Below are 72,089 nucleotides of genomic sequence, written 5' to 3'. Positions count from 1 at the left end.
GTTCTGAACCATGAAAACCTTTAGATTAGAGTACTGTTCCTTGCTTCAGTATTGATAAGGCCTTCTGTCCTTCATGGCACCCTATTTTGCACATAATGTAATAGTTTGTTAAGAATCTTTTGCAGATAATGCACGAAGAGAATCAGATAAGTTGGCTTGTGTACACCGCTTTTGTTTCACATGGTACTTTCATTGCAACTGTCTCGGACCTAACAGCATTTTTTTTAATTGTCGGCGAAAGAAACCGAAGGTGACGAAGCTGCCGTCAGCATTATTGTTCACTTGCATTTCGAAATTAGATAAACTGACAGTTTATCTTTAACTAGTACTCAGTTTATCTTTAACTAGTACTCAGTTTATCTTTAAATAGAACTAGCTCCAAACAAAGGTGGCAAACACTTATTTTTTCAGTAAACGCCGAACAAAAAAGTGAACAAAAAGGCGATCTAGTCAAAACGTATGGGAATCTCTCTCTGAATGTTAACACCAGATTGATTACTGGTTTAAACCGGCTCTTAGCAGCCGCTTTTCCAGTGCAGGTGGATCTGATCTAGCGAAAGCATCCCCGCATTTGATTTGATGAGCTATTGATAAGACGGGAAGCCTTGTGTTTGGTCGGTTGAAGATTTTACTGAGATAGTTTCTTATTTGACTCGTACTAATATGCTTTAGCTGCAGTAGTACCGCCATACGATTCTAATCCTGCTATGAAACGTTCATTTTTTCTCCATTGTGGTCTATTAAGACAAGTCTTCAACAGGTTTTTTTCGTGGATCAGCAATGCAGTTAGCTGGTCATAAGGAGTGCTTCTAAGCTGTTCAGTCTTTGGTTGGTAAAGAACACATATTCCGTAAGCTATAATTTAAAATTGCGCGTTTTGTGTCCAAATTTTCGGTTTTCTTTCGTTGTTGTTGCTTTCTATTTTTTAATGGAACTCCAAGAGAGCTGACAAATTTCGCTCAGTGCCTTCAGTGCCCAGCTGAAATTGATTACTTCGTGAAGAGTTCCAGTCAGCTTTCACGCATCCCACCAGGCAGCAAGAACAAGAAAGCAATCAATTGTTGTTCAGAGTGAAGGAAAATAAATGTTCATTTGATATATATGTCTTGAGCGACAAGTAAAGACACCAGCTGTAAGTTACTAGTCATTTTGTTGGCGCATATTTCGTAAGGCATTTTCTGATTTTCTCTTAAAGGAACGTTTTAATCTATTTTAAGCAAGTGTTCAATGTTTTATCAGTTGAACAGTTTTTGAAAACCAACCACGCTCGTTTGTGTTTTTCCCAAGTGTTTAGCTCTCACGTGTGGAAGGAACATGTCGGCTCCAAAACAAAAACCTTTTTATGACTGGAAGAAAATTAGTGTTAAATTTACGGGACGATAAGTTAGGCTGTGGTAGGTACTTGGAAATACTTTTGTTACTTTAAGGAGCGCCGTTGAGGCAATTTTAGTCTTAAGTTCGCTAGTGCTGCCCCGAAGGCGCTTTTGTCAAATTCACCGAAAACCAACCAGCGTGGCTAATCTTATTTTAAAACAGCAATCATCTCAGTTGTGAACTGAATATTTAATTCACTTTGATGTGAATCTGATATGTGAAAAGCCTTCGGCCAATCTTGCGTATTATTCGTGTAAAATCTACATGCTGCTGAAAATATAAACGTGTTAAATCATAACTTAGTTTTCAACCAATCTAACGGTGACCAGAGTTTCTCTTAGCCTTGAATAGAATTATTCTGTGCCAGTATAAATAAAGGTATTTGCAAAGGCAAAGCGACTCAGTTTCTCTAGTTTATTTGCAAGACAATCAATTTGAATTGCGCCTCCGGCAGGTTATCAATTAATTTGTATTTGAAAGGTGGAAAATACAGAAATTAACATCCGGATTGCGGCGGCATCTGATAATAAGGGCTCGATATCAACCGGTCTGTTTCTTTGTTTGACTTAATTGCTTGGGAGAAAGTTATTCACATCGAATGGTTTGGAAAGGATTGTTTTCACTATTGCAATTCAGTTTCTTTTTATTTGTTGTGGCGATTCTGGTGGTTACTGCAAGACGCTTAAGGCCGAGTTCATGTTTAGACATGAATATGACTGAGAAGGTCGATGTCAAAGCCGGCATTTAGCGACGATATGTGAGTAAGATCGCTCTTCAAACCCAGCAATACGGTAGATGCACGGTACGTACATTTAAATGTTAAATTACGTAAGTAAGAGGAAGGTTACATCACCTGTTTCTTAAGGGTTCGTGTCGGAAAACAAATTAAAACAAAACTGAAAAAATAAGTTGTATTATATACTATATAAATTCATTTTCCATCGTTTTCTTAAAAACAACTGAATTTTGTGTTAATTTTAGCAGTTTCGGCGTACAGGTATTTGGCTTTTTTACATCTTTTGATTATCATCAAGGAAAATTCTTGCGAACTGATGAATTTACACCTTAGGTAACTGAGGTACAACCATCAACCCGTTTGACAAGTGCTTATATCAATATTTTTATTGTTCAGCAACAATCATATGGTCTTTACTACACACGTGTTACATCAGTCTTAAGGATTTCTCGCAGCATTTGGTTATTCAGGAGTTACTTCATAGGTCCGTCTGGATTTTCTAACAGTTTCTGTACAATTAAAAATTAATCACTGTGATGAAAGTGGATTATATTTTGCTTTTATGATGGTGGTCGGAGGGACGATAACTTAATCGACCAATCACATTGCTTCATTTCTGGAATCTTGCTAGAGTGTATATCTTTCTGGTTAAGGAAGGACCCCGCAGGATTTCCGGGTCAAAATGGCAGACCGTGCGGAAGACTTTTTTGTAGAGTAATCGTTAAAAATCTACAGAATGGTTAGCTGGAAGTGCCGTAACGTGTTTAGTTGCATGAATGTTTTTGATCCGCTAGATTCATAATACCTCTTGGAAAACAATTTTCAATAATAATATCTTCTCAGTCTCAAGCAGGAAAAATTTATCGAGTCGAACTTGTTAACCTCAATATAATTTTTGGCTTTGTATCTTGGGAGTTCCACAGACCATAAAATATGAATCGTCGATATGATTTTTAACCATGGCTCAGCAATGGGAAGTTTGTCGTTGATTCATACAAATTTTTGTAATATTGCATGAAAAGGTGTAAACTTTCTGTTTATGAATTAACTGAATATCAGAAGAAGCCGTTAATTTCCTGGAGTTTAGACTCACAAAAAAATGATTCTTTATGCGTCCAAAGACAAATTTGTACTCATGGTCTTAAAATGCGTCGCGAACATTTTTGTTCCTATCCCGGCATTACTGCTTGAAGTTCAAAACATTTGCACCTTCTTCACAAATGAATTTCTACTCTCTTTAATGGGCGACTGGGCTCAAAATGCACTACATTTTTGTCTCTAAAAGCCTACTACGTTTCCAACATTTCTGATTGTAGCAAACACACAGCGCTGGTCACATTGGCGCAGCACAACAATGAGTTCTCTTGAGATGAGTGAAAATCTTAAGTGCGATTTCTTTTGGGAGACTCAGATTTCTTCCTTATTGCAAACTCACGACAAATGATAAACATCTTCAAATGACCCCAACTTATCTACATTTTATTTTTCGCATTGGTGGTGGTCTTGTGGGAAGTTTAAGCAGCACGGCCCTTGAAGGTACTGGTGCAATAGAGAAGAAAAAAGTTTTCTCGGTATTGTCTCCTCATTGCCATGGCAGTTCCGCTTAAAGATCCCAATGACACGCTAGCAAGTGTGGTTCCTCAAAACACAGCTATCACTGCTCTACTTGTTCATGTCATTCTCAACAAAGTGAACATGAGTTTTGGATAATCACTTTGAAAATATATTTTTAAAAAAAGTCTGACGCACTACTAAGCCCGCGCCACACCCATTAGTATCGGCTTTGTGCACCATAAAAAGTAGAAGTCTAGTAGTAGAAAAGTATCTCTACAGTTACACTCAAGGGGGGAGGCACTTGCGACAATTAATGCTTTTGGTTTTTCGGAAATTTTACCGGATCATACAAATTATTTGGCACCCTATCCTTCCTACTTTACAGATTTCCACTGAGCTTTGTTTTGTTTCGCAAAATGCAGTAAGCCATTTTCATAACAACAAAATGAAGAAATATGACTTGCTCAGCCCTCCCCCGAAATTTTGCTTAACCAAATGAAACGAAAAAATCAGTGGAAAAAACCGCTCTATATAATTTGTGAGATCCATGAAATTTCCGTCACAAGTGACTACCCACCACTTAAAGAACAAAAATATACCTATCCACCCATCCCCGATAAAAAAATAGTGAAAAAAGGTCGTTAAAAAAAATAATTAAAAAAATTGAAAAAATGGTAAAAAAAAACCGTCCAAAAAATGGCCCGATAGTCCAAGAGTTCAATGGTCTAGTCTATATTTCATCATGTATGTAACTGACAAAGTTCAATGACTGTTAAAGTTAGAGCTGTTTACAAGGGTATGGCGTGTTGATCTTCTAATTTCTTTCATATATATAAACACTTCAAAATTACAACAAAAACGAAAGAGCTTTTCCTTCTTTTCATGAAGGCGTCATGAAATGCTTTGAGTAGTAGGTGGAAACAAGCTCCTTAAAAGTAAGCCTCGATGTTTGTCTTTTCAACCCCCACTTTTACAATTTTTACGGATTTTCAATTAATTTCCGTTTCAGAGCTTTTAACTACTTAGCTTTTCAAGTCAATTAACTTGCATGTCCGGAGGAAAACCCATTAAATAACCCCTCGCCCCCGACAACTATATTTTGTGAACCATTTTTGGACGGTAACGTTCGTTGATCACACTGGTGATCGAGCCAACTCACGACATAATAAACTCTGCCAAAGTCACTTTCGAGGAAGCTATGTACTAACTGATTTATCTACTAGATTTTATCTATTAAACGCAACAGTATAAAAATGTTTGCGTAATTTAAATTCAGTGCTTCAAACTAGCCCGTAGGGTTTATACAGCAAAAAACTCTAATGTTCTTATTTTTCACAGTAAAGCTCTTTAAGAATCCTCTTAAAGCGTGTTATTTTGCAGTTTGGGTCTCCCGGCCCACTTGTAATATTGTTAACAGACCAGTGAATGCTCTGATTGGTTTATTTGAGAACTGTTCACACCTTTGATAAAACACAGTTAGTTTCAGTACAATTGCCATTACAGGCTGCTGAAAGGGAAGGAAACATTTCCCTTACTATGCTCCATAAGGCAAATTTGAATTGAAGTCGATCACAACAAGAGAATAACTGGAAACTTAGTTAAAGAGAACCAACCCCTTTTACGACGGTCAAATCACTTGAAAAGAAGGTATTAGAATCTCAATATTAAGCATCAAGAGAGAGATCACGGTGGTGATCGATTTTAGCTTCATCGGTAAGTGGTCGGAATCGTCCGTAACATTACTTAGAGATTCATAAAAGAAATATACGTGTGCCATTATACTTGGTAAATGCTTTATCGATCAGTGTTCTTCCTAACAAAAATTAGTCCAAGTCCAAGTTTTTATTATATCTTGCACAACTTTGATAATGACTCATTTTTCGTGTAAAAAAGCGGAAAATCAAGCTATCTTTCTTGCGCCTCGAAATTTTGAGATCTTTGTTACGACTAAGTCCTCCACCAAGTATGTTACGCTATTAAATGTCGGGGGAAACTAGCTATCAAGCACGTCACGCTCGGCACCAAGACTCTCAAACTGTCTTTTTCTGCTTTCTTTACCGGTTCTCCAGTACACAAGTTCACTTACATCCACGCTTATTTCATGCTGTAATAATAATAATAATAATAATAATAGCTTAATAGCTTTGTGTAACTCTGGTTAATCTCTTAGGCTCTCACTTTGATTCTAACTGAATAATTCTTCTTCACCTGCGGAATTCTGGCTGTACTCTTCTGCACACTGTCTACATTCTTCTAGTCTTCTCTCTCTTCCCTCTTCTCTCCTCTCTCCTCTCTCCTCTCTCCTCTCTCCTCTCTCCTCTCTCCTCTCTCCTCTCTCCTCTCTCCTCTCTCCTCTCTCCTCTCTCCTCTCTCCTCTCTCCTCTCTCCTCTCTCCTCTCTCCTCTCTCCTCTCTCCTCTCTCCTCTCTCCTCTCTCCTCTCTCCTCTCTCCTCTCTCCTCTCTCCTCTCTCCTCTCTCCTCTCTCCTCTCTCCTCTCTCCTCTCTCCTCTCTCCTCTCTCCTCTCTCCTCTCTCCTCTCTCCTCTCTCCTCTCTCCTCTCTCCTCTCTCCTCTCTCCTCTCTCCTCTCTCCTCTCTCCTCTCTCCTCTCTCCTCTTTCCTCTCGTTACCATGAGGTGTAATAAATCGGTAGCTGGCGAATTTGTGACTCCCGCAAATCGTTGTTACCACCTGGATAGTAGTTGTTGTAAACTGGTAATCTTGACGCCGCTGGATGCAGTAACTTAATCTAATTATTCAATCTGTTGCTTGGTTTTGTCATTTGCAGAGAAGCAAAAATTTACCCTCGTTAGCTGAAGCATTAGTTTTCGGCATGGGCCATAAGCCGTATTTAGAATACTTCTGAAGAAGAGAAATGAAAAAAAGCACGATCGAGCCGGTTTTCCCAATAATCACGTGAGTGGCTTTTTTCCTAATTTTTATCCTCGTGCTCAAAAATATTATGAAATTTTTGTTGGCAAATATTTCAATAACCCTCGTTGAATAATTGTCAGGTGTCAGAGAGAGATATACTAACTTGGACAAGTCACGGTGGGAAAAAAGGAAAAATTGACAAAAATTAATATTTACCGATCTCAGTGGACGGCTTATTTTTCGGGCGGAATAACTGAACCTTAACAAAGGCTTTCCTTCACCACGCGCTCTAGTTAATTAGCCCACAGTTGTTGCGACGCTCTGATAATAAATTCTTAGAGTATAGTAAGAGCTTTTAGTAGTTTTATGAACTTGTATATTATCGAAATTGCAAAGTTTTAATTTGTTCAAAGAGCATACATCCAACTAGATGTTTAGGTCAATAACTTCTACTTTTAGTCCAGGCAGATTGTCAAATATCACAATTAAATAAATTTTGTTGTGGCATCCAACTGCTAAAGAAATAAGTCTGTACCGAGCAGCTAACTTAAATTCCTTGTCTATGAGGTAATATTCAGTTTTGCTAGGTAAATGATTGCACATGATGTCGTTATATCGGATAGAAGGACGGTTTCTATGCCAACTAAAAGTGTTTTGACAGCATGTTTTTAACTCAAACAAAATCAGGTTTTACAATCTTTGCAAAATTCAACCTTGAAAGCAATGATTACAACGTGAAAAGGTGAACAGGTGTTTCCATATGCAGATAAACTTTTTAGATTTAAGAACTCTTCCACTGTCATTCAGGCAATCATTGTTTTTCAAAAAAAGGCAACCTAGTGTTAAATATTCATATGGCCGTTAAGTCGTCTTAAGCTGCAGTTCACCAATCATTACTAAATTTGATGTGTCGAAATACAAATTAACTTCCCACCGCCAACAGCAGTATACGCCAATAATTAGTTATTTTAAAATATTGAACCAAGTCGTCCATTGCACCGAAGCATGGTTTTATCCTCAAATATTAAACATTTCTGACTCAGACAACACAGTTTGCCGCATTTGGAAGACACCAAAATGATGGGACCCGTATAATTTCCAAAACATGTTATGGTTAGTATGTTAACAGCCCTAACGACTTTCGTTTCATTAAATTTGCGGAAACTCATCATTTGAGAGGTGAGTTATAATTTCTTTCTTACTGAGGTTTGCCGTTGTTGCCAATATATTCTCCTTTCCAAGCTAAAGATGGCGGAAAGTTCATCCTGACACGCACCTTGTCGCACCTGTGTCAGATACAGCGGTGTTTAGTAGAAAAGTAACAACGAGTTAACAAAATACACAAGTTGGCGTCACTTTATTCAAAAGAAACGAGTCAGCAGTGTACGGCCAAGGTTATGTACATTCCGTTGTGTGTGAGGTGAACAAACTGATAAATGAGAATTCATATCGTTTAAACCGGCTACGTTTCCGTATAGCTTGCGAGGGGTCTTTCTGTAATGCACGATCGCTGAATCGTTTAGGCATTTCATGCAGTAATTGGTATCGTTTTCATCGCAGGAAACAACATTATGCAAAAAATGGTCTATTTTGCAGGTGTAATAATCAGAGGTGGGAAATGAACGAGTCTGTTTACCCCAGCAACCAATCACATGCAGCCGTGCAGCCCAGTTATGGAAATATTTTGGCTGCTATTTTGGGAAGTCTTCTGATAATCTCCACGTTAATTGGGAATTCTCTCGTGTGCATAAACTTTTACTTGTTTAAGGAACTCAGAACTGTGTGCCATTATTTCGTCATAAGTCTTAGTGCAGCGGACATCTTGGTTGCTTTGGTAGCTATGCCTTTCTGGTGTGCTTTGCAGGTCACTTCAAATCAATGGTTGTTTAGTCAGGAGTTGAGAATTTTTTGGAACTGTATGGATATTTTGTGCGGTAGCGCTTCAATTATGAACCTTGCTGCTGTTTCAATCGACCGACATGCAGCTATTACAGATCCCTTTTCCTACCAAAATGTTATGACTTCCGTGCGAGCAATCGGCATGATTGTTTTTGTTTGGCTATACTCCTTACTAGTCTCAGGACTGCGGTTAGCGAGTTGGCCCACGAAGTCAAGCTATATGCTTTTCATCGCCCTTTCTAGCTTCTTCTTGCCCTTATTTATAATGATCGTCATGTATGTAAAGATTTACTTTGTTGCGAGAAAACAAGCGCACCTTTTAAGAAGAGGCAGGAGCTATGCGAAGGATGTGAAAGCTGCCAAGACAATCGCTCTTTTGATTGGTTTGTTTGTCATTTGTTGGGGACCATTTTTTGCCATCATTCTTTGCTTTGCTTACGATCAGTCATGTCCAGTACCAAGCTCACTGTTTAACGTTATCAAGTGGATGGAGTACACAAGCTCATGTCTGAATCCAATTATCTACACTTTCCTTGATCGCAGTTATAGAAGAGCCTTTCGTAAACTTTGCAAGCTTGTACGCAAAAGTCGTCACCAATCCAATTCGTCTACTACTGCAGGATCTCAGCTAAGAGACGGAGGCTCGTTTACTGGCAGCCATCGGGCCTCGGACAGTGTTGTGGATCCAAGACGCAAGCGAACTGGTTCAATTATTGGTGCCTGTTTGGGACCCAGCAAAGATTCAACAATCTAGTCAAAATTAATCAATCTGAAAGAGGAAAAGTTATGTGTACAACATCATTCTCTTGTGTAATAAACCGATGGCCGGCACTAAGATACAAAAATACCTACCATGAGAACTCTGATACTACCCGCTTATACTCTATTTTTACTTTTGGAGTAAATTTTTGCTTTTGGTGAAAAGAATTTTCCTTGAGAAAAGTAGACGGGTTGTTTTCTAGCTCTACTCTTACTCTTGATACCGTTAAAATGGGATTCATTTACAATTTTAGCTTTCTAATCATTCTTCTCTATCCCAGGTCACCAGAATGGTGAAATATTACCATGTAGCATAACAACGAAAAACTGTCCGTTTAGGATAAAAATATCTGACTGACGTTACCTCTTTCCAATAACGGAAAGTCAAAGTTCTTTAGAAGATGTTAATAAACATTTGATATTACGTAAATGCAGGGCAGAGGACCTCTTTTTTTCAGTATAAAACCCATTTAAGTTTTCTTTTTTTGTTTTTTTTCACAGGTAAAATTATTTGGCTGTAGAATAAAGTTTAAGATTGGAGAAAATTCTGTAGATAGAGAGTTTGGCACAGCCCTGCATTCTTGAGTGCAAATGTTTAATCATCAGCATCACTTCTTGCACTGAAAACCAACTCTACAAATACTCTTGTCAGAACATGGAATATACGTCTTTGTCTTAGTGGTAGCGAAAGGTTCCCCTTCAGTGGTCATGCCGTTTCCACGCTAAATGAGTCAAGCTGTCTAGACAATCCTGTAGCCGAGTTAGAAACTAACCAAGCCCTTCGATACTCTGGGGATTAACTTTCTCGTTGAAAAATACATCGAAACAAAATCAAATGAAAAACACCATAAATTACCTTGCAAAGGTACTGGTTATAGATTCACGTGCATCAAAAGGACCCCTGTTTACAATTATTATGAAATCAAGGACGAAAACTACACTATTACAACTGGCTATGATAAAAGTAGTTGGCAGAGAAAACTATACAAAAATCTAAATATAGACTAATTGTACCAACAAAATGCCATTCTGAATAAGAATGTCTTAAGTTTCCGTTTAAAATCACTTTTGGTGCAAGCAGATCTAATGCTTACGGGAAGACTATTCCAAAGCCGCAGCGCCGCCGCCATGAAGGATCGATCCCTTATGATAACGTTTGTGAAACGCTTTGGGGTGCTCAGAGGAATTCCCTCGTTATTTCGCCGTAAATCATAACGGTATGGCGGTAAAACGGAAATTATATTGCTGAGATATTTAGAAGCTGAGCCTTGGAGTACTTAAAAGGCGATCAAAAGGATTTTAAACTCGATACGTAGGCGGATAGGCAACCAGTGAAGTTGTTGAAGGAGCAGCGTAATATGACAATGTATAGATGCGCAGAAGATCAATCGCGCACAGGCATTCATGACACGTTAATATTGGAGTTTTTGCATGTGATGGGCGGGACCTCCATAGAGGAGACTGTTGCAGTAGTGTAACCTACTGGCTATAAATGCATGAATTAGTTTCTCAGTACATTCACTAGTAAGGTATTTCCCTATGTGTCGGATATTATACAGATAAAAGAATGCACTACCACAGGTCTTTGTTATATGCGTTGCCATATCCATGTGCAAGTCGAACGAAGAGTCCAGATTTTTTGCCGAGTATACGGGAATTACATCTACGTCCTCGACCCGACCCTAATACTACTAACAGACACTTTAGATAGCTGATTGCTCGTGCCGATCACCATAAACTCAGTCTCATCATCGTTCAGCATAAACTTATCATTAATCATCCATGAACGAACAGCAGCGATATGTTTCTCCATTGCATTAACGCCTCAGCTTCACGCGTACTCTCTAATGGGCGAAATAACAAGTATAATTGAGTATCATCTGCATACGAGTGTGCATACGGCAGGTGAGATTTAATAATACTGAAAAGTTTCCTAGCATAGATAGTAAAAAGGATGAACCCTGAGGCACCCCACATTCTACGCCGAACTTTTTGGAAAGAGCACCCTTAATTGTAACTTGTTCTCAGATGGGATCGAAACCATTGAAGAGCTGACCCACATAGCAGTGACTGAAGTCTATAAATAAGAATGTCATGGTCCACAGTATCAAAGGCGGCGCTGACGTCCAAAAGAACCTGGAGTGTCACATGACCCATATCCATATTCATAAGAATATCATTCCCGACTTTCAGTAACACCATCTAAGTGGAGTGATGCCCACGATAGGCACTCTGCTTTTCCGGGAAGAAGCCATTGGTCAGCATGTGGGTCTGTAACTGGATAGCAAGTGCTCTCTCTGTAAGCCTAGAAGTAAACTGTTAGTTTCTTATTAGGTGGAAGTTCTTGTTTACCAGTTCGAGTCCAGGTTTCTAAAGCAATAAATGCACCTAGGCATTTTTCCAGTTATCGGCGAACCGACCAGTCTTTAGTGATGAATTAAACATTATTGTACAGGGAGTAGACGGTCCAGATGTATAGACAGTATAGAAGATGGAAGTGGATCAAGGTCACACGATTTCTTACAGGCTAGTGCTAATTTCTTGACTTCCACCTCAGTGAGTAGCGCGAGTTCAGAGAAAGAAAGGTCAGTAATTTTCAAGGTGGTAGTATGATCAGATTCTTGGGATACATTGGGAGGGGACTGAGTAATGGCCGCACACTCGGATTATTGCAGTGATCTTATGAACAAAGTGGTCCCCCTTATCGCTGGCGAGCCTAACAGTATTCCTGTGAGGCGGGAGAGTTTTATCAGGCTGAATATTCAATAGACGCTCGCTCTCCTGAAAACGTATTGACTAATTTGAGCTGTTTTCTTCAGTAAATCGACTATAATATGTTCTCGCATTGTTCATAACATATATTATGTAATTTCTCTTGGATTTGAACGTTAGAAGGTCCCAGGCCAGTCCAGCTCTCCTCCACAGTTTTTCAGCTTTCCGTCTGTCACGCCTTGCCTGCATAATTTCATCATCAAACAGAGGTGGCCTGAGCCTATTTCTTATTTTCCGTGACTGAGTCGGGGCATGCTTGTTTAATAGTGATGACAGCGTCGTGTTGTAGCAATTAAATAGTTTTTCCCAGTCGTCAGGGGGATCTAAATACAAAATAGAATTGCGAGTGTCCTCAGCAAATATTGCCAAGACCCCGTTTAATTACACGATCACAGCTCAGAAGCTTCTGGCAAAATACGATGACTATCGATTTCATAGATTGATTCTTCAGGTTCCAGCATTAGGAAAAGAATATCGTATCACAAGCATGTTCATCATGACCCGAGAAGTAAGTACACCTCGAGATGTTGAGAGAAGAGAGAGTGGCTCCATGTTTTGTGAGACAATTGAAATTATTTCCTGAAGAATCGAGTAGAAAGCATGAAAACATAACGCTGAGAAGTACCATGACTAAACAATGAAGTTCACTCATTCAGCAGTAGGACTAATTCCATTTTACCCGTGAGTTTGTTCGCACCACACGTTTGCGGTCCGTAATTTATTTCTCAGATGTTTGACGGGTTCTCACATGACTGAAGAAATGTAAAATGGTTTCCGTGTTTGCATAGCCTGATATAAACACGCGGGAGGTTGGGAGAACACGAGATAAGCGTAGGGAATAGGCTCATTTAAAATGGTTTTATGGCCAATCAGAGCGCGCGTACTATTTGAATTATTTTATAAAATATTGTCAAAATCAACTTATCGCGTCAGACTTAATGTAAACATGGACATCGCTGACTCAATCTCATCTTATTTCAAGATTGGAAAAGGCTGCCAGTTCGTTCTTAGGCTAAAACAACACTTCTTCAACATAGCGCGATTTTTTTCAACGAACAGAGTAAATCGTGCGATAGTTGACTGAAGAGAGAAAGAGGTCGAAACTTGCGCTCGCCGTTCGCTATCATTTGAAAGCTTTCTCGGCAAAACAAAATCCGTAAGATAACTTCTTGTCCATTAACACCACAATTGCATAAAGCATTCCAAACGACAGGAAAAGAAATACCTTGAAGATTACGAACACTTTGAAATGTTATTCGAGCGATGAACCAGCGCGAGGGTTTTTAGGCGATGAAGGCCAAAGTCATTGTTTTACCGAAACGTGAATTGAATTATAAACTGAAGCTAGTATCAAATGACGATTGTTAAAAAAGGTTTGAATTTGTCTGGGTCTTAGCATGTGGGAAAACCCGGATAAAACACGACTTACCTCCTCGTCTTTCTCGGATCCTTCAGTAGTTCGCTTCTCTTTGCTGATGACCTCCTCTCAGTCTGGTTTCAGGAGCGTCTTTATACTTCCTTCTCGCGTTGCTCTTCGCTACATATTTATCTTTTTACTGATATCTTTTATTGTTCTCTTTAGCGTTCCTTTCACCGTATGCTGCATATTTTGGTGTCCTCTCTAACTTTCTTGCGCGTTTTTCTCAATTTGCTCTATGTATTTAACTTCTTGTTTTTTTGGTCGCTCAGTCTCTTTTTTTTCATCCTATTTTCACTCAAAACCCTCTCTCCACAAACTAGAATCATAACGATTTCCTCCCGTTGACAAAGTGTTAGCTCTGCCGGTATTGTTGATTAGAGATTGTAAAATAATGAGAATTACCGCTCAACTTCAACCTCACCAGTTTGATTTCGCGCAACGCTGGTTGCAACTGAAACTATTTGCTACTAGCCCACGTGAAGCCCTTGTGCAATGCCGTATGCCCGCGGTACACTACACTGAAGCTCGATACTCGAGTATGCGCACTTCATTGCGATCTGCCGGTGTTTCCACACACTAATGGGGTATCCAAGTTACGTGCGCAATCGCGCCTGCACATTACCTTCTCCCCCCGCCCTTCCATTACGTAATGGCTAAGATAGTGCCCGTGGTACAGTTGGCCATGCATGCTAAAAGTAGCACCTTCTACGGTCGGTCGTACGGTCGTACGGTCGCGCGACCAAATTTTTTCGGCTTGATGGGTTACTACTATTTTGTACAATTATGCTACGCTTCGAGAGCTGCGAGCTCCGCTATGAGTAGGTTGCTTCACATGTTGGACAAGACCCATCGCTTCTAAAAGATCTCTGTAATGTATGTTATTACGATCGGTAGGTACATCCATAAGGATATTAAAATCACCAGTTATCAATAACTTATCGCTGGACATGACGACAGATTCGAGGTATTCAGCAAACTCATGAAAAAAAAAAAACGCCAACAGTTATTGGATGATCTTTTGAATACGGCGGTCTGTACGAAATAACAGTGCGCAAACGAGTAGGACCAAAACTGACCATCCATTCGGAAACCTCAAACGACGCTATCTAATCAGAATAAACATTACTGACATTGATCCCTTCTTTGATTAACTATGCAGTGCCACCGCCCTTGCGGCCAGGTCGCTGACAATGTGCAAGTGTTCTATATCCGGGCGAAGTGAGCTCGCTCAAAACAGCAGAATGTTTATCTTTAGGCCAGGTCTCACATATGGTAAACAAATCCGCCCTTACATCACACACTGGGTCCACAAAAACAGCTGATTTATTATTCAGCGACCTCGTACTTAGAGTATACAAGGTCAACTGTTGATCATTCGGATACAAACAAACACGATCCAGTGTTATTAGGTTTCAGTGTTTCGCGTCGATATTTTGTTTCAAACCATTGAGGCGTGATGGAGTGTGAGTAGGTCCTAAGTTGAGGTTAACATCATCACAACATCAGCGGACGGAATGAAATGGTGTTGAAATAGTGTATGCACGGGTGCCTCTGTCTCTTAGCACCAGAGCGTCTCAGGAATGTAGGTCGAGGTGTGCCTCTGAGTAGATCAATACTGATTACTCTTTTACAGTGACTCGCGCTCCATGACTCGGTGAACAATGCACTTGGTTCAGCTAATGTGGCCCTATTGTTCACGATGCCAATTTTACACTTTTGCCATCTAAGACTACAAGTCGAAGGAGATCCAAATATCGATAATTCCGGCACCAATGCTTTCCTTGTGAGCTCAAAACTCAAGGTGAAGATTCCACATTTCATCTTCGCGTTTTATCTTCTTTCTGTTTTCCGAAGAGGGGTAGCAGAGAGGAGAAAAGGGACTCAGAACACGGGGGTGGACATGCCGTGCCGCATGCTTTCTAATCTGGAATGTCTAAACTACCAATTTTAGTCCGTGTTTCACTGAGATCGAAGCCTTTTACGTTTAAGAGTACTTCTTTCCACTTTCTAAAGGAGAACGTTTTCGTACCATCATTTTCTTCCATAAAATTCAAATCCAAAGCAGGATGCTTTGATGCAAGGTAGTTCTTTTCATTGATACTTGAGCATCACAGCCCTTTCGCATCTTAGCAATGCAAAGGCCCTAAGGAAACCATAGGTTCGTCACAAAGCTACGGTTCGGGCATACTTTAAACTGGAAGACTCGGTGCTGCTCGACCGTACGATCACTGATTAGCTGCCTTTTTTCTGACGAGGTGTAAATAGTCGTCGGGAAGTAAGCCGCCGTCATCATGATTTTTAGGGGCGTAGGCGGAGTTAATATGCCAAGCTTCCAAACAAAGACCTATCCCATCCAATTTCATGGTTAGTTAGGCATGTGTGCTCCGATAAAGCTGAATTTTCTTTTTTGCAATAGAAAACTGCTTTTTGATGCTCTTTCAAACGTGTACCAAACTGACCTTTGGGCTGTCCGAGGTATTCCTGAGGCGGATCCAGGAGAAGGGTTGAGGGGGTTGCAACCCCCCCTTTGAGGAGCATTTGTCTCTTGTTATTGTTTTATTATTCCTAAATTAATCATAAATAAAATTTTTTACAAAGTTTTTCCTCTTCCACCGTTAGACTACTTGTCAAGTTATGAAAAGGCAATGTACATCTCGCGAAAGGGGTATGCGTCAAAATTAAGGAAAGGCTGACAGCAGAGCTAAGGACTAAGGACCTTCCTTTCACGATCATGGCTGATGAGAGTACTGATCCACACTCAAACCAGGAGATCTCATCTTTACGCTTGAGGTTTGTGGACCGGTCTTCGCCAAACGATCCTCATGTCAAAGAATGCCTGATTAATTTCATGCATTTGGAACGAACAAATGCCACCATGATTTCAAGAAAGATTTTGGAATCTCTCTCTGATCCATCTGTTTCTTTGGATCCTAGCAACATCTGGGGTCAGGCATATGATGGAACTTCCGTTATGTCAAGAGGAAAGGAAGGGGTGCAGACCAAAATAAAAGAGATCAGTCCGTCAGCTCTTTTCACACATTGCTCACTACCCGAACCTCTCCATCGCAGCATCATGCGAACTGTCAGAAGTGCGAAATTTGATAGGTCTGATTAGCGAGGCATATCAATTTTTAAATAACAGCCCAAAGCGACAGCAGCTGTTTGAGTTCACTCTGAAAGAATACCTGCCTGAGAATTCCCACAGTAAGCCTCCAGGTCTATGCAAGACACGCTGGGTGGAAAGACACATGTGCCTAGGTCTTTTCCTGGAAATGTATGAGCTCCTAATCACCTTTCTAGATGCTATTATCTCCCCCCACGAGTACCCAAACTTGAAATCGTCTACTGAAGCTGGAACTGGGACAAAGATACTATCACAAAAGCCCAAGGACTGAAGGCCTCTTTGTTGTCATTCCAGACCGTAGCGGTTTTTTACTGCGACCAAGAATATTCTTGATGAAGTCAAAACTCTTGCATCAAAGCTGCAGAAACGGGACCAAGATATTTTTGAAGCTTACATGATGGTTAACGAAGTAATTGGAAACATTAAGTCCGTTAGAAAAAACCTTGACAGCAACTCTCAAGTTTGGTACAAACAAATACTAGACCTAGACCTTGCTGAGAAATTGGGAATTGTTTAAGCTAGTCCCAGAAAGACAAGCATACAGAGGAATCGCTCAAATATTCCCAGTTGTAGCCCAATTGATCATTACAAAAAATCTGTGGCTATACCCCTTCTTAATTCTTTGATTATTCAAATGGAAGACCGATTTTCTGACGAAGATCGCCACGCACGTCACTTCCTTTACCTAGTACCCTCTATCATAGTTAACAACACCTTGGTGCTATCTGAAGCAACAGAAGGAATGTTGTTCTAGGAGAATGACCTTCCATTTCCCAAATCCCTTGGGAATGAGCTGCGAAGATGGCAAATTATGTGGCAGTCAGCAGAGAAGGAACTTCCAAGCAATCTTCTACTAGCACTTGTCGCGTGTGATGAGGATGCTTTTCCAAACATCCGTCGTCTTCTTCTCGTTGCATGCACCCTACCAATCCGTTGTGTGGAAGCTGAGCGGTCCTTTTCCCTCATGAAACGGATCAAGACGTGCACCAGATCAACGATGTGTGAAGAGCGCTTTTCAGACCTCGCTATTGTTGCTGTGCATTACCGTGAGGGATTCGAGGTAAACGAGATATGCGATGCAATTATAAAAGCTCATCCTAGGAGACGCTTACAGGCTACGTTGTTTGATTAACGAGGTATGTAGAGAAATGACAAATAACTATTTTTGATACTGCTGCCCCTTTCAATCATGCACTTTTATTTTTGGGTTTCTTGCTGAGACATAAGAGAAACTCCAGATTTTGTATCATACCTTCACTACGCTTTTCAAGTCTCAGGAATTCTGTAAATGGTGCTTTAGAGGGAAAAATTTTGCATGAGCTCCGGACCCCCTAAGAGCTCGCGCCAGAGGCACGGGGCCGTCACTCGCCTTCCACACCATTGGTGTTAAAGGTTACTACAATAGTGTCAACCCCCTTCCCTTGAAAAATTCTTGGATCCGCCCCTGTATTCGTTATCACAGTCATTGCAAGGAATAGAATAAATGGCGTCGGTTCGTTGTTCTTTCGTGACAGGATCCTTAAGTTTGGCAAAAATATGCCCGAAACACTTAAAAGGTTTTTGAGCAACTTTAACGTTGTGGCTATTCAAAACTCTCTTGATGGGTTCCGTAACACCCTGAATGTAAGGAATAACAGCAAAACTAGTCGCTGGTTCCCTTTCATCAGGAGTGCTACTAATTGTAACTGGTGTTTGGCAGTTACAGAGAAAAGTTTTTGTACAGGCATTTTCCTTTAGGACATTAGAAACAAATTTCTTCTCCGCAGTCTTCGAATCGAATGAAGATGGTAGACAGTCAGCCCTCCTGAGTAAAGTTTTGGCTACAGACTTTTTATAGCATATAAGGCGGTTAGAATCGAAAGCAAGGTATTTGTCGGTGTGGGTACGCATACAATAGACACTTGTCTCTAGAATCCCCTGAACCCCTCTGGACACATTTAAATCAAGAAAGGGGAAATGTCTACCCTATCCATGCTCAAGGGTGAATTGGATAGCCGTCTTTACTGAATTCAAATGTGATAGGAGGCGCTCCACTTCATTTCCGGAAACCGCAGAAATAACATCATCGACATATCGTTTCCAGAAATAGAGCTTAACCAGTGAAGTGCCTAAGGCCCTTTGTTCCACGTCTTCCATTACCATGTTGACAATGCAGCAGAGACGGACGAACCCATAGCTGTACCGGAAACCTGTTGATAGTGGGTGCCGTTGTATGCAAATTGCGTTGTGTTGAGGCAAAAATACAGCAGATGAATAATATCATGAATAATAATATAACAGGCAAAGAAGTTCTTTGTCCTAGGGAGGCATCTTCTCTGAGTCTGTCCTCTGCAACCTTAACGGCAAGATCAAGTAGGATTTTAGTGAAGAGCGAAACAACGTCGAAAGATACTAATTCTTCACAAGCGTTTAGAGGCTTATCTCTTATGAAATGCGCAAATTCGCAGGAGTTTTTGACAGTGAAATCAGTATTCCCAAACAACAGGCGACAAAATTCTCGTAAGATAACCAGAAATTGCATAAGTCAGAGAATTAACAATAGAGACAATGGGTCTCAAAGGAATTCCCGGTTTATGAATTTTAGGTAAGCCATAAAAACGTGAACATAAGCTGTCACTACTGTAACATGAGGAAATGAGCTTTAAATGAAATAGAAAATTATCGTAGCGTTGCTTACGAAATCGCCGAGGAGGAAGATTAAGTACATATAAGATAAACCGTGGGTACAAGTAGACACTGGCAAATGAAACAAATTGATGAATCTTTTCTCGCCTTAATTGGTGATTGTGGTTTTGGGTCGAGATAATTTCGCACCCTCTGCATCATTTGGTAGCCTCCAAGGTCTATGGACTCCACCGTCCTGAGTCTTTGCAGCTTTAGGCCCTGGTATCCCCTGTTCCTTCCGTTCTTAAAAGCATTAAAAATCTGCAAATCGTTATCCAGCACATGAAATTTCATCTCTTTTTTTGAATTGTTATCGGAAGAGATGTGCAACTTACATAAAAACTTAGATAGACAAAACTAATATCATAGGCAAATATTGAGACAAAACTGCGTCATAAAAGTTTCACAGATTGCGAATGGACTCATTGCACCTCCACGTACGTGAAACAAAGTGGGAATCTGGTAAAACTTTGCTTAAGAAAAACTCGAGCAACCAAAAAGAGCTGACTTTAAGGATAACCAGCGTGTTATGAAACGTATCTTATAAAAGGGACACTTAGCGGCCTGTCTTTTCTGTCATATTATCTGCCGGACATTTGCAAACTTTGACATCATGCACGATAAGTGGAACGACGATAACGCAAAGTGACCACCGATCTTGCAATCTGAAGTGGCTTTTATACCAGGTGCTATTGCATACACAGTAGACGTAAATGCCCTCGCAGAATATTTCTCACGGAAAAAGACCAAACTTTCCTATGAGAAAACTAGCCTTATCGTGAGAACTACTAGCGTATCACAGACAGAAGATGCAAACACACTGAACAACTTCCTCGATTAATTATAGCATCTCTCCACAGAAGCTCTGAGATACTATTAATGAAAACTGATTCTATATAAGACTCACAACATAATTTCAGAGCTTCTGGCAGTCAAAGAAGTGCTTTGATTTAAAGGTTTCCTTGAGTAATGACACTTGTGGCAGCCCAAATCGAATCTTCCCACGGCCACGGATCAAAATTTGCCTTGTTTACTCCTTTACGGAAATAGGGAGTAACATTTCAATGATGTATGCCGTTTGTGTTGTGAACTCCAGTAAAGACATTTTGAGTAAACAAAGGCGAGAATTCTTTTTTCTTTTCTCTAGTAGTTTTTCTTTTCATTGCAGAGTTTTGAGCTGTATCATCGACAATTGATGTAAACACAAGAACGTCCGCGATGATAGAAAACATTTCTGCACAGAAGCTCTACAATTCTATAAATGTTTAAAAAAACTATCCAAGATAAGACCCACGCGAAAGCTTGTCTGTCGAGGAGGTGGGTTAATTTTAACAATTTCTTTGCGTAGCAAATTTGATAATTTTTTTTTTTCATTTTTTTCTTTGCCCTTTCTTTTTGGTTTTTGATTTTTGATCACCCCATTTTTTTCTGTTATTGTCTTTTTCTGCTTGACTGATTTTTTACAAAGTACACGGAAAATGAATTTTTCTAGATATCGTTGGATTTGGCAAACGACACTTTTTTGTTTGTGTATTTGTTTGTTTTTTCTCAATTAAAAAAGATGTCTATAACCCATGACAAATAACTTTTTATTTCAATTTTAATTTAACACAATCGTCAACATCTTCTTAAATGAACGAAAGTTTCGATAAAGATTGCTTAAGTTTTAATCTCGGCCTTCACACCAAATCTCATTACTGTTAAGCTTTCGGGCGTATTCTTCAGAAGAGGGCTAAGTATCGTTCCTTTTTTTCTGTTTCCATTTTAGTGGAAAGCCTTACATAAAGCAGGGGGAAACGATTCTTACAAGGGTAAAGATGCTTTGAACATAGTAAGACGAAGAAGGCCTCTAACTTGAGTTCATCGATGACTTTATCGGGTTATGAGATTTATACCCGGTACTGGTGTTCTTAAAAAATTTCATACTATTTGAAGTGGTGTTTCTTGTGAGAGTCAAATTTCGCGATGTTTAGCAGAGAAAATATGACAAACGGTTACCTATTGCGTGAAAAAGCCTGAAAAAAATTAAGGTGGTCCTTTCACTAGTTTGAAGTTTGTAATAACGTATCCAGTGAAGATATCTTGCCTTTCAGCAAAAACATGCAAGTCACAAGCATTTGTTGCTTTGAACTGTTACGAGAAATTGCTTGGTTATTTTTATCGTATCCTATTTGGTAGATTTTACGTATTGATTAACATTCTCAGACTATTATTATTATAATTTTTGTTTTCCTCCAGAATCCCAGTACTAAACAATTTCAATCTCTCTCTCTCCCTGAGCTTTAGTTAGCCCCGTGAGATAGCCGAAAGAAAGAGCCCAATGTACAGACAACTGAAGATCGAGAAAAAAAGGACCAAAATGTAGATGAAAAGGAAAAGAGGCTATTTCTGTGTTCCGAGGAGAATTGTACTCGTGGATTCCAAAGGCACTCCTGACCAGGAAAGCAAATTGTGTTTGGAAAATGTATTCAGGCAATTGATAGGGATACACTGCTGGATAGGGCGAAGTTAAAATACGCTGCAAGACTCTGTCAAGGTGAAGCTTCTGCCAACATCACCATCGACTAATTCCGCTGAGGGTGAGGTAATAGTACCTAAAGGAAGAGCTCTAAAAAAGGCGCAGAAAGCACATTGTTTCAACGAAGAGTGGCGGCGTTATCTTGAAGCTAAGTTTAAAACTGGTCAAGAGAGTAGTATAACAATTGATCAAGATGTTGTTCAGAAAAAATACAGAGAACAAGAGGATCCAATGAAGAAAGGCTATCCAGAGTATCCAAATTTCCGACAGCTCAACAAGTTACTTCTTTTTTCTTTCAGATGGCCGTCAAGGTAAGACAGCAACCTCTTCCGAGGCCGGATGCTCTGAGTGAACAAGCCTGAGCCGAACATTATTACCATGCAGGATGAACATAACTGTTCTGGAGCTAAAGAAACAGCGACGGGCGCATTTAATGTGTATCACTCCATAAGCCACGACCAGTTAGAAACTTGATTGATAGTGAGGGGGAGCACACTTGGAAAACTAAACCTTGGTGTGCTGAAATTTCTGTGGGAAAACTTGAATATTACAAAGCCACTTGACTAGAGAAGAAGGGCTCGCTACATCTATACATCTGGAGCTTGTTCAAAGCTACTCTAGCAGTAAAGTGTAATCACGAGTTCCGACATCAACGAGGCATACATCTTTGCGGAAAACAAGTGATTTTCATTGATATTAGTCGACAATAAATCTTCTCTGGCAATCTTCTCGCATTTTTGTTAGATAAATAACTGTTACATCCGAATTTGGTAGCCTTTTTAACAATATTTTATTGACAAGCCTCAAATGTTATCTGTATTACTTCTCTGTGCTCTTGTACAGTTTCACTCTGTTAAAAGTCAAAACACTTGACCCAACGTATGATACATTTTATTATCTTTGATCAAACAGTGGTGACCAATCATGAATAAATTAGTTGCTGGTCACTCAAGGACGATGCTTAAACCATTGAAAGGCTTGATTGACCGTGGCTTGTCAATCCTACGAATGAATGTGTGAAAATGTGATAACTAAACGAAATTGTTTTCATTTAAAGAACAGATTACAATATAAAAACTGGTACTTTTGACCATTCTAGGTGTTTCTAGCAAATGCCAGCCTCCAAATTTCACTTCTAAAACCGGATAGTACCTCAGAGACTCACTTGAAAAAAAAATTGCTTCATGCAAATTATTCTAATGTAGCGAACGCCAATTTTTTTTTCTTTTCAGCCCAAGTCTGAATTACCCAGACTTTTAATTTCATACTTTGTGCATTTTTTAGCAGTTTACTCCTTTGAGCTACTATTATTATTTTAACTACTTAAACCAATTCAGCTTTACGGTTTCAGCAAGTTGACCGTTTTAATCACCTAAAACAGTCCAGCTTTTGGTGAATTTTGTTCAATTTTACTAATTTGTTAGTTTAACCATTTTACCTAGTTCTTATAATATTTTAATTTTGTTCTTTTAAAAAGTTTATAGATTTTTTTTAGTTTTAACGTTTCCGCCAGTTTCACTATTGAAACCAGTGGACCAAATTCACTTAGTTTGCACATTTTGTGCAGTATACTCTTTCACATAGTTTGAACAATTTAAGTTGCTGACAATGTTCAGAAATTTTGTGTGTTTTGTTCAGTTTAATCGTTTTAGCTGGTTGAAGCATTTAAACTGTTTTATCTAGTTTCAAATAATTCATTTAGATTGTGCATTTGGTGCAATTTAACCGTTTTAGCTAGTTTTGACAATTTTAATCAGTTGAAACCATGTAGCTAGACTGTGCAATTTGTACAGTTTAACCGTTTTACTTTATTGGACCATTTTAAGCAGTTGAAACGATGCAGTTGTTTACTAGACTTAGTGTAGTTTACTCATTTTAGCAATTTTGAACATTTCCACGAGGTGAACGATTTCAGTTAGTTTGCATTGCGTCAGCCATTTTAGCCAGTTGGATCATTTTAAGTAGTTGACCCAGTTTTGCTGCTTAAAGCAGTTTAACCGTCTAAGCAAACTTGGCCATTTTAGGGAAAAGAGCAAATTTAGCCAGTTTTTGCACTGTTTAAAGTTTAACTATTTTAGCTCTTTTGACAATTTTAAGCAATTGAACTAATTAATTTAGTTTTGCATTTTGTGAAATTTAACTGTTTTCAAGTGGTTTGATCATTTTCATAATTTTCAAAATACTTGTTGTATCTTGTTCAATTCTTCCGCTTTAGATAGTTTGACCATTTTAACTTGTTAAACCAATTAGATTAGTGTGTGGGTTTTGTTGTTTCAACCGTTTTAGCTAGTTTTACCTGTGAAACCAGTTAAACCAATTATCTAGTTTGTACATTTTCGCAGTTTAACCGTTTCAGAACGTCGCCCAGTTTAATAGTTTAATTAGTTGAACCAATTTAGCTATTTTATGCATTTAAAGAAGCTTTTTCTTTTCAATTTGCTACACCGTTTCAAGCAGTTGAACCAATTCGGCTAGCTTGTCCTTTTTTGTTACGTTTAGCCGTTTGAGATGGTTTCACCATTTTAGCAGTTGAAACAATTTATTTTGATGCTGGACTTAGAGAAGTTTATTAGTTTTAGCTAGTGTGGTCATTCCTACCAGTTAATCATTTCTGCTAATTTGTGCATTGTATGCAATTCAACCGTTTTGGGTAGTTGGACCATTTTAAGCAGTGGATTTTTGAGCAGTTATTCCGTTTAAGTTAATTTGGCCATTTTGAGAAAATGAACCAACTTAGCTAGCTTGTGCATTGTGTGCAATTTACAATGATGCTAAATTGGCTTCTAAATCTTTGGCAAAGCGTTTGGAAAAGGTACTTCCTGAAGTAATTAATTTGAATCAAGACACGTTTGTAAAGGGGAGAATAATTTTTGATGCCGTCAGAACGATCGATGATGTGATTGAATATGCTAGATACAAAGATATACCTGGGATCCTAGTAGTTATAGACTTTGAAAAACCTTTCGACTCGCTCAATTTAAATTTTCTTTTAAGAGTACGACATGCATTTAACTTTGGTCCTTCTTTTATTCAGTGGATACGGGTCTTATATAACAACGCCTCTTCCTGTGTAATGAACAACGGTTTTACAACAGGACCTTTTGTACTAAGTAAAGGGAGTAAGGCATGGAGATCCCCTCTCTCCCTATCTGTTTATACCAGCTTTGGAGACCTGAGCTATAAAGATAAGAGAAGATGATGGCAGGGCATAACGATACGAGATGAACCTGTTAAACTTTTCCTTTTCGCTAATGATATGACTTGCTCACATACATTGATATACAAACCTTTTATTTACGCTGAAGACTATTGATAAATGTTCTGGTTTAAAAATAAATAATAAAAAAACCGATGTCTTTGGGAGGGGCCGCATTCCGATTTGCCAAATCTTTATAACAGTATTAAAATTGTCGGCGTTTACTTTGGCTATGACGCTTAACAAAGAGATAAATTGAATTTTAGGAATACTTTGAAATCACTTAAGAAGACGATCAATCTGTGGAAATGGCGTGGTCTTTCTCTCTTAGGTAGAATGCAAGTTATAAAAACCTTTCCCATCCCCAAGCTTATGTACAGAGCGTCGGTGTTGCCAATTTCTAAGGACCCTCTCTTTTTTGCTATTTTATCTGGAAAGGGAAAGATGAAGTAAAACGGAATGTGATGAGATCGAAAGTTGAGAAGGGTAACTTAAATATGCTCGATATTGGTTCTATGGCTCGTACCAGACGAGTGTGATATCTAGGGAAAAAAATCGTGTGCAGTTTCACTGTTTAAGCTTGTTTGACAATGTTAAGCAGTTGAACCAATTCAGTTAGTTGGTGCAGTTTTCGCAGTTTACCCGTTTTAGATTGTTTTAACCATTTTGATCAGTTGAACCAATTCGGTAGCTGATTTTCTTCATTTCAACTGTTTTAACGACTTTGAAAAATTTGACTAGATAAAGCATTCTGTTCAGATCGTGCATTTTGTTCACTTTAACCCTTTAAGTTAGACAATTTTGACAAGTTGAAGCAATTCAGGAAGATATTCCACTTTGTTCAGTTTGACAGTTTTAGCTAGTTTGACCATTGTGACAACTTCAACCAATAAAGCTGAATTGAGCTTCTTCTTCAGATTAACTGTTAGAGCTAGTTTTTGAATTTTGTTACGTCTTACGAATTTAGCTATTTGGACTATTTTAAGCAGTTCAACTAATTCAGCAGATTACCCGTTTTAGCTTCTTTGCCATTTCAAAGTTGAACCAGTTCAGCTTGTTCTTGCATTTTGTGCACTTTAGCCGTTTGCACTAGGTTATGCATTTTATGAAGTTTACCAGTTTACCTAATTTGGACAATTTAACCAGTTTACAAAACTTAGTTTGTGCATTTTGTACAATTAATCTGTCCTTTTTTATTTAGCCATTTTTATAATTGAACCAATTCACTTAGTTAGGGCATTTTACAACGCTCAATTGAGTGTTTTCTTGAGAATAACCGTTATAGCTAGTTGGAGCATTTTAGGGAATGTGCATTTTGTTTAGTCTTACGATTTTAGCTAGCTGGACAAATGTGACAATTTGGACCAATTCAGCTAGGTTATGCATTTTGTGGAGTTTACTTATTTAGACTGGTTAGAACAATTTCACCAGCCGAGAATCGCTTTTGCTTATTTGGCCATTTTAACCAGGTAAAACAATTCATCTTGTTTATGTTGTAGTAGGAACATGACAGGTCTAACAGAGTCTAGAACAGGACTAGAGACATTTTTTGAGTCCGTCAGCCAAGCCAGTCAAAACTAGTTCTGAGACAGCGCTCAGTCAACTGTAGCAATGGTGGCCCAAGCTGTCTGTCTGTCACACAGTCCCACGCTATCTCAGAACTCTCATTTGGCTACACCTAAAACACTGCCACAGCCACCTTGTGTCATCTTGATTGCATTTGACATCTACACTAGATCTGTAACTCTCAAGGCATCTCATTTCTCTTCACCGAATTCCTTCTAGAGGCAGCTGAGTCCCAGGAAGAACTAGCTTTTGCTCTTCTCTGGATTCAAAGTCTCAGTTCTCACATAGAAGTATGGATTCTCAGTCTCAGCTGTTGTTGGAAGAACGACGCGATTAGAGTGATTGTGAGTGCATTGACAAGAGGCCTGGAGTCTGTTGTCAAAGGAGTTGGAAATGGTTTTTTAAAACTCTAGGAAGTAAGATCGTGGGAATTCTTCCAGGCTTCTCCGGTTCATTTTTAAGACTGCTGGCTCTGTAATCAGCTTCTTTGGTCAAAATGCATGGCTTCTTATAATGGAATTCGCAATATTTATGGTTGAGCGCTTTTAAAAGAACAAGCGATGAATCAAGAACGCTTATACCATTCCAGCATAAATCAATCCTACCTTTACCATGTCATGATTCGTTTCATCTAACCATCCTGGTGTTTTCCTCTGAACTTAAGTTGAAGTCGCATTTATTTTATTTGAAGAATGCCGCTTCGAGGCCTTTCCCCTTGGGGCTTGCGGCTCAGGAGAGGTGCCTCTCTGGGGTCTGCTGCTCCGCAACCTGACCAAAGGCTTAGACTCTTCGGATCTCCGCTTGTCGAATTTTAATGAGCCTTCATTCATATGCCTTACTCCGACTGATTTCCTCTTCAAATTCAATTTGTTAACTCCGAGCTTCCTTGCGACTGTCATCCTCTTCAGGCTGTCATCATACCCAATCGTACCTTGAGTGTTAAGAAGATTTGAGGGCATAAACCAAGTGCAAACCTCTGAACGCTCTACGAAATGTCTGGCTTTCTTCTTGCATCCTCAATCAATAAGAGAAACTCACGTTGAGCTTCCTTCGTCCTTCCTGATGAATTCAAGTTTGAGGGTCTGACGTTGACTTTCTATCAAGAATGCAATAACGATCGATGTGTCGGGTCTTGATGGTACAAAAGTCTATCCTCTCAGGATCAGTGAGAAGAATATCAGAAAAGAGGAAGGAAAACTAATCATTGATAGATGAAGAAGGTAATCAACATTACTGCTTGTTCATTACTGCTTTTCAATAAACACTACTGCTTGTTCAAAAACATCAGCAGGTTACTCTCGAAACAAGTCACAGAGCACGATGGTTCACTGCCAAAAATAATGACAAAGGATTAATACCGCATATCAAATTAAGAACCCCACTGCTTTAAAGAGTTCCATTCATAATCAACGCTGACATCGAATCATTAACAAAACTGATCGGCTCTTGCTAGATGAGGAGTGATAAGAGCTTCACCAATCAGTACCAGAAGCATAAACTATATGGGTTCTGTATCACATCGTTTGCTTCAATGGTAAGCTTTATTCACAAGATCCAGTCATCTACAGAGCAAAGAGTAAGGATGAAGATGTTGCTCAGATATTTGTTGAAATGCTTGAAGAAATCATCAACAATATTTATAAGACTTTGCCATGAAGATGATCTTAGCAGATTAAGATAGGCGTGAGTTCAATGATGCAGCACACTGCTAGATCTACAAGCGTTTATTTAATGAAGACAACGTGAGAGACCACTGCAATTTCACGGGGAAACATCGTGGAGCCAAAGTTCCCTCCAGCCAACATTCAGAACTTGGCTGGTTATGACTCTCGTATATTTATCCAGAGTCTCGGCAAAAGCGAGTGAAAAATTCAATGCATTCCTAATTATGCATAAAAATACATTAGCTTCAGGAATGAAGTCGTTTTTGGTTCTTATACCAAAAAATTAGGTAAGAAAATTGAAGTAAAAAACGACCTTCGATGTATCGCACCTTGACAACTTGAGAGAAGTTCCTTCCATTCTTGAGGTGGATTATAAATACAGTGGAATCCCCTAAACCGGACACATTTGGGACCGGAGGAAATGTCCATTTTAGAGGGGTTTCCGGTGTACAAAGATTTTACCCATAAGGAAATTTTATGCCGCATATTGTATTGTCTGACTGTTAGTACAAGTACATGGATCAGTAAAGGAACAAACAACATGGATAACAAGAAAGCTTGTCAATGTCATTTATCTAATTTACAAAAAAAAATTCAGTGTCACACAGGATAATATGATTGCCGCTTTTAAATCATTTAAACATGGAATGTTCACGATTCTCTGTCTAAATTTCCAAAAAATGAATCCATTGTTAACTGCATCTGATTACGAAGTTCTTTAACTATTTACCTTTTGGTTAGATTTTTAGACTTTTTGCTTCAGTACCGATAGAACAATGAGTAATTAGTCGATGCACGTTTCTCACCACTGATTGGGATTTCACAGCTGCATGGTTACAGTTTTAATTTTAATCACGTTTAAGAAGGTGTAATTTGATTTTATCAGCAAGCTTAAAACTTTCACGTCTGGTATAACGAGGTCAATTTCTTAGTCAGTAAGTGATTCCGGACTCAAAAAAACCGTCCGGTTTCCGGAAGTTAGGGGTTCCGGTTAACTGAGGTTAAAAATAGAGAAAATGTATATCAGAGATTTTACGGCCGAAAAAAAGGTTTGGTAAAGAGAGGATTCCGGTTTAATGAGGCGCCACTTTAGAGGAGTTCCACTGTATCAGAAAAGGGTTCATGACGATCACAATGACTATCCACCTGCTCCTAAGACACTTATGATCACTAAAGATGAGAAGCTGATTCCTAATCTGAATGATAAGAAGAGATACGTAGTTGATCACTAACACTCATGTTGTATGAAAGCCTCGGTCCGAGAATCAAAAAGATTTATATATAGGGGAATAAGCGTCAAGGAAGAGCCTTAGCTGAAGATATATATATTTATGTATATATATATATATATATATATATATATATATACACACGAAGTTGCACGCAATGAATGAACTCGAAAAAGATTCCTTCATGTTGGTGAACAACACAGTCTTTGGAAAAACTATGGAACACATCAGGAATCGTGTAGATGTGAAGTTAGTCAGTGATAGAAAGTAAGCATTGAAACTTGCAGCAAAATCCAACTTTAAGCATCGCACGATATTCAATGGAAATTGGGAAGCAATTCATATGAACTGACTGGTGTTTGATAAACACTTCTATTGTGGAATAAGCATCCTCGATAACGGCAAGACATTGGTGTATGACTTCCACTATAACTACATCAAGAAGAAGTATGGAGAGTGTGCCAAGCTTCTATCCACAAACTCTAACATTTTGATGTGTGAGATTGAAACTGAAGGCTTCTTCGAGGATCTAAGCGGTAATGTGCCACACCAGTAACTACCCTGACGATCACGTGTCAGGGATCTGAACCAGTTGCAACAAGAAGGTCGAAGGAAAGATGAAAGATATAGCTGGTGGAAAGATTATTGAAGAGTTTGTTGGATTGAGACCAAAACTCTACAGCTATGAGATGTTTGAGGGAAAAGAGGAGAAGAAGTATAAAGGGATTAAGAAGACCTAAAGAGGATGTTTTAAGGAAAAGAAGAGAAGTGTAAAGGGACGTGGTTTCATGCTACTCTGGTTTTAAGATTTAATGAATGTAACCGACAGGTTACAATTCATAGACCCAACATTTTGGACACTCCTGTCTAGTGCCTTCATCAGGGGTGATCTAAACGCTGCAAAAAGAGGTCCTTTATACGCTCACTAATAGCTGCCCTTTTTTTCTAACAAGGTGTAAATAGTAGTCAGGAAGTAAGCCGCCATTATCATGGTTTAAAGGAGCGTGGGCAGAGTTAATATGCCAGGCTAACCAACCCAATTGTATGCTTGGTTAGGCATGTGTGCTCTGACATCGCTGAATTTTCCATTTTGCAGAAGAAAAACGCTTTTTAATGCTCTTTCAAACGTGTACCAAAGTGTACCAAAGTCGTGTAAATTTAGTTGTGTGGTGTGACACGTGCTCCCGTCACATGTACTTGCATGAATTCAGAAATGAAATTCCCAGAGCTCGAAAAAATAAAAGTATATCTTGAAGTCAATCCACATTCTACTTTAAATAAACTTATTTTATTTTACCTTTGTAAAGTCTGATTGCAGGATTGTTTTCGAGGTAGAATCCTTCAATCAGGCTAATGTAAACAACGTCGCCATGAAAAGTAAACAAATATAGCAAAAAAGCACGTATTCTTTCCTTGCCGGTGAAGTCTCGCAGTTGTTTTTTCTTGTTACTTGATCGATTTTTTGGAGCGGCAACTTAAAACTATGGCTGCCCTATTGTCTTGTTCGTTCTCTTCACATTCCAATAGCACTTGTGATTTTTCAGCGAGGTTTCCAGGGAAGAATGAATTCTTTCCTTTGTCTTCCTGTACGAGGGATATTAAATCTCATTTGCGACAACTGAAAGTTGCTCAAACATCTGTTAGGTCGGAAAAAGACCTCATTTTAGCTAGAGTGGGATTCTTTGATGAGATGGGGAACGATATGACAGTGTGTCCGAAGCATCGCGCTGCGCTAGGAACCTGATAGAAACCAAGTCTCAAATGTTACCATCCTCTGCATGGCAATAAGCAACAAAAACCAGAAAGAGGAGCAAGCCCACAGATGTGTAAAGAGATTAAAGAGAAATGGAGAGTTCTTGTTCCCGTCGGTGCAGGTATGGTGTTGTTTTCATTTTTTGCTGTTTGGAATCATGTTTCTTGTAGAACCAGATAGACACCAGTGGTATTCCTTGTTCTTCTGCCAGAGAATTAGGCAATTAGGATAGGCAATCAACAGAATTTGTAAGTAGTTCATTTCGCAGGTCAATATGACGATAACTGCTCATAGTCTGGGAGCAAATGTGGTCCCGTGTGAAGTTCGTGCTGAAAGCAAGCACCTAGTGTAAAAGTGTTCATTAGGACCTACTAAACATGAAAAGTTTTGGTGCCAGCTTTGCAACTTGCTCAGACGGCTTTTAAGGGGGGTTAAATTCTGATCCATGAAATCTAGCATGGAAACGAGGCTAAAACACATAATTCCTCATAACTTTGTTAATAACAGACGAAAATACACCAGACTTGCTCACATGATTGGGCATGATCCTCCCTGTTGGTTTATGTTAATTAACATAGGTCACGTGAACTTACGCATGAAAGCGAGGCTGAAACACATAATTTACTATAAATTTGTCAAAAAAATCCTTATCATGTCAAACTTGCTCACCTTAGTCAGTTAGACATCTTGCATCGATTGGTGCCACTTTTTAGTGTCACGTGACCCCATACATGGAAACGAGGCTGGATATATCTGGTAGCATCGTGTAGGATGGCATTTGTCCTGCCAAATGTATTAACAACTACTTGGCAGATACATATCTGGTTATCCGATTTCAGATATAAAAACTTCAACTAATCATTGTCCTATGGCCCATAGCACAGGGACAAGACGGATAAAGCAAATACTGCGGAGGCTCCATTTGAGAATTTATCTTGTACACATAATCAATAATTTTGCCAACTTACGATACTGGTTCCATGTATTCATTTTCGCATGTATATTGGAACAAGGGCAGAAAATGAAAATAGCGACCACTGCTGTTTTATATATACAGTCATGAAAGTCTTACTGAATATCTATATACATTGTTCTGTTGTCCATTCCTATGGAATTTCCTGTTCGACTTCGTCTTCATCATACTCATCATCACTTTCAGCATACTCGTTCTGGCAATCTTCAAAGCACAGAAAGAGATCAGTACAGACAAGTCCGGCTTTTTGACACTGACAACGGTTGTTAGAGCAACGGGACTTGGCGCACTTGCATCGGACAAGCTGTATAATTGCCTCTGGAGCTTGTGGAAGATTTTTCATGACTGGTACCCACTTTCCATCTTCATCTTGCCATCCATAGCCTTCTGGTGAGGGCAACACTGGGTTTGCTACATGATCGTTGTTCCAAACAAGAAGCTGGTAGTGCGCTCTCAGTATGGCTTGATGGAGAGCAGTTTGTGTGGGCGGCAACCTCTCAGACTCAGCTTGATTTTTCTTAAAGAGGGACCATCTGAGGGCTTTGATAGTTTTGATGTCTGTCTTTAGTTGGTACATCCGACAAACCAGCTGTTCCACTCCACTTCTTGTGCCGTCATCTGGCTGTTCCCCACAACCGAGGTTAGCAAGAGCTTGCAAGATAGGAGTGCTGGTGTTATCAAACTCATCCTAACAAATGGCTTTTCCCTTTCCAGAGAAACTCCCAGTAACATCTGCTCCGGTCAACGCATGAAATGCTGACAGCGCAGCCGTCTTAGTGGGCCCAAGGGCGTCTGCGATTGACTTCAAGTTGATAACTCTACGACTACTGCCGGTTCCAGTAACAAAGCAAGGGTTGGAGCACAAATCTGGATACCGTCGGAGAGCCAAAACAAGAACATCAGTGTCAGGAGAATATATAGATAGTTGGGTAGCACCTTGAGCAGAGGCATCCAGAGCATGTAAAATAATCTTCGTGTCGGCTTCTTCTTGTGTACTTCGTAAATGCCTGACGTCTCTATGCGTTGCCACACATTCCGTTCCCCATGCCACAACGACTTGTCTCCCATTGCGAAATAGGATTGTAGAAATCGCTCATAATAAAGTCATATAAGCCACACGAAATACATTATCATTGCAGCTTTTTAGCTTTTATTTTTTTCATTCAAATTCTATACATACAGCATTAATATGCATTACCATGAGTCAACGTTATTGTCCTGGATGATGTGTTCACCTCTGGCGTGTTTTGCAATCCAGCCTCATTTCCATGTATGGGGTCACGTGACACTACAAAGTAGCACCAATCGATGCAAGATGTCTAACTGACTAAGGTGAGCAAGTTTAGCATGATAAGGATTTTTTTTGACAAATTTATAGTAAATTATGTGTTTCAGCCTCGCTTTCATGCGTAAGGTCACGTGACCTATGTAAATCAGCATAAACCAACAGGGAGGATCATGCCCAATCATGTGAGCAAGTCTGGTGTATTTTTGTCTGTTATTAACAAAGTTATGAGGAATTATGTGTTTTAGCCTCGTTTTCACGCTGGATTTCATGGGTCAGAATTTAACCCCCCCCCCTTAAAAGTCGTCTGACCAAGTGGCAAAGCTGGCACCAAAACTTTTCATGTTTAGTAGGACCTAATGAACACTTTTACACTAGGTGCTTGCTTTCAGCACGAACTTCACACGGGACCTTATTTTATGACATTTGCTCCCAGACTGTCACTTCTTGTGACAGAAAAGCTTCAACAGGAAACTGAGAAAAAAATTTTTGACCATTTACTTTGCACACAAGGTAAAAGGTAGTCGATAACTTTCGACTTTAAAACAGGTTCAATTTCTGCGTTGGCTATACGAACTTGCTTTTTTGGTCCTAAGGGAGCTACGTCACGATATTTTGAGTCATTTTTACAGTCGTAAAGAGTTGCCTTTAGATAGAATGAAACCTTGAAATGATCGTTTTAAAGGGCAGAAAGATACTAAAGATGCAAAAACGGAACAAAGATCGCTATTCGTTAAGAATGGTGAATATAAACAAGGATTGCAAATGACGAACTTGGAAAAAAAACTAGGCAAGTATAAGATCGCAGCTAACGACAATGATTTTGTAAGAGGGGTTTCTTTTTGTTGTAAATCTACTATTTGCAATCGATATAAAAAGACATAATACCGACTAACTTATGAAGTTGGACCCCTTCTCCTTTTCCCTTTTAAAATATATTTTAATGTTTCTGCTACGAACTATGACAGGTATTTGCAAATTACGCCGCAGCGAACATAGTGCTGCTCTCGTCGTTGAACCCGCATCACCAGAGCTTCAGCCCTCTCCTGATCCTATTGTAGTGTAGTCAGCGAGCCTGGACCTAGTCTTTCATCACTCCGAGAACAGTCTAGTGAGATAAATTTTCTTCTTTGCATTTTTGCTCGGTTTCTTAAAGAAAGGGAAAACGAACGCACTTAGTATATTATTTTTTTTGCGTAATGTACATTTTTTAAAACTCTATAGGCAATACCCAACCCACAACTCCCGGCAGGGGCAGATGATGTAAGTTCTGAGGCACCTTCATACGCCGCACAAGAGGTCGGTCCTGGGGTAATATCAACTCTGCAACTTCCAGTGGGGTCAGATGATGCAAGTTCATAGGCCTTTTTCGTCCGCTTCACAGGAATCAGTACCTGAGGTCGAAACGTCGCTAGAATGGCAGCCAACTCCTCAAGTACAGCATAGGTTTCACTTTCTGAATAATGTCCTCCGGAACTCTGCGGACGGAAGAGTAAGTCCCATTCGATCTCAGCTTTGTACAGATGTTTTGAATTTGTCCTCTTCCTCAAGTCGCTACTGCAAACGTAAAGCAGTGCAAGCAGTACAGACGGTACTGGAGACAATTGCGCCACAGCAGTCCACTTGGCTTTTCAATCGGGTTGTTGAGAGGTACAGCAGTGGAAGGGATGGCAACAGGCCAGATAATCAACTTCTTGGAAGACTCATAAACCTCTATGAAGAGGCAAATTCATGGTATGCCAGACAGCAGATACTCTCTATTTTTGTTTGTGACCACTCGAAGTCTGAATTATCGACCTGAATTCTGGGTCTTACAAAATGGAGAATTGACGAAGCAAGAAAACACGCTTTTCTTAACGAGCCTGGTCAACAAATAGAACCACCACAGATCAAGCAAAGTAGACTGCACCCAGCAAAGGTAGACCACTTTCTTGATTTTGTTTCTAGTCCGTCTTTTTTGGAAGATGTCGCGTACAGAACAAAAAAGTTGAAACTTTCCGATGGTGACACACTGGAAATTCCTAATGTGGTGAGAAATGTGATGGCACCGAGACTTGTCCAACTGTACACATCGTACTGTTCCGAGACTGGATTTCAACCTTTAGGTCGATCGACGCTGTTTAACATACTGAAGGTAAGCAGTTTTGGAAATAGAAGAAAGTCTCTCGATGCGTAATTAAGGCATTTCCATTGATGATCCTTATCAATTACTAAACAAACCGACTTTGCTCTGCCTACATTTTAACATTGTATCTACACCATTAAGGTACCTTAGTCCTAAACTCTGGAGTAACATCACTACTAGTAAGGAGATCGATGTACAAATCGCTGCCTATGATCGATGTTAAGATATAAAGAAAAGAGATACTGCATCAAACATGTTATTATTTCACACTTATGTCTCATTGCATGCATGTAGTCACTAGGTAGTTGTCCCCTACCAAGGGCACCTCGTGCGAGATAGTTTTAGACACAAGTAAAGTTCATCATCCTATTTGTGTGATGCACCTACAAAAATAAGATAGATAAACTAACAGGCATGACATGCGTCAAACGTTGCAGTTGACTTTTTTTTTTTCAAAAGGTATGCGCGGCTTCTAAAAAGAAATCACTTACAGGGCTGGACAGCATTCAAACTGATGATGTGTGTGCCTTTGCTACATTAGTAGAAACAGCAGAAAGGTTATGCTCACTCGGTAAGTAAAATCGTTGAAATTAGCAAATGCTAAAGAAAGAGCAACTTACGAGACCGTAACATTGTTAATGAATTTCCTGGTAATAAAAGGTTTGAAAAATACTTTATTCCCATGTTATGCGCGTAGATGAAAGTTTTTATATCAGTTGTATAGCATATAGAACTGCATATATAAACTGTCAAGGTTTTTAAAAAAATATATATATATATCCTTTTTTTAGGTCTACAAGAAGAAGGAACGAAAGATATGAAACGCCGCTTGAAAAGTGTGAGGCAGTATTTAAAGAACGATTACAAAATCCACTCAGCAAGGAGAGTCCTTGTCCTGACCACTACCGACAATTTGCCTTGAGTAGTTCCGAACCAGAGTTCCACGGAAGCTGTGCACATCACCACACGGTCAACTGTGATCGTTGCAAGGATCTTAAGAATGTAATAGCAGACCTTCAGTTGGTATTTGACTCACAAGAAGTCAAATTCAGGTGATCATATCTGTTTACAGTTGATACCATCTCGTTTCCTCACAACCTTCGTTTTGTTCTCGAATTACATGGAAAGAGTATGCAACTGAAGTCCACAATATGTAACTAGCAGTCAAAGATGACGTGAAAAATAACTGTCAATCTCAGCATCATATTACAAAGGCTGGAACGCTTTTTTTTTCATCTTCTTAAACTTTTATGAAATGCTTGAGAACTGAACCCAGCTATTTACCAACTTGTTTTCAACTGGAACCATGAAATGAATTTACCAAACAATATGCAAGTTTTCAAATCTTAAAAGAAAGCATATCATCTAAGTTATAATGTTATACGTCTTTTAGCAGTAAAGACCAGCTGGAAGAGTTACAGTACGATGTGGATAACGCAATTCCTGATATTGATGGATGGAAAGCGCATATCCTCAGGGCGGCTCACCTGGATACTGCAAAAAGAGCGGTTATCGAGAACCTGGCCAATAACCAAGTACTTATCATCATGGACTGGGCTATGAAATTTCTCCCAATCGGTTACCGGGAAACACAACGAGATTGGTTTGGGAAGAAAGGAAAGTCATGGCATGTTTCTGTTGCTGTCAAAAAGGGGGATGACGGAGAAATTGAGGTAGAGTTTCAGTTGCATCTGGGTGTAATGTAACTAAGGTCGACGTCTAGAAAAAAGAAAACCTACAGCTGATTTATGATTAGTGTTCATCACGCGAGCGTAACAGAAAGAGTGATAAACTAGTATATTAGTCATCAGACTAACTTAGATCAACGCAATAAAGTGAAAGCGATACCGCAACCAAGATATCTGTAAACGTTATATCTGTGAAGAAGACATTGGCCAGAAAAAGTTGATTTACACATTTTACGCAATTTCTGGAAGTAAAAATGTTGGTAAACCGGAAATGCAAGTACAGGTTTTCAACAAATTCCCTATTGCGTAGGTGTTTCATAATATAGAGCTTTACCTCAACATTGGCTGTAAGCCTAATGGTGACAATACTAATTAGGTAATACAATCCCGTTTTTTCTCTAGACAAGAAGCTGTATCCAACTTTTCGACAAATGCACCCAAAACTGGTTTGCAGTGGCATCAATTCTGGAAAGTACGGTTGTGGCTTTTAAGGCCAGTTATTCCAACCTCAGTGAAGATTTCTTGCCATCCGATAACGCTGGGTGCTACCACAATGCGTATCTTATTCTGTCATTGCCAAGTCTTGGTGAGCGTGTCGGAATCAGAATCTTCCGCTATGACTTCAGCAATCGCCAAACCGGTGGAGATGTTTGTGACCACCGTAAAGCCACTCTTAAAAGTCACATGCGGCGATTTATAAACGAGGGAAATGACATAAACACCGCCAATGACATGAAGGTTGCAATTGAATCGTATGGTGGGGTAAAGGGCTGTTATGCCACTGTAGCAGAAATCCAAGATTCTTTTTAAAGTATGACGAAACATAGCATGACTGGAATTCAAGCACTGAACAATTCCTTGTTCGAGTCAGCTGGACTGGGAGCTTGGAATGCATACAATGTGGGCACCGGCAGGTTTTTTTCGCCGGCACCTTTTCAGAAGTATGGTACTCCACGAGGTCCCACGGGTATCAAAGAACTTCAGCCATTTAGCCAACCGTTGCAAGATGTCGGCACGTTTCGTGCAGGAGCAACGGAGGCCCAGGTTGTCAAACCATCAGCGCCAACGGAGGTGCACATAATTCAATCAGACGAAGCAGAGTCAGCAACGCAATCGGTCGCCTCCCAAAGTGTCAAAGTCTACAAGGAATTTAGAGGCCTAGAGAAACATCTTGATGTTGGACGCCACCTAAACAAGTTAGAAAGAGAATCGGACTATGACAGCATTATGGCAAAGTGGGCAGATACCTGTAAAACTGTTACAGAAGACTATGTCCAAGGTGAAGTTGCTGGTGCACCGGAAGTGACAGAATCCCCATCAGTATTAGCTGACAATCCATCACTGGAGGAGGGTTGGGCAATGAAAAAATCAAAGAAGTCAATCCGATTTTCCGAACGCGTTCGCTCTTATTTGCAGGAAACATTCTTCCAAGGAGAAGAAACCGGTGTTAAAGCAAATCCCGCTGATATTGCATGTAAAATGAGGAGTCAAAGATCTTCAAATGGAGTTAAATTGTTTTTTTTAAAGGAAGAATGACTTTCAACACATCAAGTTGCAAGATATTTCAGCATGCTCTCAGCCCTTAACAAGAGTGGTGTCCTAAAGCGAAATGTAAATGCTTCCCAGAAGGAGGAAGAGGACCTTGATTATATCAGCGAAGTAGAAGCAATGGAGACAAGATTCCAAATAAGAAGGGAACTAGAACTTTAATCTAAAACGTGTATTTTATGTATAATTGCGAAGTAATCTCTATTTAATTGTAAATAACCTGCAGAAGTTACTCATGAATACCGTGAGGTTAAAGTACTGTCTATAATATCTGGAGAGGAGCCTGGCAAAACAGTGGAAAGCAAAACCCTCTACATTTGAGTACCACAACGCTACTAGCAACCCCTTGCCACATAACATATATAGCAATGCGAATTCAATTGTAACTGCAATGAAACGTGGAAATAAGCTTAGCACTTATGTCCATTAAATACATATAAGAGGCCGGCTCCAGTCCTAACGTGAATAATTATGAGCAAGACTACTACTATGGGATACTCCACGAACACTTACCAAAACAATATCAACTACAAATATCAAAATAACCGGGGTATCTTTCAATCAATCTTATAGACTTGAGAAGCTCTTTCCCTACTTATTAAAATTTTTTGTAACAACTGAAGTATTTTGTAATAAGTTTTCAGTTACTTCGTTAGCACCTCTGGTCTTATGGAGCGAAGATAAATAATTTACCGTGAAATAGTATCTAACAGTAAGTGCTTAGTAGTCAAAACTAGATAAAAGAAAACAATAAAATAGTGCGTAATACTAACTAATAGAGCAGTAACTACAGTTCAATGGGTCTAGTAAAATCACTCTAGTTGCCACATCATAGTTGAATAGAAATAGAGAAAATTATGATGAATACAAGCAAAAAGTGGCAAGGAAACTGACTACGTGCTTTCTTTTATCTTTGTTTACTTTTCAAGTGTATAGATTAATCTGATTTCAGAAAAATACTCATGCAATCAGATTTTAGTACAGTAAACAAAAATGACTTGAACTTAAGTCGAACAAGGATTGCCTGTCGAAGAGGGACTTTTATTTTTTCGAGCTCAGTGAATTGTATTTCTGAATTCATGCATTGAAGTACATGTAACAGAAACACGTGCCACGCCACACACACTAAATTCACATAACGGCTGTTTTTTCTTCGGTAAGGAAATTACTTTAAGCGCGCTCCATGTTTGAAAATAAATTTAAGAAATATGAAAGGAAAAAATTGTGCAAAAATATATTTGGCATACTTTACTTTCAGCTGTTGACTTTCAGTATATAAACAAGAATCGTTGTTATTAGACTTACTAGTAACTGTCAGTGAATTGTGTCAATATCTACGAATTAGTACAATTAATTCAACGCCATAGCTATACAACTAAACATCTTTTCATATTTTTAGAGCCGAAAAACAAAACATTTGGCGTCACATATACCATTACACGATTCGATTCGGCTCCTTAACCAGCAGCTTGTGGTCACAAAGTGCTTAAATCAACTTTGCCTGTCAGGCACTTCGGAGGAATGTGATCACGAATATTTCACATAGGCCAAAAATTTTTTTCGTCAGAAACATAGCACATTGATTGGGTTTTACTGTGATCACATGTTGATCGACATGTAACGTTGCCCATTGGAGATATTTCCAATTAAAAAAGCCTAATTTTCGGTCTCTTAAAATTGTCGCGTGACATGGTTAATTATGAAATGCTCTCGATTGGCGAGAATTATTTCAAATCAATCCAACTTCGAACCTTCCATTGCTTAAGGTTTAAAGAATTGTCGGATAAAATGAGATTAAAAAAATCCACCACATTCTATCGGTGTGGGACATCTTCTTTGAAAGTACAATTTTAGGACTAATTTTGGGGTTTTATGCATTGGATTTGATGTGAAAGCCCTTGTACCCCAAGGATTAACCGAGAGCCCAAAACACTTTGTACTCTTGAATAACTTTATGACCTTAATCATCTATGAAAGTTTAAGAGAAAACGGTGAGATGGCATGTGTCACGCCTGCCTGGTCCTCTCGTGGACAGACTCTTAAATAGTCAAAGCAGCTAAGTCAGTTTAATTTCATTTTAATTTTTGTCAGAGCCCCAATTGATAGCAGTGCTTAAGGCATCTGAATGGGCTTCCCTGAGTAAATGAAGGTCTTCTTCTAACCGAATTCCTCGAAGTAGTTAAAATAGTCAAACTATTTAAATGGTTCGACTAGTTAAATAGTCAAATCAGCCAAGACGGTCAGACTGCACAGATTGCAAAATCTTTGTTAATTGCTTGAAGAAGTTGATATGGTCAAACTAGCTGATATTGCTCAACTGGACAAAGAACAGAGCTATCTTAATCAGTTCAACTGCACAAACGGCACACTCTTGCTTCAATGGTTCAGCTGTAAAGTAGCTAAGATGATCAACACAGCTTAGGGTTAGGGTTTCATCGCACAAAAAGCATAACCAGTTTAAATAGCTTAAGTGGTTAAATGTCAAACAAAGAAGGAGACAGTTAAACTGAAAAAATTGCAAACAGCGGAAACGGTCAAACGGCACGGAATGCAGAAAGTAGCTTGGTTGGTTTCATTGGCTCATATAAACAAAATCCACCAACGAGCTAAATTGGGTCAACTGGTTTTAGCGATCAAAGAAGTGAAAACGGTGAAACGCAAAAACAGCGGACAAACTAGCTCAATTGGCTTGTTTGCTACTGAATTACGCTCTTGTTAGCTGTCTCCCATCAAAAACGTATTTTTTGCCCGTTTGCTGCTAATCACACTGATTTTAACTATATCGCACTAAGGAATGGTATTTCGCCTGTTTGCAGCTAATCACGCCAATTGTAGCTATATCTTTCTAAAATCAACGTTTTTGCTTTCGGTAAAGTACTCTGTTTTCAGCTTCGTAGCACCAGAAACATGTTTTCGTTTGTTTGCAACTAAATTGGGCTGTTTTAAGGTTTATCGCAGGTAAAACATTTTTGCACTTGTTTGCCACTGAGTTAAACTGTTCGTAGCTTTATAGGAACGTAAAAAGGTTATCTGCCCGTTTGCAGCTAATCACGCTGATTGTCGCTATATCTCAGTCAAAACAACGTTTTTTTCTCTTTTTGCTAAACTTTGCTGTTGTCAGCGTTATCGCACCGAAAACGTTTTTTTGCTTGTTTGCCTCTTTATAGAGCAGTTTTTACCTTTACCTCACTAAATGGTTTGACCTTCATCATATGGAACAAAACGTTTTTGCTTTAATTTTTGCCAATTTATCCTTTTTTCAGCATTATCGCGCCGAAAACCTTTTTTCGCTTGTTTGCTGCTGTTACACTGTTCTTAGCTTTCTCGCACTGAAAATAGCTTTTTCGCCTATTTGCAGCTAACTCACTGATTTTAGCTTTATCCCACTCAAAAAAACATTTTTGCTTTTATTGGTTCTGAATTACGCTCTTTTCAGCTCTATAGCACTAAAACGTTTTTTCGTTTGTTTGCCGCTGAATTAAGCTGTTTCTAGTTTTATTGCATCGGAAAGAAGTTTTTTGCCTGTTTGTAGCTGATCACGCTAATTTCAGCTTCATCTCACCCAACAAGTTGTTTCGGTGGTTTGCCGCCGAATTTCGCAGTTTTTCAGCTCTATTGCACAAAACAAAAGCGTTGTTTTATATAAGACAGAACTAAAATTTGGTCAATTTAGCAACAAAAAGCCAAACCATTGTTTTCTATTTAATAAAGCTCAAAAAAGCCCAGTTTTATTGCAACCAAACGAAAACACTATTTCGGTCTTTTAAGGCTGAAAACAGCGTAATTTAGTGCCAAAAAAGCAAAACAAAATGTTTTGAGTGAGATGTGGCTTAAGTCAGGGCGGTAAGCTGCAAACAGGCAAAAACCTTTTTCCAGTGCAATAAAGCTATAAAACAATTCAACTCAGCAGCAAACAAGCGAAAAAAAGTTTTTGATGAGATAATCTGAAAGAGATCCAATTTAATTGCACAGAAGCTTAAAACATTCTTCCGTACGATAAAGCTGAAGACTACGTAAATTTAGCGACAAACACACTGAAACACATCTCTTCTTTGTCATCATGCTGAACCTGTGTAATTTACCGACAAAGAGACAAAAACGTATATTTTCTCGAGATAAAGCCCAAAACAGCCCAATTTAGCTACAATCAAACGAAAACACGTTCCTCTGCGTAAAAGCTTAGAAAAGCCTAATTTGGCCATAAAAATCAACGAAACATTGTTTAAACTAAAATAAAGGTGCAATCAAGCAAAAACACCTTTTGTTCGTGCGATACAGCTAAAAAGAGCGTATTTCAGCGGCGAACAAGGCAATTGAGCCAGTTTATCCAGTTTCGCTGTTTTTGCTGGTTTGATCGTTTAAACCATTGACTAAATTTAGCTTGTTGGTGGATTTTGTCCATATGAGCCAATTGAGCCAACTCAGCTACTTTCTGCACTTTGTGCAGTTGAACTGTTTCCGCTTGTTGCAATTTTTTTTCAGTTTAATTTTATTTTTTAGTTTAACCTTTTAACCAGTTTAACTGCACACTCCGCCGATTTCAAAGAACTTTGTTGTGACATCTTGGACTACAACTCTCTGTTTATGGTTACTCAAAAAAGTGATCATCCAGTTAATAACATAAGGGTTGATATTAGATAACCTGAGTTTATTACATAAAATCTGTTAGGAAACAAAATCTAAAGCTTTATTAAAGTCGAGCAAATACACCTTAACGAAGTCTGCGTCTTTATCCAACCAGTTTAACCAGTAATGTTGTCATTTGAGAAGGGCCATTGTGGTATTATGTCCCCTCTTAAAGACAAACTTGTTAAGACGAAAGATGATTGCAGAGTAGTAGATCTTTTATATTTGTTTGGATAACTAGCTCGATAGGGTCAACTGCACAAATTATACAAGCAAGCTCAATTATTTAAACTCTTTAAATGGTCAAAGTAGCTACGACATTTAAAGTGTGCAAATTGCACAACCTTTCCTAGTTGGTTAACCTTATACAAATGGCCAGGTGTAAAAGATGCCAGTGAAAAAAAGTATGTTAATACCATTACAAACAACATATTGAGTGCCTCTGAGATTTTCCAGGGTAATATAAACTTGAATAACAACTGTATTAAGAACTTGCATACACCCTCTTTAAATAACAATACTATTAATAAGGCATTTTGTGGGACAGCATACAGAAAAGAAACATGCTGCTGATGTTAATTTTGACAGTACAACCATCAACAATAACAATAAACCAATGACCACTCGTTATTAGAAGTGTGTTGGTGACAGATTAAATCTGTTGCTGGTGCAGATTTGTAAGACACATTTTCATATATCATAAGTTCAAGTCGACAATTCAGTGATGAAGATGACATTACGGGGGTTGACTTCATTGATCAAGACTATCATCAGTTCACTAAAAGAACCTATGAAATAGAACTCTTTTTCGATAGCGGAAAACATGTATGAACTGATGAATATACATTGGAATTATACTTTTCCTCTCCATCTTTTGACTATTCATCAGTTGACATATCAGCCACAAGAGGTATTGAGAAAATTTCCAGGGTATCACCTAAGAAATCTGCAGATCATCCCAGATTATTGGTTGATATACACAAGTGCAATAATGTAACACCTAGTTATCTGATGATGGATTAAGCGTTGAAGAATATGTCAGGTGTGGCTTATGCACAAGATTCAGTCATTTGCGTTATAGTTAATGGCATCTTGGAATATCATGACGATGTTCCACTTAGTGTAGGATAAAGAGTTTGAAATAACGAATGATACTCTTCATTTCATCGCAATAGTTAAAATGAACAAAGAGTTCAAAATAATGATGATAATCCTATTAAATTTAATATGGCTAATAATAAAATAATTCATGTAGCTACAGCAATTGATGCTAATGATGCTGTAAAACCAATGACCGCTGATTTTAAAATGTCCAATAAAAAAAATCAATTTAGCTTCACAAATAACATGTAATGATGTTGCAAAGAAATAATGTGTATCCACAAATGTTAAACAACCAGCTACATTGGTATTTGTACTTGTATACTTTTTTAATGGTAATTGCACATGCTAATTGCACATGATAATGAAAAGCAAACCAAATTCTTAAAATCAAGATCAAAATATGGAGTTTCCAATGATATACATTTTACAGTATATAGTGACAAATTAGCGTTTGATGTGGATGGAACATATGATTTTCATTTAAGATATGGTTGCGGGGGCCCGCAACACATTTCCACTATAAAGCATATGATACTTCCGTATCCATTAGTAAGCGATACGCTGTATACATACAAAAAAACAATAAATGGATAGATATTACATTTCTTGGAATATTTGAAACATTTATTATGTATATATTTATTTACTGGTCACTCCACATAATTCGGTCTAGAAAATGGCACTCTTGATGATAGGCTTTTTGCTCAATTAATGATAAAAAATGTCGGATTAATATAAACATATTATATATGAGCTTCAAAAAGAGGATTGTTGGAAACTTCAATCATATAGATAAATCGCTAAAAAAAGCGCAATAACTGAAATAACATCATCACATAAATACTAAAAAGAACCCTCAGTTGTAGAAAAAAGCCTGTAAGAGGTTCAAGAAACTAAATCTGTTATCCAATTTGTCATCATGCTTTTTAATGGTAAGTGGTACACTATAGCAGAAACGGTAATAACGAAGTAATTCGTCCTATTCATCCTGAATTGTTTTGTTGCAATACATTACATTATGACATTACATAGATATTATATTTTTAAATATTATTAGGGGTCATCCTTGGTTTTTTTTAACTTATATTTCATATTACGTAACTCCTCTTCTGCTTCTAATATATTACCCTCATTAAAATATATTGCATATTCTGTATAAATATGTATATTATCTTGGACATGCAGTTGAACTACGTCAAACAATCAAGAAAGCTTTTGCAACCTATGTGCTGTTTAACTGTCTTCCCTGGTTTGACCATTATACAAATCAAATTAATCAAAATAGTTTGACTATTTTAAATACTTGTAGAAACTCAGCTAGACTGCGCAGTTTGTGCCGTTTACGCATTGAAGTTAATTTCACCATTTAAAGTACTCCAACCAGTTGAAAAAGATTGTGCAATTTTTCTCAGCTGACCTTTGACTGTTAAACCACTCGAACCATTTCAGCTAGATTGTCCAAATTGTGCAGTTCAACTGATCAAGCCGGTCATCTATTTTTTTCAATTAAACCATTTTAAGCTAGTTTGACTATGTGAACAACCCCGACCAAGATAGATTGTGCTATTTGCGCATTTTAACTGTTATCACTCACATTAAGCAAGTTGAACCATATAGGCTTTCGCATAAACTGCACAATCTAAGAAGATCAAGCTAATTTTATTGGTTCATATGATTAGGGGGTGAAACCAGCGAAAACAGTTCCACTTCACAAATTGCACAATCTATCTTAATTGGTTGAAGTAATTCAAAATGGTCAAACTACCTTATATGACAAAGTGATGCCAGCTGAAACGGTTGAGCCGGACAAAGTGCATATCATACTTATGCTTTTTGTTTAGATGAACCATTTAATCTAGTTTGACTAGTTGATCTACCTCCACGAATTATGATAGATTGCGCAGTTTGTGCAATTTAAATGTTATCGCTCGATTGACATTAGACCAGTTGAACCATTTGAGCGACCGATTGGTTTCGTCGAGTTTAACCATTTCCGCTAGCTCTGAATTTTTTTTGTTGACCCCTTTAAGGTAGATCGACCATTGAACTTTTTTAACCGATTAAGATAGATTATGCAATTTGTGCAGTTTATGTGCTTTTGCTAGTTTGCCTATTTAACCATATAAGCCATTTCAGCAGGATTCTGAGGCTTGTGCACTTTGTGCAGTTAAGCCGATTAAGCTAATTGTGCATTTTGTCCAGTTGAACTATTTAGGCTACTTTGACCATGTGAACTGCTCCGACAAATTGAAATAACTTTTGCAATTTGTGCAGTTTATTTGTGTCTACTTGTCTGACTATTTAAGCAGTTGAAGCATTTGAGCCAGCTTTTGAAGTCTATGTACTTGAACTGATTACGTTATTTACACATTTTCTCCCGTTGAACCATTTCAGCAAGTTCCACATTCTGTCATTTAGGCTGGTTTGACCATTTATAAAGTTTAACCAATCCACCTACTTTGACCATTTTATCAATTTCAAATAAATCAGGTAGATTTTGAAGTTTGTGCAGTTGAACGTATTAAGATACTTGTGTATTTTGTCCAGTTGAACTATTAAAGCTAGTATGGCCATTTGAATACGTTAAACAACCCAAGAAAGATTGTGTAATTTGTCTGTCTTACCTGTCTTAACTACTTTGACTATTTATCTAGCTTAAACACTTAAGCTTTATTGGGCAGTTTTGTGCAGTTGATCCTATCAAGTTAGTTGTCCATTTTTTCTAGTTGAACCTATTAACCCAGTTTGAGCATTTAAACACCATCCACCATTCCAAATAAAAAGGGCAATTTGTGCACTTTTACAGTTTTCGCTGGTTTGATTATCTTAACTTGCTAAACCAATTAAACTAGATGGTGCAGTTTTGTACAATGGAGCCATTTAAGCTAGTTAAACATTTTGTGCGATTGAACCATCTAAGCCAGTCTGACCATTTGAAATACTTGAATTAATTAATTAAGATTTTGCAATCTGTGCAGGTTGACTGTCTTGGCTGGTTTGACCGTTTAAAGTACTTCAACCAGTTGAAATGGATTGTGGAATTTTTCAAAAGTGACCTTGGTATCACTGTTAAATGGTAAAAAAAAAAAGGCAACTAATAAGGGATCGTGACCTCTTTTTGCAGCGTTTAGATCACCCCAGATGAAGGCACTAGACAGGAGTGTCAGAACGCTGGGTCTATGGATTGTAACTTCTTCTTCCTCTTATCAAACCATGCCTAACCTGGTTAAGAAATGCATTTTGTCCGGTGTAGCATTTTAAGACAGTTTAGCCATTTGAACTCTTTCTGTATTTACATATCTTCGCTGGTTTGATTATTTAACCAGTTAGTCAAACTAGCGAAAAACAGTAAACCTGAAAAAACTGCAAAATCACTTTCAACTGGTTAAACTTGTTGAAATGGTTCAAGTGTCCAGAACATTTTCAAGGGGACGAAATGCATAACCAACTTTAAGGTTTAACTCGAAAAACTTTGCAATCAAGTTTGATTGGTTGACCTGGTTAAATAATCAAACTAGCGAACACGGTGAAACTTAAGAAATTGCACAATCCATATTACATGGTTGAAATAGTAAATATGGTCAAACTAGCTAAATTGGTTGAAGGGCTGAATTAGTTCACTTGGTTTAAATGGTCAAACTTGCGAAAAGAGTCAAAGCTTTCAAATTAAACAAGCTATCTTAATTGATTAAGGTCGTTAAATGACACTAGCCTTAATTGCTTAACCGGAAAAATGCATAACTAGCTTAAATAGTTCAATTGGATAAAATGCATAACTAGGTCAAATGGTTCAATTGCACAATCTGCACAATATAGCTAAATTGAATTCATTAGTTAAATTGGTCAAAGTAGGGTAATCGATTCAACTGGTTAAATAGTCCAACAAGGGAACACGGTTAAACTGCACAAATTGAACAAACTCTCTTCATTAGGTCAAGTACTTTAAATGAGCAAACTAGCGAAGGGTTGGGGTTTAATTGGACAAAGAGCATTACAAGCTTAAGCAGTTCAATTTACTCAATACAACGCTCTTACTGTTTTGGCGCAAACTGCGCTGTTTTCAGCCTTAAAGCACCGAAAACGAGTTTTAATTTAATTGCAATAAGACTGGGCTGTTTTGTGATTCATTCAATGGTTTGGCTTTTTGTTGCTTAATTATGCTGTTTTTGGCTTCATCGTACCAGAACTTTTTATAGCACTAAAAAAGGTGTTTCACATATTGGCAGCTACTCAGGGTAATTTTAGCTTTGCCTTACTGAAAATAAAACTTTTGGTTTTTGGCGCCATAAACCTAAATAACAGCGAAATTCGACAGCAAACAACCGAAACAATGTTTTGAAAGAGATAAAGCTGCGATTACAGTGATTAGCTACAAATAAGCAGAAAACCTCTGTTTGGTGCGATAAAACTAGACAGCTTTGCGGCAAATAAGTGAAAAAAACATTTTTAGTGCGAGAAAGCTAATAACAGTGCAACAGCAGCAAACAACCGAATTACCATTTTCACTTCGATAATGCTGAAAACAAGATAATTTGGTCACAAAAAGAGAAAAGTTTTGTGTAAATGAGATGATGGTCAAACCAATTGGTGTCGTAAAGCTCAAAACTCCTTGATTTTGGCCAAACAAGCAGAAAACCGTTTTCAATGTGATAACGCTGTCAACAGCGTAGTTTAGCAAGAAAAGAGAGAATGCATTGTTTTCACTGAGATATAGCGACAATCAGCGTGATTAGCTGCAAACAGGCAGAAAACCCTTTCACGTTGCTAAGAACAAGGTGATCATCTGTAAAAAAGCAGAAAACCTGTTTTCGATGCAATAAAGGTTAAAACAGCTAATTCAATGCCAAAGAAGCGAAAGAACGTTTTGATTGAGCTGAAATTGGCGTGATTCCCTGCAAACAGGCAGAAAACGCTTTCCGGTGTTTCAAAGCCAAAGAAAGCTCAATTCAGCGGCAAACAGGTGCAAAAATGTTTTACGTGAGATAAACCTTAAAACAGTCCAATTTAGTTGCAAACAAAAGAAGACATGTTCTGGTGCTGAAAACAGTGTAATTTAAGGAAAGAAAGCGAAAACGTTGGTTTCAGTAAGATTTAGCTATAATCAGCGTGATTAGCAGCAAACAGTTAAAAAGCTTTTTCCTCGGTGCGATATGGCTAAAATCAGCGATGTTAGCTGCAACAACAAGAAAACGTTTGGTCGCTAAACCATTTGACCCAATTTAGCTTGTTGGTGGATTTTGTCCATATGGGCAAATTGAACCAACTCAGCTACTCCCTGCATTTGTTTGCGATTTTTTCAATTTAACCGTCTTCTTGTTAATTTGATTATTTAACTACTTAGGCTATTTAAGCTGGTTATGCTTTTTATCTGATGAAACCCAGACCCTAAGGTAGTTTGACCATCTTAGTGACTTGACAGTTGAACCATTGAAGCTAGATTGTTCAGTTTGTGCAGCTGAATCGAGTAAGATAGTCATGCCTTTTGTCTAGTTGAGCAACAACAGCTAGTTTGACCATTTGAACTACTTCAAGTAATTAACATAGATTTTGCAATCTGTGCAGTTTAACTGTCCTGGCTAGTTTGACTACTTAACCAATAGAATCGATTTACAATAGTTTGACTATTTTAACTGTGGAGGCGCGGTGGCCTCATGGTTGGTGCGCTCGACTCCGGATCAGGCGGTGACCCCTGGCCGGGGTCAATGTGTTGTGTTCTTAGTACTCTCACAGTGCTTCTCTTCACCCAGGTGTACAAATGGGTACCAGCAAATGTGCTGGGGGTAACCCTGCGATGGACTAGCATCCCATCCAGGGGGGAGTAGCAATACTCCTAGCTGCTTCATGGTAAGAAAACCGGAGTTAAGCACTGGCCCCATGGGCCAATTGGGCCTGTATAAAGGCTTACCCTTGACTATTTTAACTACTTCGAGGAATTCATCTAGATTCTACATCACTCGATTGCCATATAGCCGGTTGAGCTATTTAAGCTACTTATGCGTTTTAACCAGTCTAACCATTTCAACTAGTTCTGAATTTTGTCTACTCGAACAATTTAAGCTTTATTGACCATTTGAACTAGTCTAATCAGTTGACATAGATTCTGTAGATTGTGCAGTTATATGTAGGCGACGCTTTGACCATTTTTCCGCTTAAGCTATATAACCTAGTTATGCATTTTGTCTAGTTTGACAATTTGTGCAGTTGAACTGTGTTCCTTGTTTGAGTATTTAACCAGTTGAATGAAGTAACCTACTTTGATCAATTCAACTACTACATTCAATTCAGATTCATTGTGCAATTTGTGCAGTTGAATCATTTGACCTAGTTATGCATTTTTCCCAATTGAATCATTAAAGCTAGTTATGCATTTTTCCCGGTTAAGCCATTAAGGCTACTGTCTTTTAACGACCTCAACAAATTAAGGTAGCTTGTCAAATTTGAGCGCCTCAACTCTTTTTGCTACCTTGACTGTTTAGACCAATTAAATTCATTAAGCCCTTCAACCAATTAAGCTAGTTTGACTATTTTAATTAGTTGAACTAATTAACGTAGGTTGTGCAGTTAAATCTTTTAAGCTATTTATGAATTATTTTCGGTTAAATATTTTTAGCTAATTTGACCATAATAAGTACTTCAACCATTTTATATAGATTGCGCAGTTTCTGCTGTTTGACGGCGTTGGCTAGTTTAATTGTTTATCCAGATCAACTAATCAAGGTTGATTTAAAAAATTGTCCAGTTGAACCTATTAAGTTGGATTAAGTTGGTTCTCTTAAAATTTACTAGGTGGTTTAACCATTTAAACAAGTTTAACCAGTTAAAAATAATTTTGTAACTTTTAAAGGTTTACTGCTTTCGATATTTTGACTGACTGGATAAATAGTCAAACCAGCGAAGATAGTTAAATACACAGGTAGTTCAAATGTTTAAACTAGGTTAAAAAGCTACACTGGACAAAATGCATAACTTAACTGGGTTAAATGGTTCAAATGGTGAAATAGTCAAACTATCGAAAACATTATAACCTCACAATTTACACAACCTATATTAACAGGTTAGACTAATTCATTTGGTCAATCAAGTTTAAACTGTTCCAGTAGACAACAGAGAAACAGTTGAACCGCACAAATCGATCTTAATTGGTCGAAGTAGTTCCCATGGTCAAACTAAATTAATGCTTCAACAGAAAAACAGAAAAAAAAAAGTTACTAGCTTAATCAGTTCAACGTCATAACCTGGACAATCTACCTGAAATGGTTCACCTGGTTTAACAGTCAAACTAAGATCACCTGAGAATAATTGCACAGTTTATCTTAGCCGTTTGAAGTACTTTAAACGGTCAAACCAGCCAAGACAGTCAAACTGCACCGATTGCAAAATCTTTGTAAATCACTTGGAGAAGTTCAGATGGTCAAACTGGCTAAAATGGTTCAACTGCACAAAATGCATAACTAGCTTTAATGGTTCCATTGCACCCAACTGCACCACCTTGCTTAATTGGTTTAACCAGTTGAGATAATCAAACCACAAAAAAACAGTGAAATCGCACAGTTTGCGCTATCTATCTGGAATGGCTGATGGTGTTCAAATGCTCAAACTGGGTTAATTGGGTTCAACTGGACAAAATGGATAACCAGCTCGAAAAATCAATCGCAAAAAGTGAACAATCAAGAAAAATTGTTGAAAATAGCCAAATAGTCAAGCTAGCTAGGACAGTTAAACTGCACAAATTGCCCAATCTTTCTTAGCTGGTTAAATTTGTTCAAATGGCTTCCATGGCTTCTTCAAATAGCTTCCATGGTTCAACTGGACAAAATGCTAAATTGTTCAACTGGTTAAATAGTCAAATTAGGGATGAGTACAAGGATCAGTGCAATGGTCAAACTACTTTTAATTGCTGAGGTGCGCAAACGGCAAAATCTTGCCCAGTTGGTTTAATAAGTCAAAATAATCGCATTAGTTTAATCAGTTCTACTTTTGAAATGGTCAATCTAGTTTATTTGACAAATTGTCAAACTTGCTGAAAGCTATGAAGTAAGGAGGTCCTCTTATTATCAAACCCACAACGAAACAGGTGGTGAGTTCCCTGGTGAATTGCTTGCAAGTATTGGTGTGTCATTGTTATTAAAAGCATTAACTGGGAATGGTATTCAGGCTTACAGCAGATACCAACCGCCACCACCTCTTCCACCACCAAAATCAGACGGTAGTGGGACGTAGGTGAAAACATGCAGTGAGTCATCATCATTCGTAGGCAGTCGGTCGGTCTAAGTAAGGAGAAGTGTATCCTCAGGCACCACCACCATTGATCAATAATTTGCCTAATTACACATTTACCATGGCTACCGGTTTTAATAGAAGCAAAACGAAAAATACAACCAAAAGAAAAGGACTACTGGTGAAGAAAAAACTCACCATTCAATGGAGTCCCTCTAATAGAAGCAAGTCTGAGAATAAAGCATTGTACAATAATGATATAACTAACTGGGCAAAGTGAGTGGGGAAAAAGCAGTTTATGGGTGTGTTTCTCAGAGATTAAATAAGCGATAGGCATAGGATAGGATAACGTTATAAATTTTCATGACAGTGTGGGTGGTGGTACACATTAAGTTGTGATGAACATTCAAAGAGAAAATTGAATCCCTCGACATTTTTGCTCTCATTTGTCTAAAGAGGTTTTAAAGGTGTCCAATAGATTAAATCTAATGATGTGTATAACAGCACACAGTATCAGGATTGTTCAGTGTCTTAGGTGAGACTAGCTATTTTTTGTATTACATGAGTGACCACAGTATGGGGAAGACATATTATAATGTCGTAGTATCTTATAGCATACCAATTATGCTATTATGAAAAATTCATAAAACAGTACTTTATTTAAGCATATATTTTAACAGGTATATTTACTGAAGATCATAGCAAAATAGATACACCTGTAAAAGGTATTGAAGGACCAGCAGAACCACCAGGACCAATAGATGATAAGGGTTATACTGGGCCAAAAGGAGACAAAACTGATAGAGGTCTAAATAGTGCTGCACAAGGCGCTAAGGAAGATATTAGTTCACAGGGGCCATCTGGTAACGGTGATTCTGCAGACTTTTCAACTGTTTTATTAACAAAAAGTATCTCAATACTATTGCTGACAACATACTGAGTGGCTCTGAGACTTTTCAAGGTGATATAAATATGAATAACAACCGTTTTAAGAACTTGCATACACCAACTTCAAATAATAATGCTGTTAATAGGGTATCATACTTGGCTTTATATCTGCTAGTGGTTTGATATAAAAAAACATACTGTGAAAGGAGATATTTTAAGAAAGATCGAATTATGTCGATTTTCTTTTGCCACCTATGTAAAGACGCTCATTGAATTAAGTTCCCATTTAAGAGGAGTGCCATTTGCTAAACAGTTATTTGCACCAATTGAAAACTGTAGACAATATTATCCTACGCATGTGTTCCTTCACTGATGCTTTTGAGCAACCTTACAAGAAGTAGGTTACTTTGACTTTACATGTACTTGTACTTTACATGTGATTGATTAATTATTTATTGAGTATTATGTAATCATTACATATTAAGTTCAATATGTTGTGCCAGTAATTGTGATAATATAAAAGGGTTTTCTTTGATTTGGTTATTGATTTGTAATCTATATTGATTTGCATATTCTTTAATATGATGATGAAATTGATAATCATCGGTTTTCTATTACAATTGATCTGTTGTAGGACATTGCTTATCTTTTCAAAGACTGATATTGCCCCATTTTTGTTCCTTGTTGTTATTGTCATGTCATACTGTTTAGTTAAATTAGATATTACCCTATCATGACGAGCTTTGCTCAAGAAAAGAATTCACACCAGGGATGCGTAAAATGATCCATAGGCTTGTCAAAGTAAAGCGAGAGGGCTCAATTAGCAAGTGAAAGCGAGGTGTTTGGCTTCGAGCGTGAAATTAATCGAAGTTAACAATTAAAATGTAAACAGGCGCGAGGATCCGCGCGGCTTGCGCGTTAGGAGTGCTACGTAAATTTAGGACTCTTTTGCACAATTTTCTCTTTAGAAATAACTACGCATTCATGGCGTGAATGGCAATTTTCATAATTGTAGAATGATTCAGCGATAAGAACAGCTTAGCTAAGCCGTAGTGTGTCATGGCATTTGAGGATAGCCTGGTTGTAGTGTGTGACATGACTATCAAGTAACAGTTGTTGTACCCAGCATGTTTTGTCCGTGATCTACAGATCTATTGGTTTGTGACGCAAAGAGCGATTATCTGTTCTGTCACGACAATACCAAAATTAAATTGTGTTAGCCAACTTATATTTCACTCTGATCAGACCTTTGATCCTAAGTCAGAATGGAGGCCGGTGAGCCGCTCGGTAAGGACCTTGTTTTCAAGAGAGATTTCGACTGCAGTATGTTCTGGAGATACAAGAGTATCATTTAACACTTGAAACGATTGGGTAGATATTTTGATAATACTTTTCTGGCGTCCATACTAAGGAGCTCTTTCAGTATAAAATATCATTTTAGTAAGTCTCAATCATCAGGTAAGCGCGGGAACTTATCCCGCGAAAATTCTGTGCGAAGGTACGAGTGTATTCGGCGGTATCTGCGAAAAGGGGCCATCGTTCTTTCCTTAAGGTAAGGTCTTAACTGTGTATTACTTCGCGAGGAAGAAATTCTACTCGCTGGCCTGTCCAATTTGGCTTTTAGGTAAGGTTGCATGCCTGATAATTTCTTTCCAGAGCTATATGATGAGGCGCGATAAATCTCGCTGCTTAATAACCTTTGAGCGGAAAATGATGATGCCCAAACCATTTAATCAGCAAAGCAAGGTTTACCTTTACTTCTGTGCTTTCGAAGCAAGAGAAGGAATTATTTCTGTGATAGTCAGGTGACAGATGCTTAAAATCACATGGTGTATTATCCAACTGTTGAAACCTAACATGAGCCAGATGAACTAATTATGGAATGAACCCTGACATCAGAGCTCAAATATTCCTTCCCTATAAGATGACGCACTCTTAGCAGGTTAGTGTGTTTTCTTACTAATCGTACTGTACTATTTCGCAGTTTCGAAAGCAGAATCCTAAAGATGCTCTCGTTCTTTTGTTATTTCTTACCCACTCTCTCGGGTAATCAGTCTTTAGTTCCCTGGCTTATCTCCGTGAGGGGAGAACCTTCATTTTTTCATTTTTTCCCGGTTTTGTCATTCGTATGTGAGGTGTTGTTTTCTGAAGGCAGAACCTTTCCTTTTTTTTTCACCTGGTTCTGTCTCTCTTGGGTAGTCAGTCCTGTTTGGGCTGTAGTTATCTGAAGGCAGAACTTTCCTTTTTTTTTCACCTGGTTCTGTTTCTCTTGGGTAGTCAGTCCTATTTGGGCTGTTGTTATCTGAAGGCAGAACCTTTCCCTTTTTTCACCTGGTTCTGTCTCTCTTGGGTAGTCAGTCCTATTTGGGCTGTTGTTATCTGAAGGCAGAACCTTTCCTTTTTTTCCACCTGGTTCTGTCTCTCTTGGGTAGTCAGTCCATATGGGCTGTTGTTATCTGAAGGCAGAACCTTTCCCTTTTTTTCACCTGGTTCTGTCTCTCTTGGGTAGTCAGTCCTATTTGGGCTGTTGTTATCTGAAGGCAGAACCTTTCCCTTTTTTTCAACTGGTTCTGTCTCTCCTGGGTAGTCAGTCCTATTTGGGCTGTTGTTATCTGAAGGCAGAACCTTTCCTTTTTTTTTCACCTGGTTCTGTCTCTCTTGGGTAGTCAGTTCTATTTGGACTGTTGTTATCTGAAGGCAAAATCGTTCCTTTTTTTATTTGGTTGTGTCTCTCTTTGGGAGTTGTTTCAATTTAGACTGTGTGTTTTCATCTTATGACAAACTAATTTTGAGTATGAATTGCGACATAATTAAATTTACTTGTCTTAATTTTTTTCCTTTGCAGATTTCATTGAACGTTAACCGCGAAAAGTCGTGATGAAAAAGCAATGTTTGTTTTCGTAAAAAAAGATAGTTTTCCTGTTGAGATGACTAACCAAATAAGTGCACGTTCCCTTGACTGGTAATTTTTACGTCGATGTTGTGTTTGCCTTGGTGGTGTCTGTCCTCAAATCCCGTGATGTTTCAATTAAAAATAAATAACGAGTTTAGGAATAAAATTACCAACGAGTAAAATACCTCTTCTCGTAACATATTAAATTGTATTTACATTTCCAACTCTTGCTTCAGACACGAGATGTAAAATCGGTCATAGATTGTAAAAGAGATTTGTGAGTAAAGAACTTTTTCTACTTGTCCTTTTTTATTTTCTCGCAGCCTTATACAAGAGGTTCGCTGTGTTCGCAGTGGCGCGCCAGGAAACCCCAGCAGGAAAATTTTTTTAAAGATTTTACTCCTTTAATGATCTCTTTAAAGTATATTACTCTCTTAGCATTTAGCCAATTATATGGTTGCGGCGGAGGGTGCAGGCCTCGGAAAAAACCCAAACAAACAAACAAAATGAGGTCTGTTGCGCTGTGTGATTCATGAGTGTTCTCATCGCGGTTAGGGCTTGCTGTTGCTTGCGGTATTATTTTCCGGAGTGGACATACCATTACTACATTTTTGTTAGCGTTTAAAAATCGGAAATACATGGTTTTGGTAAAAAACTTCATCTTTTTCAACTCTTAACGACTGTCGAGTTGTGTGTATCAATAGAGTGGGTCAGCAAATTTGCATTCTATGTTGCGCAAGGGGCAAGAGAAAATGGTTGACTCCCCGCGAGTGAAGCTGACGCTCCAGGTCGATGTCGATCCATTATTATCCTTCATAAACGAAATTTCGATCGTGTGGTTAAATTATAAAATTTCTTTGGCTTACATTGAGCGCTTTAAAGTAAACTTGAGTTGTTAGTTCCACGCGAGGGTTTAACCTTGAAAAATGCAATCACGCGAGTGAAGCTGACATTAACGCGTGTCCCTATCTGGAAAACATTCGTATTGTGACAAGAAGGGTCTACTTTAAGGTTTTGGGTTACTCTCGCCATGCAATTTGGACGCCGAAAAGTGCCAAAAAAGTAATTACTGAAAATTCATCCGCAACACCTCGGTCGTTCTGTGGGCGCGAAGTCAGTTCTTCTCTTACAGTTAATAATTGCCAGGCGGATCTCAGATCCGCCTCAGCCTCATTTGCATAAATTCTTTTGGTGAGCAAAGCTCGTCATGAAGAAAGTATTTCTTGAAATAAATTAACCCTCCTGTTATTTACGCTTGTTATCATGAAAGCTACAAAACTCTTTCACTGGTTCATAGCCATCTACTTGCCCACCATTGGTGCCTACTATCACATGGTTATTCTCCATCAGCATTTTTCTACTATGACTGATAGTTCCTTTATTTGCCTATAACAACGAATTACTTCATCCGATTCAAAATGAATTGTTTCATAACAATACATACTATAACATTACATAGATATTATGTTTAAATATTACTAGGGGTTACCCTTGGTTTCCATAAGTTATATTTCATATTACGTAGTTCCTCTTCTGCTTCTAATATATTGCCTTCATTAAAATATCTGGTATATTCTGTATAAATATGTATATTATCTTGGTCGTCAAAGTAATAGGCATCTAGTCCACTATAATCTATAAAGCTACCATCATAACTATCATTACTATCTGAATAACAGTCTTGACTATCATATACAAAATCACTATCTTGACTACTATTTTAAATACTTCAAGAAACTTTGCTCGATTGTGCAGCTTGTGCCGTTTATTAATTGAGGTTGATTAGACCATTCAAAGTACTGCAATCAGTTTAAAAAGATTGTGCAGTTTTTGTCAGTTGACCTTTGACTGTTAAACCACTCGAACTATTTCAGCTAGATTATTCAAATTTTGCAGCTGAACTGATTAACATAGCTAATGCTAGCTAGCTTAAGCATAACTCTCGATGGTTTGACTATTTCACTAGTTAATAAGACCATCAAAAACAGCTAAACTGTACTAATTCCACAATCTATCTCAACTGGTTAAACAAGTTCAAATGGTTAAACTAGCTAACTAGCATTTAGCAAGCGAAACAGAAACTTAATAGGCTTGACTGCACAAACCTCTCAACTTAGTGTAACTGGTTGAAATGGCTAAATAATCAAACTAGCAAATCCCGTGAGAGTAAACAAATCGCACTGTCTATCCAAAATTGTCGATGTAGTTCAAATGCTCAAACTACGTTATTTTGCTCAAGCCGAATAAAATGCATAAGTAGCTTGATAGGATCAGCTGCACAAACTGCAAAAATAAGCTTAATTTTTAAACTCGTTAAATAGTCAAAATACCAAAGACAGTTTAACTGCACAAGGTGCATGATCTATCTTAGTTATTTAAAGTTGTTAAAATTGCCATACGAGCTTCAATGGTTGAACTGGAAAAAATTCAGAACCTGCTTACATGGTTCAACTGGTTAAATAGTAAAACTAGGGAAGACAGTTAAACTTTTTGAAGTAGTGCAATGGTCAAATTGCCTTCAATCGTTGAAGTGTACAAACGACAAAATATAGCCCAGTTCCTTTAAGAAGTTAAAATCAAGAAAGTAGCTCAATTAAATCAACCAGTTAAATAGTCCAACTGACGAAGACAGTTACATGCACAAATTGTCCGATCTTAATTTGTTTAAGTACTTACACACTCGATACAAAAGCTTCAAAAAATTGACTGGACAAAATGCACAACTATGCACAAACTGCCAACTCTAGTTGAATTAATTCAAATTGTTAAAACAGTCAAAGTAATTCATAATTCATAGCTAGCTTTAATTGTTGAATTAAAGAAAATGCAAAACTAGGTCAAATGCTTCAGCTGCACAATATGCACAATGTAGCTGAACTGAATCCAGCAGTTAAAATGGTCAAAGTAGGTTAATCGATTCAATTGGTTAAATAGTCAAACAAGGGAACACAGTCAAACTGACTGGTTCAAATCGTTCGTCAAGTTTTATTTGTTCGAGTGGACAAAATTCAGAACCAAATTGAAATAGTTAAACTGGAAAAAACGCATAAGTAGCTTAAATGGCTTCACCGGCTAATCGGTTCAACTGCAAAATTGGAACAACTAAGTTCAAATAATTCAACGGGTTTAACAGACGTACTGAAGACAACTGAGAAAAATTGCGCAATCTGTCTGAGTTGGTTGAAGTACTTTAAATGGTCAAATTGACTTTGAGGAGTAAACGGCACAAACGGCAGAATCTAGCTGAATTGCTTGCAGTAGTTAAAGTACCGGTAATTAGAGTATTTTAATTCATCCAACTGGTTAACTAGTCAAAGGAGCCAAGACTGTTAAACTGAACAGATTCCAAAATCTTTGTGCTTGAATTAGTACAAATGGTCAAACTAGCTGATGTTGCTCAACTAGACAAAAAGCATAAATAACTTAATCAGTTCAACTGCACAAACTGCTCGATCGAGTATCAATGGTTTAACTCTCACGTAGCTAAGATAGTCAAACAAGCTTAATGTTAGGGTTTCATCGGACAAAAAGAATAACTAGCTTAAATGGCTTAGTCAAAATGCAGAAATTTGGTCAAATGGTTTTAGCGATGAAACAAGCGAAAAGAGTGAAACGCAGAAAGACTGGACAAACTAGCTGAATTGTCTTCTTTGCCAATGAATTACGCTCTTCTTAGCTGTGTCCCATCAAAAAAGTCTTAGTCTTAGTCTTAGTCAGGTGACCTTAGTTTGACTTTAAAACCAAATGAAGTATATGAGCTAGATTGTTGAAATTGTGCAGTTGAACTGAATACTCTAATAATTTTCTTCAGTTGAAGCACTGAAGGTAGTTAAACCATATAAACTACTTCGACCACTTAAGTCAGATTGTGAAGTTTGGGCTGTTGATCCTCAAAGCCTTTAAGATAGTTTCACCATGTTAATTACTTCGACCAAATAGATAGATTGTGCGATTTGTGCAGTTTAACTGTTGTTGCCCTAATGACATTTAGCCCGTTGAGCCATTAAGGCGACTTATGCGTTTTGAATTTTGTCCACTCCAATAATTTAAGGTTAGATTGACCATTTGAAGCTGTCTAACCAGTTGACAAAGATTCTGTAGACTGTGCAGTTCTGCTGTTTGCAATAGTTTCACTATTTTACCATTTGAACTATTTAACCTTCTTATGCATTTTGTCCGGTTGACCTTTTTTTGGCTAGTTTGATCATTTGAACCCCTACAACCAACGGAGATAGCATTGTTGAATTTGTGTATTTAGCTATCTTCGCTGACTTGACTATTTCAAAGTTTTTTACTAGTTAATTAAACTATCCAAAACAGTAAAACTGCACTAATTGCACAATTTATCTCGACTGGTTGAATAAGTTCAAATGTTCAAACTAGCTTAAACTGTTGAAGGGGACAAAATGCATTGCGAGCTTTATAGGTTCGACCGCACAGACTCCTCAATCTAGTTTAACTGGTTGAAATTGTGAAATAATCAACCTAGCAAAAACAGGGAGAGTGCACGATTTGCACTATCTATGTCAAATGGTCCATGAACTTCAAATGGTCACACTCGATTCATTGATTTACACGCAAACAAGATGCATAAGTAGCTTAATAGGATCAACTGCAGGAACTGCACGATCACGCTTCATTAGTTGAGCTCGTTAAAATAGTCAAGGTAGCTAAGACACTAACTGTACAATTTTCACAAATTGCACAATCTATCTTGATTGATAAAGCTTTTTCAAATGCCCAGACACTATCTTAAAATGATTCAACCCGTCGAATGGTCAATCTCGGTAAGACAGTCGGATTCCAGTAAATAATAAGGATTATAAAAAAAAAAAAGGCCGGCACAAAATTACAGCGCAACAATAACAAAGAATACCTGATATCTGGTGAATGTGCTTAAAAGGCCCCAAGTGTTATGCTACCATCTTAAATAGTCAAACCACCAAAGGTAGATTGTGCAGTTTGTGCGATGGAACCATTTCGGCTAGTTATGCATTTTGTGCAGTTGGATCATTTCAACTACTTGAACCAATTGAGAAAGATGCTGCAATCTGTGCAGTTTGACTTTGTTTACTGGTTTGACTATTTTACAAGTCGAATCAATGAAAATACTTTGACTGTTTTAAATACTTCAAGAAACTAAGCTAGATCGCGCAGTTTGCACCGTTCATTGATTGAAGCTAATTTGACCATTAAAAGTACTCCAACCGGTTGAGACAGATCGTGCAGCTTTTCTTGGTTGACCTTTTACTGTTAAACCATTTGAACCATTTCAGCTCAATTGTTCAGATTGTGCAGTTAATACCAATTAAGCTAATTATGGTTTTTGTCCAATCGAACCATGTAGGCTTCTTTTACCATGTGATTTACTTTTACTAATTAAAATAAGTTTTGCAATTTGTACAGTTTATTTGTGTTTGCTTGCTTGACTAATTAAGCAGTTGAAGCATTTAAGCTGGCTAATAATTCCATTGCGCAAACCGCACAATCTATCCCAAGTGGTAGAGGTCCGACGAAACGCAATCCTCTGGTCCTCCAGGATAGGGGGTTGGGCAGAGGGCTAACCACTTTGTCCCATAAAACTCCCATGTTACAGAAACGGCAACAAAGAAAATCCACACTACCGGGCAAGACGGGCTTTTAGAGTCATCCAAAGATACTCGTATGAGTGACCGTGGTTAAAGCCGAAAGGAAGCCGCTAAGAGGAACATGGAAGTCTTGAGTGCCAAATGCAAGACTGGCATTGGATTCTGGAATGTAAAAGCTATGCACGAGACAGGAAAGCTGGCACAAGCCACGACTGAGATGAGACGCTACAACCTACAAGTCTTTGAATCAGTGAGAGCAGAGGGACAGGTTCTGGCAGACACAAAACCATCACTGGAGAGGCAATTCTATATTCCGGAAGAGATCACCAGCGCCATAAGGGACCAGCCATCATCCTCAAGAAAGATCTCGAGGAGTGCCTGCTGGACTGGAAGCCAATCAAAAGCAGGCTCCTAAGAGTGAGATTCAAAGGGAGACACATCAACACAACTATCATCCAGTGTTACACACCAACAAACGACAGTGGGTAAGACAACGAAGAGCTTGAATCAGAACTGGAGAACACACCGCGTCGTGCGATGAAGATTTTGATGGGAGATCTCGAGGCAAATGTTGGAAATGACAACAGAAACTACGAAAGGGCCATGGGGAGAGAAGCATGTGGCACCATGAAGGACAATGGAGAGAGGCTACTGGACATCTAGACCGCCTTTCATTTTGTCATTGGAGGGACGCTCTTCCCACACTGAGACGTCCACAAGCTGTCCTAGTACTCGTTCAATGGAAGAAACAAGAACCAGATTGACCACCTGATCATCAACGGGATATGGAGGTGATCACTGCTAAACGTCCGAGTGAGAAGAGGAGCTGCTGCCGGAAGTGACAACAACACCACACTAAAGCTGGAGCTGAGGAATACCAGATCCAGTCTAGCTGAGCGGGGGGCAACACTTTGACGTGGAGAAGCTGCGAGACCTTAAAGTAAAGACTGCCTTCATACTTGAGCGGCAGAAAAAGTTCCAGGTACTGGCAGATGCTGATGACCAGACGCTGGAAGGCTCGACAAACATCAATACAAAGTGGTAACACCTGAAGATAGCCTACGAGTAGACCTGCAAAGCCTGCCTTAGAACAAAGCAGAGGAAAAGGAAGAAGTGGATCACAGAGGATACCTGGGAAGCCATCGAAGACAGAAGAACTCTGAAAAAGAAAGTCTTTGAGGCCAAGAGAAAGAGAGATACAATCAACAGTAGAGGGAAGCGAGCCAAATAGTGAAGAGGGTGACAAGAACAGACAAGCAGATACTCATAAACGAGCTTGCAAGCCAGGCAGAAGATGTAGCAAGCAGGGGAGAGCAAGACAGAGTGAAATGCGGAACAAACAAACCACCACCAACAGAACCAGATATACAAGAGGCAGCGAGAGACCTGGATGTCAACACTAATCCCCCAGGAAAAGATCAGAACAGCCGTCAAGTCTCTCGAGAACGAAAAATCCCCTGGACAGGACAATCTCAGTGCAGAAGTGTTTAAAGCAGATCCACAGCTAGCAGCTGACCTACTTCAGCCGCTCCTTAGAGACATCTGGGAGGAGAAGAAGTTGCCTGAAGATGGGACAGAGGGAGTCATTGTGAAGATTCCGAAGAGAGGTGCCCTTTAAAAACTGCAACAAGTCGCGAGGAATCACCTTACTATCTGTACCCAGCAAGATCCTGGCCAAGATCATCATCCAGCGAATAGCCGAGACAGTGGACCAACACCTGAGAAGAGAGCACGCAGGCATTTGGAAAGGAAAGGGATGCACAGACCAGATCTTTATCCTGCATAACATTATAGAGCAGTGCACAGAGTGCCAGAGGCAACTCTATATCAACTTGTAGACTTTGAGAAGGCTTTTGACAGCGTGCACCGGGAAGGTCTGTGGCGCATCCTTCGAGCCAATGGGATGCCACAACAGATTATCGACATCATCAAAGGCTTCTGCAACTACTTCACATGCAGAGTAGCAGCGAAACCAGCTTTGAAGTGAGGTCTGCCGTCAGACAAGGCTGTACAATGTCCACGATGCTCTTCAAAATGACCATTAACTTAGTAATGAGGTGCACGAAAGAAGATCGGTCACGAGGTATCAGATGGACCCTCTTCCCAACGATGGAAAACCTAGATTTTGCAGATCATCTGGCGTTGGTCTCTCATACTCAGGAAGACGTGCAGGAAAAGACAACCCGACGCATAACAAGTTGGCCTGAAGGTCAGCCAAAAGGATACAGAAGTGATGCTGTTGAACGTTTCCAGCCCTAAACCAGTTCATGTTAACAGAGAAGACCTGACGACACCTGAGGAGTTCACTTACCTGGGCAGCACGGTAAGGTATGATCGAGGAGCAGGGAGTGACATCAACAACCGTCTCAACAAGGTCAGAAACGCCTTCAGAATGCTCAACAACGTGTGGAAGTCCTCTCGGTACAGCACCAAGACCAAGCTGAAGATCTACCAAAGCTGTGTGACGTCCACGCTATGATATGGCTCTGAATGCTGGAAGACGACAGAGAGAAAAATCACCAGGCTGTAAGTCTTCCACACAAAGAGCCCCAGGAGAATCCTGCGAGTCTTTTGGCCTGACACCATCTCTAGCCAACGGCTACTTGCCCGCTGCAATCGAGACAGCATGGAGACCATCATCATGCGAAGGTGATGGAGATGGATTGGGCACGTCATGAAGAGAGAGCAGGACAACATCACTCGCACAGCCCTTCACTAAACACCTGAAGGAAAGGAGAAGAGGCCATGCAACACACCTGGGGTACCATCCAGAAGCTGGCCCGGAACCGACACACGTTGCGATCCTTCATAGCCGCCCTACGTGCCACACGGCATGATGGGCATGAGTGAGTGAATGTGCTATCACAATTCTTGGACATTTTTTTTATTTTTATTGAATGTATTGGTATACACGGAATATGAGCAAGCATATCCAGATGATAGTTATCATAGTAGCCAAGATGGTGATTATGTATATAATAGTCCAGACGATTATTCAGATAGTAATGATAGTTATTAGAGTAGCTTTATAGATGATAGTGAACTAAATGATGATGCTTCTTACTTTGATGACGCTATCTATACAAAATACTCATACCTAATATTTATACAAAATAAACAAGATATTTTGATGATGGCAACATATTAGAGGCAGAAGAGGAATTACTTCAGATCAAATACAATTTAAGGAAACCGAGGATAACCCCTGATAATATTTTAGCATGTAATATTTATCTAGTATTATAATATAATGTTTATCAATCAAATAATTCATGGTGAATTGGACAAGGTAATATCTCCCTTCTGTTATAAACAAATAAAGGAACGATCAGTCATTGCAGAAAAATGTTGGGAGGAACAGTGCTTCGAGAATAAACACCATGTGATTGTGTGCACCGATTGTGGGCAAGTAGACGGCTACGAACCAATGAAAGAGTTTTGCAGCCTCCATAATAATAAGTGTAAAATAATACTTCAGTATTTCGGGAAATACTATCTTAATAAGGTAACATTTAATCTAACCAAATAGTATGACATAATAATAACAACAAAGAGCAAAAATAAGATCATAACAGTCTTTGAAAAGATAGACAACGTTTTACCACAGATTAATGGCAATAAAAAAACGCATGATTAATGTCAACTTCATTGCGATATCAAATGATATGCAAATCAATATAGATTACAAAAAGATAATCAAATAAAAAAAACCCTTTAATATTATCACAGCTACTAGAACACTATATTGAAACTAATTAGTAATGACCAAAACAAAATACGTGATAATTAATTAGGCAAAAGTAAACTACTTCTCGAACTGTTGCTGTAAAGCATCAGCCAGTGAACACATGTCTATGATAATATGATCTAGTTTTCGCTAGGTCCAAATAACTCTCCTTATCAAATGACACTCCTCTTTAAAAGAACCTTAACTTAATGAGTGTCTTTACACAGGTAATAAAAGCAAATCGACAGAATTCGATCTTCTTTTTAAAATCTTTCGTTTCACAGTGCGTTTTTCATATCAAAGCACTATCAAGTATAATGCCAACTACGATGGGACTTGTAGTTACCCCTCCACCTATAGTACCACCCACTATTAAACAAGACGATGACATATTGCATAACAGATCTGGTGTCTTCAACCTCTTATAAGCTTCTTTATACAATCGGAGCCGTTTGTGATAGTGTCTGTATAATAATGTTATTTCACTTATTGGGTTTTTGTTCAATGATATGATGGGTTTTTTAAGACCCTCCAAAACCTGGTGGACCACGTATACTAATTACTCTGTTTTGTCAGTCTTCTATCAGCACCAGAAAAATAACCATACATATAAGATGTAATTATACTAAATTAACTGATTTATTAATAAGAATCTGACCGTAACAACCACCATCCGACATTCCTTGAGCTGTTTGAATCCTTCAAATTCAGCAGTTACACTAAAGGGATAAAAAAAAACAGTAATGTCCGTACATTTATTGTTTGTGTCTTCAATATATAGACGAACAAAATATTAGGATTGACGCTCCGAGGGTTTATATGTATATTACGAGATGGGCCTTTGTATCTGTCTTGAAAGTGTATCTCATAAATAACAGGTATGTCAAGAATTACATGACCACTTGATGTTTCGAAAGAGAAATGGGCCCTATTTGATATTAAATCACTAGCTCCACTTGTGAGAAATCCTACCATTATACTATTACTATTATCATGTGAAAGGCAAATATATAGATTTACCCAAGCCTAAAAGTAGATCTCCCATTTTTTTTTGCTCCCCGCACGCTTCAAGGGCACAACGCCTTGCCCCGGCCTGGACTAGAACCCGGGTCGCCCTCTATTGAAAAAAGTTAACATCACCAATATTGATCACTCATTGCCTTTCATATCAAGACCTTATTGATACGTCTTAGGTAAAAGTTTTCCTGTCAGCATATTTCTTGTTAACCTCATCTTTATCACCGTTTTCACTGCTGTCATAATCTGGTATTAACAACCTGCATTTTAATTTTTGGGGTAACAGATTCTCCATATCTATTTTCTTGGCTGGGACGTGTTTCATCTGCCTTAAGGTTACAGCTTCATTATCATATTGTGTTCTACTGAGGTCATAAATGGCCTTACCATCAGCATCCCATCTGATACCAATTCCCAATTTCAACAATTGGTTATCATCACTTTTCTTTCTGTATCTTTTCTCACTAGATACCCTATTAACAGCATTAGTATTTGAGAAGTGAGTGTGTGCGAGGTCTTATTACGGTTGTTATTTGTGTTTCTATCGCCTTTTTACTTCCGTTTCACTTTTCATAGCTGATTTAAAACTTTGCACACAGTGCTCGGCTACACCATTGCTAGCAGGCTGGTATGTTGCAAGTGAAAGATGTTTGCTTCCGTATCTCTTGAGGAACATCTGAAAGTCCTCAAGATGTAAACTGTGACCCATTGTCACCAACTTACTGGGATGGCACACCATATCTAGTGAATAGACTCTGCAATTCCTCAATGGCTTTCGTTGAGGTCGTGGTGTCCATTTTTTCCATTTCCAGTCTTCTCGAATGGGCATCCATAACAATCAAAAACATGCAGCCGAGGAAAGGTCCAGCAAAATCAACGCCATACTCCGGTACTAGGTTCGGCCTCCATTAGCTGCCAACCCGAGCAGGTCCTCGCGGCTTCCTCGATTTCCTTGTGGAGTCCTGGCCACCAGATGTATCTTCTTGGTAGGGCCTTCATCCTCATCCCTCCAAGATGTCCTCGATGGAGTTCTTCAAGCACTTGTGGACAAAGTTTTGGGGGTACAATGACTCTGATTTTCTGCATCAAACAGCCTAAGTGTACTCTTATCTCATCCCTGCGAGCGTAGAAGGGGTTGAGTACAGGAACATGGCTGGTTAGCCATCCTTTACCCACCATCTCATGGACTTGACCCAGGACAGGGGGCCTTTGGGCTTCTCTTCGGACGTTTTCAACCTATCTGGTAACGGCTCCAACTGTTTCATATTGAAAACATTGACTGCATCCACAACTTTTTCAGCTCTTTCTTTGGTTTTAAGTGGTAGCCGAGAAAGGCCATTTTGTATTCTTGTACCGGAACTGGTGGTCGTAGCCAGCCATGAATGATTCAAAGCGCCGAAGCCTGGCTACTGTAATTACTGGAACGCTCCTTCGTGGATGGAAGATAGATCTTAACGGCTAGCCATCGGTCTAAGGGTGAAAGATTTTTTTCGGTCTTGTGAGTGTCCTGGAAGCAAAAGCAATGGGTGTCTCAGTCTTTCATCACGTGGGATAGCCGGCACCAATTCCCACAGGGCATGCATCACAAGGAAGCCTTCGTGGGAGGATGGGATCATAATGCGTTAATATTTGCTCTGAGGTGATCATTTCTTTCAGGTTGTGGAATGCTGTTTCGCATCGTTCCGTCCATTTCCATACAGAGTTGTTCTCTAACAACTGGTTCAGTCTGTAGTAGTAATTGACTAGCACCGGGAACAACCTTACTTCAGCTACATTGGATGGGCGAGGCGCTTTCAAAACTGCTCGCACTTTCTCCGGTGACTTGTGGCTGGGACAGGCACATTTTGTGTGGCCCATTCACTCCCCTCCACTTTAGTGAGAATACCTTCATTCTGGAGTGTTCACAGCTCTTTTTCCAACTTTGGCCTAAATGCCTCTGGCATGAGTCTAATGTCGAGGAACTGTGCTTAGCTACCAACTTCAAGAGTTAACTTCCCTTTAGCTGATGAAAGGGTGCCCAGTTTATTTTCAATAACATCTGAGTACTTGTCTAGCATAACGTCCAAACGCTCTGTAGGACTTGAAGTAGCTAGTGAAGCCTGCAGCAACTTGATAGAGCCAATCTCTTCCCAAGAGAGCAGGGCCATCATTCTTGACAACTTACAGGTCCAGCAACTCTCTTTGGGTTTGGCAATGCACAGGCACATTGAGCACTCCCACTGGCATAATATTTTCTCTGCTGTAGGTTTTTCAAGGACGGTCCAGTATTGTGCAGGGTAAGCCTGTTAAATTTCTGCTGGTAGAGATCAAACGAGATGATCGACACAGCCATACATGTGTCCAGTTCCATCTTAAGTGGTTTACCATCAACATCCAAATCAACCCAGATAATATCATTGCTCTGTTTCCTTACATTGCCTACCTCGAGGGTGCCTAAGATGTCTTCATAAGCATCAACTTCAACCTCAACAGGACGTACGTCAGGGGTTTTGGTTGCTCGCTAACTGTGTTCGTTAATTGATTTTTTAACCAGTTAAACTATTTGAGCTAGTTATGCTTTTTGTTTGATTAGCTAGTCTGACTATTTGTACTACTTGAACCAATGAAGATAGTTGGTTTGATTTGTTCATTTTAACTGTGTTCCCTGTTTGACTATTTAACTAGTTGAATCAATTTACCTAGTTTGACCATTCTAACCACTAGATTCAATTATGCTACATTGCAAAAATTGTGCACATCAATCAATCGACGCAGTCGTGCATCTTGATCAATTGAACCAATAAAGGGAGTTATGCATTTTGTCCGGTTAAACCATTAAGGGTGGTGTTATTTGATGACTTTCACCAATTCATATAGCGTGTAAATTTTGAGCAGCTCAACTCTTCGCTAGTTTGACTCTTTAAACCAAAGAAACTAATGAAGCCCCTACAACCGATTAAGCTAGTTTCACCATTTTAGCTAGTTGAACTAGTTAAAGTTAGTTGTGCAGTTTGACCATTGAAGCTAGTGATTGATTTCGTCCGGTTAACTATTTTCAGCTACTTTGAACGTTATAACTACTTCAACCATTCAATGTACATTGTGCAATTTCTGCAGTTTCGTTGTTTTCGCTAGTTTGATTATTTAACCAGGTCAACCAATTGAGCTTGATTGAAAGGTTTCTCCAGTTGAAGCTGTTAAATTGGTCATGCATTTTGTCCCCTGGAACAATTTTACGTGTTGTAACAATTTGAACAAGTCTAACTACTGGAAAGAGACTTTACAGATTTGCAGATTTACTGTTTTTACTACATAATTCACACAACCTACGTCAACAAGCTAGACTAGTTCAAACGGTCAATCAAGCTTCAGCTGTTCACTTAGACAAAACGCGTAGTTACGCATTTTATGCACTTAATTAATTTAAGCTTCATTGACCCTTTAGACAAGTCTAACCAGTTGACATAATTTAAAAGGTTCAACTGGTTAAATGTCAATCGAGCGATAACAGTTGAAGCGCACAAATTGCACAATCCATCTTAATTGGTCGAAGTGGTTCACATGGTCAAACTAGCTTAAAGGCTTTAACTGGACAAAATAATTAGCTTAATAGGAAAAACTGCACAAAGGTCACAATTAGCCTAATTAGTCGAAGTAATTGACGTGGTGAAACTACCTTATTTGCTTCGATTGAAAAACAATGGATGACTAGCCTAATTAGTTCAACTCCACCACCTACACAATCTCGCTGAAATGGTTAACGTGGTTTAATAGTCAAACTGAGATCTCCGGAGAAGAATTGCACATCTCAACTTGTTAAAGTACTTCAACAGTCAGACCAACCAAGACAGAGAAACTGCACAGGTCGCAAAATCTTTTCAGTGGGTTGAAGTAGTTCAAATGGTCAAACTGGCCTAAATGGTTCTTTTGAACAAGATGTATAACTAGCTTAATTTAACAAATTGCACCATCTAGCTTAATTGATTTAAATAGTTAAGATAATCAAAGCAGGGGAGTAGTTAGAGTGCACGAATTGCACCATCTATCTGAAATGGTTGATGTTATTCAAATGCTCAAACTGGGTAAATTGGTTCAACTGGACAAAGTCCATAACTCAGCTCGATACGATCAACTGCACAAACTGCACAATCAAGCTAAATTGTTTACACTCGTCAAATAGTCAAAGAAGCAGGCACAAACAAACTGCACAAATTGCAAAACCTATTTTCTGTATCCTTTTGGCTGACCTTCAGGCCAACTTGCTATGCGTCGGGTTGTCTTTTCCTGCACGTCTTCCTGAGTATGAGAGACCAACGCCAGATGATCTGCAAAATCTAGGTCCTCCATCGTTGGGAAGAGGGTCCATCTGATACCTCGTGACCGATCTTCTGTCGTGCACCTCATTACTAAGTTAATGGTCATGTTGAAGAGCATCGTGGACATTGTACAGCCTTGTCTGACGGCAGACCTCACTTCAAAGCTGGTTTCGCTGCTACTCTGCATGTGAAGTAGTTGCAGAAGCCTTTGATGATGTCGATAATCTGTTGTGGCATCCCATTGGCTCGAAGGATGCGCCACAGACCTTCCCGGTGCACGCTGTCAAAAGCCTTCTCAAAGTCTACAAGTTGATATAGAGTTGCCTCTGGCACTCTGTGCACTGCTCTATAATGTTATGCAGGGTAAAGATCTGGTCTGTGCATCCCTTTCCTTTCCAAATGCCTGCGTGCTCTCTTCTCAGGTGTTGGTCCACTGTCTCGGCTATTCGCTGGATGATGATCTTGGCCAGGATCTTGCTGGGTACAGATAGTAAGGTGATTCCTCGCGACTTGTTGCAGTTTTTAAAGGGCACCTCTCTTCGGAATCTTCACAATGACTCCCTCTGTCCCATCTTCAGGCAACTTCTTCTCCTCCCAGATGTCTCTAAGGAGCGGCTGAAGTAGGTCAGCTGCTAGCTGTGGATCTGCTTTAAACACTTCTGCACTGAGATTGTCCTGTCCAGGGGATTTTTCGTTCTCGAGAGACTTGATGGCTGTTCTGATCTTTTCCTGGGGGATTAGTGTTGACATCCAGGTCTCTCGCTGCCTCTTGTATATCTGGTTCTGTTGGTGGTGGTTTGTTTGTTCCGAATTTCACTCTGTCTTGCTCTCCCCTGCTTGCTACATCTTCTGCCTAGCTTCCAAGTTCGTTTATAAGTATCTGCTTGTCTGTTCTTGTCACTCTCTTCACTATTTGGCTCGCTTCCCTCTACTGTTGATTGTATCTCTCTTTCTCTTGGCCTCAAAGACTTTCTTCTTCAGAGTTCTTCTGTCTTCGATGGCTTCCCAGGTATCC

At 38.8% G+C, this 72,089-nt stretch overlaps 1 protein-coding gene, 1 long non-coding RNA gene and 2 pseudogenes across 4 annotated transcripts in view; all 4 read left to right on the top strand.

The window, feature by feature from the left end:
- The window catches only part of LOC113673679 (alpha-1A adrenergic receptor), a 10,005-nt gene extending 266 nt beyond the window's left edge, over positions 1-9,739 (top strand). Inside the window, exons 1-2 of one of the 3 annotated variants that reach the window (XM_089197567.1) lie at positions 1-5,377; positions 8,133-9,739. The exon at positions 1-5,377 is cut by the window's left edge and continues 266 nt beyond it. In XM_089197567.1, the coding sequence (XP_089053693.1) occupies positions 8,155-9,189 (1,035 nt within the window). In that variant the 5' untranslated portion in view covers positions 1-5,377; positions 8,133-8,154 and the 3' untranslated portion in view covers positions 9,190-9,739. Of the gene's footprint in view, positions 5,378-6,264; positions 7,716-8,132 lie in introns of those variants that run through there. The other 2 variants (XM_027190093.2, XM_089197565.1) reach the window with 2 other exon arrangements.
- A 6,378-nt stretch (positions 9,740-16,117) lies between these two features.
- LOC149050478 (52 kDa repressor of the inhibitor of the protein kinase-like) lies at positions 16,118-17,642 on the top strand (annotated as a pseudogene).
- A 16,677-nt stretch (positions 17,643-34,319) lies between these two features.
- Positions 34,320-38,856, top strand: LOC149050477 (uncharacterized; annotated as a pseudogene).
- Positions 38,857-55,205: 16,349 nt separating this feature from the next.
- On the top strand, positions 55,206-56,921 carry LOC149050476 (uncharacterized). The gene is made up of 2 exons (XR_016183704.1): positions 55,206-55,496; positions 56,400-56,921. It is a non-coding gene; the product is annotated as an uncharacterized LOC149050476 (long non-coding RNA).
- The last annotated feature ends 15,168 nt before the right edge of the window (positions 56,922-72,089 follow it).

This window comes from Pocillopora damicornis, chromosome 2 (assembly GCF_964200805.1).
Source record: "Pocillopora damicornis chromosome 2, jaPocDami1.2, whole genome shotgun sequence".
Taxonomy (NCBI): domain Eukaryota; kingdom Metazoa; phylum Cnidaria; class Anthozoa; order Scleractinia; family Pocilloporidae; genus Pocillopora; species Pocillopora damicornis.
This window is presented reverse-complemented; position numbering and strand designations above follow the sequence as displayed.